A 62,051-nucleotide genomic window follows, 5' to 3' on the forward strand; every position below is an offset into this window, starting at 1 on the left:
TGCCTCAGGCTATGGGGAGAAAGGGAGACAAGGGGGCGGGAACAACAGTGTCTGAGAAGAAAACGTTCTGAAATTGATTGTGATAATTGTTCAAAGCTTCTTAATGACTTAAAATTAAATTATATTTATGAGGTGTATGCCTATAAAGCCTTTTCTTAAAAGAGTACAATAAAGAACACCCTATACAGCAATTCTGCTTTGAAACAAATTACGACATTTAGTCACTATGGGTGAAAATCAACTTAACAGCAATTTTAAGCAATTTAGTCTTTGAGTCAATAAAATATAGACACATCTGAAATTCTTCAATTAGTCTATATTTCAGTATTGTGTATTATAGCCAGAAATTGCTAAAGTATGGACACTGTTTTAGTGGAAGAATCGGGAATATTGTCAGAGACTAATTGAATCTTGACCAGACATGGAATTTCTTCCTTAGTTTAAAATGCTGGCATCCATAGGAGATTTGGGGTTCTTAACTTACGTAATTGTAAAATTTTGAGTTTGTTTTCATAGTTTAGCTCAATTAAAATAGAAGTTGCTATTTATTAAGCTATATTTACAGTTAATATGAAAGTAATGGGAAGTAAGAATAAAGACAAATAATTCAAAATAAAAATAATGAAAGGCATCATCGATGGCATTTTATAAAAAGAAACTTCATATGCATATTAAATATATGTATGAATTATGTCACATCTAAAATTCAAAAGCATTCCAATGGAAACTACAATGATGCATTGCTGATCAAACTAATATTTAAAAATCACAAGGTGTGTTAATATTTAATGGCTCTCAGGAACAGAAACGTGACATTGGAACCTTCTAATACTGTGAATATAAGAGCAAAATGATGCATCTACTCTTAAAATTTATTTAATCCCTAAATATATACTCCAATCTCTAAGATGTAGATTCTACTATAATGAGTTCTTATGGTAGTGTAACAGTATGCATGTCTTCAAGGAGCCCTGGGTGTAGTGAGCTATGCATTGGGCTGTGAGGTTCAAGACCACTAGCTGCTCTGTGGGGGAGAGATGAAGCTTTCTGTTCTTGAAGAGTTACAGCCTCAGAAACTTGCAGGGGGCAGTGCTAACCTGTCTGAGAGAATCACCAGGAGTCAGAATTGACTTGGTTGCAGCGGGTTTGGTTTGATATTGAAGTAGTCCATCAGAGTAGAATATAGTTGTTATGATGTCTGATATTTAAGCCATGAAATATTAGATAGAAGCAAAATTAAACATTATATATATCCAAATGAATGAATGTTTATTATTATTAAAAAGACAGGAGAGAAAAAAGTGGATGTCCAAAAAGAATATAAAACTTCTGCAAGACAGAGTAGCTAAAACAAATGGAAGAAATGAAGAGTGTTCAGCATATCTCAATTTGAAAAAACGGAGTCAATAATTCAAAATTCAAGATAAGGTGCTGAAGGACAAAATAATGAACAATACAGGAAGCATAAAAAGTGGAATATTTTGTTTAATCCATTATTTTGATAAGCATTTGGGCTGCTTCCAGCTTCTTCCTATTGTAAACCATGCTACAGTGAATATGAGAGAGCATACTTGTTTGTGTTCTGTCTCAAATTTCTTTGGGGTTTATGCCCAGCAAAGGTATTGATGGGTCTTATGGTATACTGTGCATCTCTAATAAAACAGTGATGAACCCATGGAATACTTCTTGTCTTGGAGGGGCCTGGAAACCATTATGCTTAGTGAAGTAAGTCAATCACAAAAAGACAATATTATATGAGTCCACTACTATAAGGATAAAGAGCAAGATGAGCGCTGGCTTCTGTTCCCAGGTCATGTAATCTATCTTGGTCTACTGAGCAACTCAGTAGAGAGCCTGCCTCGCATTCATAAACCATATTTCCTATTCTGTATACGTACATTTTAAAAGCCACTTTGTCAGGGGAGATGTCAACTCAGCTGGGGTGACTTTTTCAAGAAGGGGGAGAAGGTAACCATTCAGTTGATGCTGTACAAAATTATGCTAAGGTCACCCCAAATCAACAGACTCTCCTACCAGAGTGATATGTGAAACTTACTGGAAATCCAAGTCAAGATAGGGGTCGGTGAGGATGTACTTCTTAGAGAAGGAAGGAAAATGGGAGGAGTAACTTCCCATTGGGCAAGGAGAGTGGGAAGCATTTAATAATACTTTTGTAGGACCTAAGAGGAGACTATGTTAGGTACCATGTTTCTAAATGGACCATTTTTACCTAGTTTCTCTCCAGATCTTGGTGACCAAGGCTACATGCTATAGACTACTGGGACTTGAGATGCTGTTCATTCAAGGCACGCCTATCCTTCATAGGCCACACCAGAATGACTTGATGTAAAAGCCCCACTAAGCAAATTAGGATTTACCTTGAACTCACCAGTGGCCCTTGGATTTAAGGGTGAAACTAGTGTGAGAGAAACAATGACTGCTATCCCAAGGGCATAGGGTTGAGGATCATTGAATTAGGGTTCATATGTCTTCTCTGGAGGGTGTCCAGTGAGTTCATGGGCCATGATTACCATACACTTACTGTTTTAATGCCCTCCTCATATTCTTATTGCCTATAATAATCTGGTAGGCATGGTTCTGCCATTGTCAATGAATATTATTGAAGGTTTTGCCCTGTCACCAACCACCACTGTTCCAGTCACTTAAGAATTGAATTTGCACAAGTCAACAATTCACATATTGCAGTTCATAGGCATCCTATTGTTAGGTGCCATGGAGTTGGCTCCAACCCCATGCACAACAGAAGGAAACACTTTGTGGTTCTGTGCCATCTCATGCTTTCGCCCACTGATGCAGTTCCTGTGCCAATCCATACCATTGAAGACCTTCCTCTTCTTTGCCCCCTTTCCACTTTACTAAACATGATGTCCTTCTTCTGGGACTTCTCCAGGAACTTCTTCCATCAGCATCAGTGGTTCTTGCTCATATGTTACCTCCTAAAATAGTGGAATGTCCACTCGTTATTTTTGGTTCTGTGACTCTCTGTACTCTTTTCATCTTCATTTGGTACTTTCTCTTCCATTCAATATTTTGCCTCTGCAATCTTTTTATTTGCAAATTGAGACATGGATTTTTTCTTGAGTTATTATTCTGATTCTGATATACTGGGCTTATTCTTCCCTTCTGGCTTTCCAATTCTAAGGCCTTGCATATTTCATTATAATGCTTGTTTTTTTCTTCTTGATCTGCCTTTGAATTTTCTATTCAGTTCCTTACTGCATCCTTTCTTCCATTTTTCAGATGCTATATGATTAAGAGAACGTTTCAGAGCCTCTTTTAACATCCACTCTGATCTTTTCTTTCTTTTTAATGATTTTTTGCTTTATTCATATATGATGGTCATCTTGATGTCTTCTCACATCTCAGTAGGCCTTCTCTCATAGTGGTCATTGTTTTTTCAAATCTGTTTTTGAGATGTTCTCAAAATTCAGGGAGGATGGACTCCATCCCACTCCATATGAAGAAACAACATGGTGCCCTACAATTGGCAAGAATAGCGTCTATGGTCTTAAAGGTTTGTGTTCAAACAAATGGTCATGTAAGTAAATCATCGATTAATTGCATGTGGAAGAAGCACACAAGTCCGTATGAAACAAAGATTATAAATAATATCCAAATCAGAAGGAGGAAGTGGTGTAAGACGTCACATTTTGAATACCTGGTTTGCAGAAGTCTGGACAACACTGAAAGCCAAAATTCCATTTGTAGGGTCCACATTCATTAACTCTGTGATGAATGCCCTCAGACCATACTTGAGGGAATGAATAGTCTTGTTATAGTTAGGTTAAAATATAATATATGATCATTTCATATCCATTTTGATGCATTTAAAAGTTGTTTCATGGTAATTTTTTAAGTGAAGGAGAACTACACTTTCACTAGTCTGCCTATGAATCCCCTCCAACCATAGAGCAGAGATCTTAATAGCTTTACGGAGTATTTTGGGAAATTGGATTACTGCAGATGTAGTTAGGTTAAAACTTAAAGCCTTATCATTTGATCTGTGTTTTATTCCACTCTAAAGTTTTTCTGAGTTTTCAATATTTTCTATTTTCCTTTTGATTGAAGCATTTCTTTGTTTTGCATTGTTATTGTACTCATTTTTCTGTGTATGCTTTCCTGTATAAGAGACCTAGGGTAGACAGATTTATAGATAAAATAACCAGATTAATGGTTTCTTGGAGTTATGGGAGGGAAGGTTTAGGGGAAGTGGGCAGCTAATAACAGAAAAGCAAAACCTCTAAATTGGAATGTGGTAATGATTACATGGATCTTCTTGATATGACTGAACTATTGAATAGCATGATATATAGAGTATGTGCCAACACAGCTGTTAGGGAAAAAAGAAAGTAGAAGAATCAACAATTATAATATCACAAAGGATTGGTCAAAGTTCAACCATTTCCAGAGGTAGGATATTATTGACAATGTTATTAAAGAATGAGCTTCAAAATGCATTGGAGGCATTATTGAAAAGGCTGCAGGAATTTACAGAATGCCCATTGAAATGTTTCAACAAGCTGATGAAAAACTGGAGTCACCCACCTATAAATGCTCGTAATTTGCCTGTGCTTGTTACATAATCTGTTTTAAATTTGAGAGTATTAAGAATGAAGGGCTGGAATTTAGCCTGTCAACCAGGTTGCAGCTTGATGACCTCATCTGGAGATGCTAAAGAGATAAATAGCTCTTTGGAGGCAGGACTCTCACTTCCTGGGAGACATTTCCATTGACAAGGAACTACCCTAGAGCTCTGGAGCTGGATGAGCCACGTGGAGACTCCTGCCAACATTGAGATTCTTACACCACCACTGGATCCGCAAGATCTTCCACTCACTGGCCTGTGATCTTCCTGAATTCGGTGTCATTACATGTGTTTTGTTAGTCCGAAGAAGACTTTATAGATTGTTATCAGACATATGGAATAATATTGGGCTTATGGACTTGATCTGAACTAGGCTAGAATGTCTGCTCAATATACAATTGCTTTTTTATATAAAACATATGAGTGTGAATGAATTTGTTTCTCTAGTCAACCCAGACTAACACACTGCCAAAACAACTGCAAGAGATCCATATATTTGTTCATGCATAAAGTAAGTGACCCAACAGAATGCAGAAACTATCAAACAATATGATGAATAATACATAAAGTAAAACTTCCCTGAGGATATATTTTTAAAAGGGTTGCATCAGTCCATTGGGATTGGAGGAAGACTTACTAATAGATTCAACATGCAGATGATAGAACCTTGTTTTCTGAAAAACAGGAAGGCTTGAAGCTCTTGTTGATGAAGATCAAGGATTCTAGCCATCAGTATGGGCTACAATTCAGTGTAAAATTAACCAAAATCCTCATAAGTGGACCATAATAATATATGAAAAAGATAGAAGTTGTGAGGGATTTTGTTTTGCTTGGATCCACAACCAATGGTCATGGGAGCAGTAGTCAAGAGAGCAAACAGCCCATTGTATTTGGTAAAGCTGTGGCACAAGAAAGATGATGTCACCATGAGGAGTAAGGTGCATCCAACTCAAGTCATGGTATTTTCAATTGCCTCATATGCTTGTAAAATTTGGATATTAAATAAGGAAGATCATAGGAGAATCCATGCATTTCAAATATGGTGGTGTGGAAGAAAATTGAAAGTACTTTGGACTATTTTGGAGGAAGTACAAACAGAATCATCTTTAGAGAAATGAATGGGAAGATGGTGTCTCACATACTTTGGATATGTTATAAGTAGAGGCCATAACTGGAGAATAATATCATGATTGGCAAAGTAGAGGAGCATCACAAAGAGGCAGGTCCTTGACAAGATGGATTCACACACGGCTGCAGCAGTGGCCTTTACCACACTAACAACTGTGAGGATGGCACAGAGCTGGGTGGTGTGTCATTCCGTTGTACATAGGGCTGCTATAAATTGGTACCAACTCAATTGGACCTAACAGCAGGAACAGTGCATTGATAGGGAGCACCCGTAAACTCAAGCTGTAATCAGAATATGTAGCATCACCAGGATTATTGCTAGTGTCAGATGGAACTTGACTGAAAACAGAGAATACTAAAAAGATGCTTACATGTGTTTAATACCTGTAAAAAGGCATTCAATTATATGGATCATAAAAAAAATTGAAAACGTTGAGTAGTTCCCTATGGATTGCAATTTAAGGCAAAAAGACACAAATTGTCACAACTCTACCAATCATGATAATCATGAAATTGTCAAGGACTCAATATTGCTTAGATCCCCAATAATCATACAAGAAAGCAGAAGTCAAGAAATCAACAGAAATATTGCATTGGATAAATCTCAAAGATCATTTTATTGGAGGCTCTTACAACTGTTATAACAATGCATACAGCATTGAGCAAATCTTTTTCATAAGACTTTTAAAGTGTTGATGAGCATGAATTTCCCACTGAGGACGCAGATGTACCCAGACAAGCCATGGCATTTTTAACCATCTCATAGGCATGTGAAAATCTGTTTAACAAATAAGAAAGCCTGAAAAACAATGATGGGTTTGAATTATGGTGTTTGTGAAGAATACTGGACATACTATGTACTGCCAGGAGAACATTCAAATCTTCCTTGAAGGAAACACGATCAAAATGCCCGTTCAAAAGAAGACGCTATATGAAGATATAGTGTCTGGTATCTTAAAGGCTTGAAGACAAATAGGCAGCCATCTAGCTGAGAAACAATAAAGCCCACATGGAAGAAGCACACTTGCCTGTGAGATCACGAGGTGTCGAAGAGATCAGGTGTCAGGCAACAAAGACCAAAAAAATCATAACATTGTGAATGAGGGGAAGTGCAGAGTGGGGACTCAGGCTGACATCCCTTTGCAGAAGGGGCATAGGGAGGAGATGAACCTCTAGGGTGCAGTGTAGTAATGATGAAACCTACAATTTTACTCTAGTTTTTGAATGCTTCCTCTCCACAACTCTCATAATCCCACTTCTACTTTACAAATCAGGTTGGACAGGAGGATGTACACTGTTAGAGATAGGAACTGGAAACACGGGGAATCCAGGAAAGATGAACCTTCCAGACCAGTGGTCAGAGTGGCAATACCTGGAGGGTGGAGGGAAGGTGAGGGGGAAATGGGGAAGAGATTACAGTGATCTACATATAACCTCCTCCCTGGAGGATGGACAGCAACGAAGTGGGTGAAGGGAAACATCGGATAGAGTAAGGTATGACAAAATAATAATAATTTATAAATTATCAAAGTTTCATGGGGGAGGGGGAGTGGGGCTGGAAGGGGAAAATGAAGAGCTGATACAAAGGGTTTAAGTAGAAAGCAAATGTTTTGAGAATGATGATGGCAACAAATGTAGAAATGTGCTTGACACATGGATGGATGGATTTTGATAAGAGTTGTATGAGCCCCCAATAAAATGATTTAAAATATACCTATGCGTATATAAAAAAGGAGAATGATACTTGGCTCCTCACACTTTTCCATTTATCAGGAAAGAGTAGTCCATAGAAAAGATCTATATGTAGATTATTAGTGAAAGAGTGGAATGGCCTCAAGACATGGAATGTCACAGGGGCTGCAACAACAGGCTCAAATGTCATTATAGTTGTGAGGCTGATGCAGCAATGGAGTCTCCATAACAATAATGACATAATAACTCAGTCCAAACAGTCACAGTGACTTCTAACTTTCTATTCCATTAGTGTACTGGTTTTAATATTTTTTTAGTTTTTAATAAGAATGGCAGTTCACATTTTTGTCCCATTCTTTTAAGGACCAATCCCTGGAAAAGGATATCAGCTTGGTAAAGTAAAGGGGAAACAACAAGAGAATGGGTCAAGGTTAGTAATTATGGTGAAGATGATACAGGACCATGGATAATTTCATTCTATTTCCATGCGTTGGAATATCCATATTTACTGAGTGTATTCTGCTTGCTATATCTACCTATGGTGTCAATTTTCTCATTGAATTTACGTAATTAACTAAAATTAAAAACAAACACATCTCTTTGATCTAAAACTACCAATCTTCTGTTATATGGTTCTACTCTAGTGGCTAGCATGTTTCTGGGTTACTGGAAGTTACTCTGTTGGCACTTCAAATACTAATAGGATAACCCTGGCTTAATAGATTTTTCTAGATCTGTCAGACTAAAAACAGTCCAAAATTTATTTTTATAGTCAAAAAGAACATTAAGAGATTTTTCTTGAGGTGTAATACTATGTGCAATAGGATAATATCTATATATCTACTGAGAAGACCAATTCATGCTATTACTGATAACTATACATTGACCATAAAGCTAGTAATGAAGTAATTCAACAAGGCTACCAATTCTCCAGTCTGAATGAAACAATCAATATGCCTTAATAGTTACTGTTGATTGGAATGCATACATCGGGAAACAGAGAGGAAGGATCAGTAGTTTGAAAATGTTGTCATGGTGATAGAAATGGTGGAATATATATGATAGAAGTTTGCAAGACCAGTGACTCCTTCATTGCACATACCTGATTTTAAAAATGGAATCTGCATATGTAAACACAGTCTTTGCCAGCTAGAACAGACAGGCCTCAACTGAGTGACCTCTGTTATGCCCACTCTCCATGCTGTTGTTGGTAAGTGTCATTCATAAGCATAAGCATACACTATGCTTCTTGACTTCTCATCTCTCCTTGATTCACAATTGGGAATCTCTAGAAATATTTTTCTGGTTACATTTTCTATTGTTTCTCTTTATCAACTATTTGCATGATTTATCACATTGGAATAAAGCATGTACTTTGTTATAAGCCTTATTTTACGTACACTTGTGAATGTGAATGCACATCTCTAACAAATAAAAAGGAAAGACCTATTCAAGGGAACCTACCCCTTGAAGCTACCACCCAGGCATGAATTGCAGTATTCCCAAGGAATAGCCATGGCTATTGCTTCTACAGTAGAAGGTAAACAGACTTTGGTGGTTATGAATAGAAAGACCTGGTTCTTCATTCCTGAGAACAATAGACCTTTGAATGACAGATTTAATTTTTGTTCTCTGTTAAGAATTCAAGAAACTCCCGTAGGAGTTCATTTTCTTCCCCAGAGTCTATAGACTCTGGAACAATCAAAATTTGAAAATAAATTAGAAATGGGTGGAATAGTAAGAGACAGTTCGGCTTAAAGGGAGCCATAAGAAAGGCAGGCAGGCCATTCAGACTATTTAGGATAAGATCATGCAGGAATATGAAAGTGTCACCTTATTTCATGAAATTAAATTGGAGAAACATAAACATTCCAGATTACCTAGAAGGAGAAAGGCATTATATACAATTTTGAAATATATGAAAATAATCATTAACGGAAAACATTAAAACATTATTTCAAGTTGTTATGTTTTCCTAAAAACTCTGTACTTTGACCTTAGGAAAAAATGCTTCACTGTTTCTCAGCCTGTGACTATTTCTGCCTAAGCTGTGATGTTTAATTTTTTGCGGCTGCTTATTTTCTCCATCAATTCTAAATAGACTATATAAGATACCATCTCTGAAACTTTTCTTGCTATTACCACCTAAATTCCTCTTGTTCAAGTGCCAAGATTGGGTCTATACCTGCCTATGGCAGCATATCTGACAAACAGGTATGTCAGAGATACCATAGATATATGTGCTATACAGTAATCTTCAGATGATGGATTTTAGTTATCCTTCAGGTTTGAGACTGAATTCACCTCAAATAATAGACAGATCTATGAAGGGAACTATAACAATAGCCGTGTATGCACACTTTAGAATAGTCAGCCACCCTTGGTCAAAGGGAGCATTTATCTGAATACCAAATCCAGAAGGTATTAGGGAGGATGGAGGAATGGAAGCAGGTGACACAAGGAGAGAGTAGGTTAAGTGCTGTTCTGTGGAGGGTCACCTTGGATGAGATGAAACAAGATGTATATGGTTTTCTGAATATAACTTATTTCCTATGTAAACCTTCACCCAGTTCGTACTATTTTTTAAAGGACAACGGCCTGTGCATTTTTCCCTCTAAAGTTAGAGTATTAAATGTTTTCTAATGTTCATTTGTATTTAGATCTTGCAAATTAAATACATGGAGTGGAAAGTTAATAGAATCACAATTTTGTGGATATATTGGCTTCAATATAATAATTATTTTCAAAGGCAAACTGTAATTATCATTATACATGTTTGGAAATCTTAACCATAATAAATATAGTAAAATCTAAGCTCAGGCCACTGCCATGGAATCCATGTTGATTCACCATGACCCTACAGGACAGGGTAGAACTCTTCCAAGAGTGTAAGTTTTCATGGGGGAGGAAAGGCTCATCATTATCCTTAGGAGTGACTGGTGGTTTCGAACTGCTGACCTTGTAGTTTTAAGAGGCTCATGCCTACCCACTACACCACTAGGAATTCTCCTAAATGTAATTAATTACATTACAATATCTAGCTATAAAATCCCCAAAATTGTGTTAGAGCATATGCAAATCATGATACACACAAACATACTCACACTAGCAATATATATTTTTCTATTTACACATCTGCCTCTCTATAAATCTACCTCACGTAAAAAATTGTAAACACACACACACACATATCCCTGGTGTGTAAGGTTTATTGAATGCTTAGAAGTCTTTATTCCTAGCATTTCTTTTCATGATTTGTATCCTTTTTGTCTTGTCCCATACTTTAACTATAATCCTTCCTTCAAATTCTCCAGCTCTATTTCCATATATGTGCTTTGTAATAATTCTTGATGTCTTAGTGATATAGGTTTTATTAAAATGTTTTAATTCAACCATGAAAGCAACATTTTATCTATATAACAATAGCATAGTTTTCATAAGCAACATAGCAGATATAGATACAATTAGATGTCTTTGTTTTCACATATGGAAGAGTGAGATTACCTACCATTGTATTATACCTACTATTCTCAAACCCAGATCCATAGCTAGTTGTGCTTTTCCCTGAATGATCCCACTAACATTCTAATGAAGACATACAAATATGGCTAAGCCTTCGCAACTCAACTCCCTCTCCCACCATCCTAAAGCCAGCATATGTACGCGTGCATACATACAAATATACTTGTAAATAACTATCACTGCGTTTCTGAAAATGAAAGGGCTTCATTTATTTGCATTGTGGCTTACTTTAACAGCAACACATTTGAATATAATACCACTGACTTCTTTTTCTGGAGGAAGCCTCACTGCCTCGTAACCTAATCAAATCAAACGGGATCATAGTCCAAGAGGACAACTCTCATTTGTTCTTTTTTAGTAAAAAAGAGATGGAATCGCTCCTGACAACTAGAGGGTATAAGACTCACATGTGATTTCACTCTTGCTACTTGTCTCCCCTCTCTTTAATCTTCCCCACACTCTGTGTTGAAGAGAGCTAATACAAAACTGCTCAGTTTCTCTCTCACTCCCCTCCCCATCTAATAGCTTCCAGGTTGATCCCAGGTTTATGGGGTAATTTTTGTGACCATGTTTTCATATTTAATTCTATATTAATTACCACTCCAATGTTAATATTTCACATGCACTATATGTCATATTATATATATTATATCTCACATGTATGATATATTTTCCACGTAAATCTTATCTGAGAAACTAGGTGCTATGCTTTCTTTGCTCATGGCCTGGGTGGGTTTATTTCCTCTATGCTTGTTATCAGGGATGTCCCACCTGCTCATGTCTTATTCAGAGTAAGGAGAAGTCATTAACTCCCCTCCCCATTTGGTCCACAAGACTTTTCACCCACTGGCCTGTAATCTTCCTGCATTTTGCATCATTTCTTGTGGCTGCATGAGTCTATAAAGAGATTCATGGACTAGTATCAGATGTTTGGACTAGTACTGGACTATGGGCTAGTGTTGGACTTATGGACTTGATCAGGACTGAATTGGGATGTTTTCCTGATATATAACTACTTCTTGACATAAAGTTCTCTCTTACACATATATGATCTCTCACCTGCCTGCAGATGACGCTGACGCCCCTAATTAGCCAACTCACAGATGCCCATCCACATATATACCCACTTTGATTATGCTATGAAATCCTGCTGGCTGTACAGAGAGGGCTTTTTGACTCTGGTCAGAGGTCCCCTCAGGCTTCCTCCAAGAAACCTGTCTCTAGCAGCTGAGTCTCTCTCTGTTTGTCTTTCCTACTGCATATACTCTAACACTACTTCAGACAATTTTCACTATGACCTAGTTTATCTACAATTTTGAGTATGTTATCACTGATTTCTTTTTCCTGAGGCAGGCTTACTACCTAGCAATATAATCATGACTCAAGCCATTAGATCTATTTTTTCTTTAAAAAAAAGATAAATAAGCCCCCATTTTATAACGCTTTAGAGCTTTTAATACTCTTAAGTGATTCCCCTTTTGTTGGGTGTCTTTGACAGTTTTTGTGTGTGTGCAAATATGGCACCTGTAAGAAGATATGGGTGGAGTTTAGCCGATCCGGTGGCAGCATGATGACCTCATTTGGAGGTGCTACTGAGATAGATAAATAGCTCTCTGGAGGTGGGATACTCTCTCTCTCTGCCTTCACCCTCATGCTGGTGAGCTATGCCATCTGCATTAGTCACATGAACAAAGATCCATCTCATATCCAAGACTGCATGAGTAACAGACATTCATTGCAATCAGAATCAGAATCTCAGAAATATTAAAACTGAAGGAAAATTTATCTGGGATATCCATAATTGACATCTGATATTAATCAATATTAATATCCCATCTATCATTTTAAGTGTGTGCCATCTATCATTTTACATGTGTGTGACTCTGTATGAGTGTGTGATTTGTACAAATTATACATGGGATTTTTTTGTTCTTATAGAAAATACCTATATTTTTGTATAAATGGCTCTTAGTTCATAATTTTTCATCTTTTATATGATTTCTAGAAAATTAAAAACAGCAAAATCAAAGTATAAACAATTTTGTGCATCCCGATTCTTGTATTATATGTAAATATTGCAATAATATTAACTGTTCTACAAAACCATGAGATTATATAGAAATCTCTCATCTAATATGCACAAAAATCCAGTCTACTATTCATTAATATCTGTACATAATCATAGTTTGCAAAATAAATTCTCAGAGTATCTTCTTGGGCTCCTGTAGGGAATTGGTTCTCTAAAGTGCTATTGTGGGAATGAAAATGTTATCTGGTTTAAATTAATGCATATTGACAGTCTGGTTTTGAACCCACATGTTACAACTGTATGTCTATGTATAGAAATGCATTACATGGTTTCCAATAAATGTTACCATATCCATTACAACTGGCTACATGAACTCCAGCCTTGCTAAAGTTTATTCGAGGGAGAAAGAGTGACACAACAAAATTATAGAATTGGAATGTTTTGCAATCAACTGATACATAGATTACTTATATAAATTGATTAAATATGAAAATATTGCAAGTGGGTTTTAAATTTCTTAAATAATGGTCACTGTATGGAAAAAAACAAGATATATTTAGAAGTCAAAATCTGAATAAAATTAAAGCAATTCACATGCAGTCAACTCAGTCTTTTAAAAAGCATACTGTTGCATAGTAATTTTCTCAGTGCCATCATGACATCCTTGTTTCTTAGACTATATATCATGGGATTAAGCATTGGTGTTAGAATGCTGTAGAAAAGAGAAAAAACCTTGCCTGTCCCCCCTGAGTGACTAGTCGTAGGTCTTCCATAGGTAATAATTCCTGATCCAAAGAACAATACCACCACTATAAGATGAGATGAGCAAGTGGAGAAGGCTTTGGCTTGGCTTGTGGCTGATGGCAACTTCAGGATGGTGGAGATGATTTTGCTGTAGGAGCCAACTATTAGCAGAAATGGAAGTATGCCAAAGAACACATCTTGGATGTAGGTCAATATCTCATTTATAAAGGTGTCCACACAAGACAAATTGAGTATTGGGGGAATGTCACAAAAGAAGTGGTTGATCTGGTTAGATCCACAAAAAGACAGAGAGAAAATTTTATATGTCTGGCCAATATCAATAGGAATTCCTGTGATCCAGGAGCCAGTCACTAGCTGGACACAGAGCCTGTGGTTCATGATGAGAGGGTAGTGCAGAGGGTGACAAATGGCCACATAGCGGTCATAGGCCATCACTGCCAAAAGCAAACATTCTGCACCTCCAGTCAAAAAGGCAAAGTACATCTTTATGGCACAGGCAATTAAAGAAATTCTCCTTCTCTGGGTCCCCAGATCCATCAGCATTCTGGGCAGAGTTACAGATACATAGCACATTTCCAAGGAAGCCAAATTTCCCAGGAAAAAATACATTGGACTCTGGAGAGCAGGATCCAGTTTGGTTAATAGAAAGATAGTGCCGTTGCTCATCAGGATAATAATGTAGATGCTTAAAAACAACCCAAAAAGAAACCACCGTAGATGGGGCATATCAGCAAACCCCACGAGAACAAATTCCATCAATCTGGTTACATTTTCTTCTGCTGGTTTTTCTTCATGATTCATCTGTGGAAAATAAATTTAAATATCCATTTCCTGTATCTCTGCTTTTCCTGTAAATTGAATTGAGGTTTCAGGATGGGATTTTATTATCCCTTCCATTACTTGCAATTTACAAATAATACAATTTATGTTTGTTCCATATTCTCTTCTGAAATTTCAGGAGCCACATAAAATTTATTTCAAGGTTATTTGTGTTTGGAGCATCACAAAAATTTCAATGCCATGTAGTCTATTGCAGCTCACAGTGGCCCTTTGAACAGGGTAGAACTCTATCTGGTTTTCTGAAATGCTAAATCTTTACAGGAGTACAAACCTCACTGTTTCAAAATGTGGACATTGAGGTGAAGAAGCCTAGTGAGTAATTCACTAAACCACCAGTGCATAGCCTTGAATAAATCAAGCGATGCCTCTGTATAGTACACACCCTCTAACAATTGTCAAGTGCACTTGATGGTTCTTCATTTGTGCCACATGACCTTACATTCCATGAACCACACATCTTGATGATGCTCTTGTGCTTCTATGAATATTTCACCAGTAAAGCTTTTCAAACAAATGGCATGAAATATAGTTCAGCATTTATTTGCACCTGCTTTGTTCAATGCTTTGTTCTCACATAAATTGATAAGTATAGAGCTTTACAAGGCATAGGTCATACTAGATATATGAAAAATATGAGAAAAAATCTTGGGAGACTATTTTGTTTTATATCAGAAAAATTAAAACTGTATTTAGAAAGGAAATTAAACGGGCAAGAGAAGACGTTTCTCTTGGGAAAGATAACCTGGAACATTGATTCAGAATCAAACAATTAAGTTCACTGATAGGAAATAGGGGTAGTAGGAGAGTATTTGCTGCCTGTCTGGAGTATTTGCTGCCTGTCTGGACAAGTCATTCTGTGACAGGAAGAACAATGTCAACTCCTAACTTGTTTGAATTCTGCCAGGTCCCCAAACCACCATTTCTACTGTGATTTAAAAAGAAAACACTCTATTTCATCAGGGCCGGGATCAGGAATCTCCTGAGCAACCAAACCTAAGGACGCTTTGAAGTCTTTCTTTGCATGCATTTATTGATCTTTCTTATCACAGGTTTCTTGTGGAAATGAAATGAGCTTTCAAAAGATGTTACCAAGATGTTACAAAAACAACAACACTAAAAATAACAACGCACAACGTGCAGTTTCTTTATGAATCCTCTGATGAGATTTGGGTTTATTTCAATCTCTCTACTCTGTTGGCTATAACAGTGACAGTGCCTGATACACCTCAGCACTTTGAATTTCAATTAAGGTGACAGCCTATTTATACCCCTTCTTTTACACATATTAAATGATCTTAGAGTTAAAAGTTGTGACTCTTGTCCTATTTGAAATCAGTATAGAGCCTACATGATGAATGTACCAAAGGAAACCCACTGTCACTGAGCAGATGCAGACTCATAACGACCCTAAAAGGTTCTACTGAGTTCTTGAGACTGCAAATCTTTAAAGCAGTAGACAGACTCATTTTTTTCTCCTGCGGAGAATCTGGTGGTGTTGAACTGCTCTACTTACAGTTAACTGTCCCACGAGGAACCATTATTCCACTGGAGTCCCCAATGGACATCTATATTAAAATAAGGATTTTACTCTAAGCTAAAATTTAAGCAGAACATAATAAAAATGAAGGCATCACTCTTAAAAGTGAGCGCATTAAGATTCACAAGAAGACTAAAGAGACACTTTCATGCATTTCTATATAAATAACAACATTCAATAAAAAAGCATGTTATCCAACTCAGTGAATCATGGACTGCTGGAAGAAACACGGTCTGATCCTGCACCTCTCTAACCACTGCTGCTGGGTGTCTGCCCTTGGTTGGCGTCCTTGTGCCGCTTCATCACATTGGAATTCCTTCTTTCTTTACTGCTGCTCTGTTTTACCAAGCATGATGCTCTTCCTCCTGGATTGGTTTTCCTGATATCATATCCAAAGTACATGAGATGGGAAATGAAACATAGCCATTCTACCTTCTAAGGGGCAGTACTGCTTCCATGATCAATTTGTTTTTCCTTCTATTAGTTAATGATATATTTCAAAAGTTTATCTGACAACATGATCTAAAGGTATCAATTATTCTTCTGTTTCCCTTATTATTTGTCCAGTAGGTTTTTTTAATGAACAGTTTTATTGACACAAAGTTACATATCATACAATTCAATAGTTCAGCTATTCAATCATATCAGGCAGAATTGCACAATCATTATGAGATCAATTTTTGAACACCCCCCCCCCTCAATAGTTAAATGAGTTGTGCCATCACAATCATTTCTTGGGCTCCCTCCTCCCTCCCGCATTCACTTCCCTCTCCTGGCATCACCCTCCCTCTCTATCACCTATTTTCCACTCCTGCACCCCTTATCAACTCCTTTATCAATCACTATCACTAGACATCCCCTCTTCCTGTGTGTCAAAAACTGGGAATCTCAAGAGAAACAATAAAAACCATAATTGAAATAAGGTGGTAAGGATAAATAATAACAATCTAAAGACCAAAATACAAAAAAATAGGTAAGGAAGACAAGATACTCATCAACATTCCAAAAGCCAGGGAAGAAATTTCTGTCTTGGAACAAGTAAGAGAGACTTGCACACAGAACCAACTCAGGCTGGGCCTATAGAGAGGTCATCTGGCCATGTCCAGAGTTTCCAAGCAGATGTGGGATTGAAAATGTAAGGCACGGATCAGGTACATTTCATTCTTCTTCAAAATGACGTCTTGGCTATTTCACACTTTGGGTTGCTTTTTTTTGCTGTAGATTTGCCCAGTGAAAAATACTGCTTGATATTTGGACTGCTACTTTCATAGTCTCTGATTTTGAATCCAAATAAAACAAAATCCGTGATAATGTTAATATTTTGTTTATCATGATTTTGCATGTGGGTCTTGTGAGGATTTTTATGAGTGAATGATTTTTCAATATCCTTAGATTATGAAAACCTTACCTATTATGTTATATATATGTTAATATAGAAAACTACATATTTAATAATGTCAACTTAGAAATTATTTATACTTTTATAAAAATTTCAACTTACAAAATATTCCCGTCTATAAAATAAAAATCTCCTGTGTTGCACAAGGGTCATGGTAAATAATTATTTAAGGATTATTTTATATTAAATAACTTATTAATATATAGCCAGAGCTGAAATACATAAACGTAATGGTTATTAGTGATAATGTCTTTGCTAGAAATAAATTTTCTTTATAATATTATTTAGTACCACAATCATAGTATTTTTAAGAATTTTTCATTGTTTCTAAATAACTTACTATCATTACCTAAACCATTTTAAGGGAAATTAATTTAAGAGAGTCTGAAATATATAGGAGTTGCTTTAAAACATAGTACATATTTTACCCAACATTAATGTTAATTTTAATAACATCATGAACTAAATGTTGAATAATAATATATAACATTTCATATTTACCTTAACTATTTGGGAAAATAGTTGTTCTGGTATTACTTACTGTGTTTAAAGCATTCAACTGCTAAACAAGAGCTCTGTGGTCCCAAAGCACAAGTTGCTCCCCAGGAAAATTTTCCAATGTGCTTTTGTAATGATTGTCAGCTGTGGCAAACCTGTGGGGCGGTTTCACTCTGTTCTAAATGGTCACTTTGAGTTTGAATCAACTTGACCAATGCTAATGTAGTCAGGTTTGGGTTTATTTGGAATAAAGCTGTGCCTCCTCTACAATTTGAATTTTTAAGTTGCTTTGGGTTAAACAAAATGTTCCACCAAAGATATTCAGTCCAGCTCTATAAGAGTGTGTTCATGTTGAAACTCTTTCAATATGAAAAGAAGAGTTCTCTCTACTGAGATCTCTTTCACTATCTCGGTAGAAATTCTAATTAGACCACTCTCCCTGGCACTCTTTGATTTGTTTTATTTATGTATATTCCCAGGATAGGCTTCCTCTAGTGCATTCAATAAACTACAAGGCACAGAATATTGTACTCCTCTGATTGGTCCTGGTGATGGAGTTGTTAAGTGTTGGGCAGGTAAAACAAGGCCATCAGTTGAAAACCACCTGCTGCTCTAGGCAGAAGGATGAGACTTTCCACTCATGTAACAAGTTATAGTCTCAGAAACCTACACAGGCAGTTCTACCGTGCCCTCTAGGGTGGCTATGAGTCTGAACACAGAGTTCTGGTTTGTGCTTAAATTAGACATGGTACCATCTCAAGACATGCAAAATCCCAATGATCTATTATGACTGTTTCATATGGATCCTACTTTCAATATGCTGGGCTCCCATTATATTTTGCTAAAATTCCTTTGCAATGTTTCCTTCTCTTTTACATATAACCATGGAGCCTGAATTACTCTAGGGAAGCTATGGCAATTACATAACTCACTTTAAGATAACTTCTAATTTTGCCTGCTGTGTTAAACAGGGATCTCAAGAGAGATAAAACTAGGTTGCTGATAATTTTATATAAAGAGATAGATAAAGAGATAGATAGATAGATAGATAGATAGATAGATAGATAGCTGGATATATATAAAACAAGAAATGAACAGTTAAATTATAAACAGATTGATATATAATACAAGAAATGAAGAGTTAAATTAGAAAGCAGTACAAATGGCTCAGGGCAACTCTCTCCTGTGAGAGAGTTGTGAGACACTAGCAGTCCTTCAAGTCTTGAGGGCCGTCCGGTAGTCCTCTGTAGAGAGAGAGAACCAGGCTATCCCAGCACAGGCCGCAAACAGCAAGGTAGGTCACCAACCATCAGCCAGGTCACCAAATGTCAGTCCTCTGCTCCGGGGATGTAAATTTCATTTGAGTGGTCTTAAACGGATCTCATCTTACAGCGACACCATCCATAGGCTAGGCGTCCCACAGGCAGTGTGCCCTTAAAATTGAGGAAAAGACCAAGCAAGGCAGCTGCACACAGGTCCGATGATTAAAGAACGAGAGACAAGAAAGGCGAGTCTCTCTGAGCCACTTATCTCTCCGCCCTTCAATTAATCCCACTTGTGTTTATTGGCCAGGCTGGCACAATAAAATATCTCACCTGCCTTCTTAAGCTTTTGAACAGAGCTCAATCTGCTTTGTCTTTTCAAGCAATGATGTGACATACATTTGCTAGTATCCATAGTTCTGTGTGTAGATATTGACATGGCTCAGCTTGATAGCCACACTCCATGTTGAAGTTAGTTGTTGTCTAGTCATTTCCATTTGTCATTGTTGTCAAATGTCATTACTGTAGATCATCCAACAATGCTTGCAGAATTATATTAGAAGGGGGCTGCCAGAAATTCCGGGTGGATTCAGAAATTGATATGGCATATCATCGTTGATGTCAGAAGCGTATTAACTGAAAGCAGAAAAAGGTTTACTTGTGTTTTGCTGATTATACAAAGGCATTCAATTTTATAGAGCATAACAAACTATGGATATCCTAGAAAACAATGGGATAGCCATAACACTTAATTTTTCTCATAAATAACCTGTACATAGATCAAGCGGAAATGGTGAGATGAGAACAAATAAATACTGCACAGTTTAAAACCACGAAAGGTGTGAATATCTCCCGGTGAGCTTGGAAACATGTAGAGCAATCATGGAAAGCAATATAGTACTGCCTGAAACAAGAGGGAATAGTGATTCCATATAACACAGCAGTACCTCAAATAAGAGACACATACAAATAGACAGGTTTTCCCATGTTAATTTCAGTGCAGTTGGCCATAGCAAGGCACTAGAAACAGCCCAAATGGCCATCAGCAGAAGAATGGATAAAGAAACTTGGCATATCCACATGATAGATTACTTGTTGCTGTTGTTAGGTGCCACAGAGTCAGTTCTGACCCATAGCGACCCTGTGTACAAGAAAAGGAAACACTGCCCAGTCCAGTGACATTCTCAAAAGGTGTTCCCATGCTTGAGTCATTGTTGCAGCCTCTTATTGAGAGTCTTATTCTTAGTCTTTTTAGCTGCCCCTCACTTTACCAAGCATGATGTCCTGGTCTCTCCTAACAATATTGTGTTAGTTTGGGTACTTTAGAGAAACAAATCCACAGCAAATCATGCATAAGAGAGACTTTTATATAGACGTTATGTGTGTATCAAGAAAACTTCCCAACCCAGTGCTGTCCAAGCCTACAAGTCCAACATTAGCTAATTAACCCATATATCTAACACCGTTCAACAAGGTCTTCCTACACCTCACAAAACAGACATAAAGATGCTGACTGCAGGAGGAAAGCTGAGTCATTGAATGTGTAAACATCTCAGCGCTGGCAGCGGTCTCCACACAGTTGCTCCAGCACCCAGGGCTGCATCTTGGTAGGTCCATGTGGCTCTTTCTTGGGGTTATCTTGCAGGAATTCAGCCTTGCAAGCTGAATCAGGGAACTGTTAAGGCAGTTAGACTCTGATGTGACCATCACAAAACAAGACAACTGAGAACTAGAAAGGCGAAGCTCACCTAGGCATTCCTCCCTCTGCCTTCAATTAACTCCACAGTGTTTATTGGCCAGGTAGGTACAATAAAATTACTATTTGTTCCAGCCACTTGTTGAGGGTCTTATTCTTTTTTTTTGCTGCCCCTTTCCTTACCAACCATGAGGTCCTAGTCTCTTCAAACTATATGTCCTAAGTATGTGAGACAAGTCTCACTCTCCTGGCCTCGAAGATGCACCCTGACCATAGAATGCTTCCCTGACAAACCGAGATGAAACATGAAACACCTCATGGCATGGGTGGACCTGGAAACTATTGTGCTGAATTAAGTTAGCAAATCTCAAAGAGCAAGCACTGTCTAAGAGCAGCACAGTAAGGATAAGCACAAAGACAAAGAAACCCTTCTGTTCTCTGATCAAGTAATCTTCTAATCTGGGTCCCGTTATATGTATATTTGCCCCATTATATTTGTCGCTCTAAGCCCAAGGCACAAGTTGGTTTGCCAGTCTAGTGCTTAGGATTCATATAGCACTCCCTTATTTGAGCATATTGAAAAAATCACTGCCATTTTGGAAGCTTCAGCCAAGCTGGGTTCAGTTTCTCATGTTAGAGGAGAAGTAGAAGACCATCAGTTAATGCCGTATAATATTGTTCTAAGGTCACCCTAAATCATCAGACTCTCTTACAAAGTTGTTCAGTGAACCGTAATGGAAATTCAAGTCCAGAGGCAGCAGGAGGTAGGAGTATCGACATTCTGTCTGTGATAGGAAGATTGATTGTGTCAAGCTGTCCAACAGGAATTTGTGGGATATCTCAGGACACAGTTTGATTGGAGGACTAAGAGATAAATGCTTCAGCAAGACCTGCCTCTCTCTCTTATTCTCTGGTGATCTGACCAGCATGCGGTTGCTTTAGCTAGTTATCTGCGTCCATTTGTGAGTCTGCCTCTATTAGTGAGGGGGTTGTTAATCCATGGTATGACTTCACAAAGTTAATGTCCACAATATCACCACCAATAGATGAATTACTTGTGAGAGGAGAGGCTCTTTTTGATGATATGTTTGATTTTTTTCCAACAGTTGTGTCAAGATGAGAAGTCTAGGGAAGCTGGTAGGCTGGTCCTCCTTACAATAGAAAATGTGATCAAGGAAAGGGATAAACTCAGAGCCTCAGAAGTATGTCTCAAGTGCTGAATAACTAACTTAAAAGTCTATGCATGTGCTACAAAAGTGAGTCTTCTCTCCTCTAATAAAAGAGCTGACATTGCCTAAAACAAATCCTGATCGCATCATATGAGTACCTGAATTACAGTGTCAGCTGAATCGCAGGTCCAGAACAGTGACTTATATTAAAGTAAGGACATTAATCAGAAAGAATTGGGACCCTGACGCATGGGATGAGAAAAGGTGGGCCAATTATCCAAAAGAGGATATTGAGCCCCTAGAGTTGATTGAGTCACCCAAGTCCATGGATCCACCCCTCCAACCTGAAGGATTTAATTCACTAACAGTAAAACAACTAACACTTGAGCAGATTAACCAACTGTTCAAGCTGATATGCAAGGTGAGGCTTCATCTGCAGCATTTCCTGGGGGAGATACCTTAGAAGATATTAATGAGAGCCCCCTCCATTAATTCCTCTAGACCTATAACTGGAATAAATTCTTAGAAGTTTCCTAAAGGTGAGGGTCAGATGATGACTCAGGAAGCAGCAGACTATACTCAAAAAGATCTTCTAGAATTGTCTAATACATATAAACAGAAGCCTGGTGATATTTATTAAGGATGGATTGGTTATTAAGGGTGTGGGTTACTGGTGCAATGAATGTAACATTTAGAACAGTCTGAATTTCTTGATATAGGGCCCCTAAACACCGATTGTTCTCTCAATATATCAGCAAGAGTGGGTAAGAGAGGTTCTAATTGTTTATTTGGTTAATTCACTAAAGCATAGGCTGTCAGATGGCCTAGATTAGACCAACTTGAGGTACCTGACCTTCCTTGGTACACTGTAGAAGAAGGCATCCAAAATCTAGAGAATATGGATGTTGGAATTGATCCATCAGAATAATTCCATAAACATCAAATAGAGTGCCCTGAGGACATATCTTTCACCATCACCATCCGGGACAAGTTTGTGAAGTGGGCCCAGGATCTCTGAAGACTCCTGTGATTGCTACTTTTAGTACACCAGGATTAACCGTGGAAACTGCCCTAAAGAAACTCCAACATTTGCCTACAATGGGGCTGATTGGGCCCCGTGGTTGTGGGGGACTGGTGTCAGCATTGAATCAACAGACAGGTCAGATGTGGTTATCATAATGGACAGCTAGTTTTCTGTAGTAATCAAAACAGTCTGTCTTGGGTGGATTTATGGAATTGGCTGCTTAGCCATGGTGTCCTTAGAAGTGAAATACATGGGAAGGCTACCAAATATTTAAGTTGATGTATACAGACCGGAGAATGCTAAATCAGGGGACCAGCAGAACAGAGAATCACTACCACTGTATCAATTTACAGACCCATAACCCCTTGAATGAGAGAAAATCCAGGTGCTTTTGAAAAAGGATCTTCCTACATCACGGATAGTTTATACTTTTTGTCTTTTTTCTAGCCTTCCCCAAAGGGACTTGTGGCCTTTCATAAGAGTAACTGTTCATTGGGGAAAAATAAATAATCTCACTTTTCTGGGATTACTGGACACTGGCTCTGAAGTAGCACTAATTCCAAGAGACTCAAAATGTTTCTAATGTGAATGTAGGGGCATATGGAGGTCAAGTTATCAATGGCGTTTTAGCTCAGGTATGCCTCACCGTGGATCTGCTGGGCCCCTGAATTCCTCCTGTCATTATTTCCTCACTTCCAGAATGCATCATTAGAATAGACATACTTAGTGACTGGTAGAACCCACATATTGGATACCTGGACTGTGGAATATGGGCTCTTATGGTACGAAAGGCCAAGTGGACATGATTAGGACTGCCATTGCCTAGGAAAACAGTAAACCAAAAGGAGTATGGCATTCCTGGAGGGATTGCAGAGATCAGTACCACCATCAAAGATTTAAAAGATGCAGGAGTGATGAGTCCTACCACATCCCCGTTTAACTCACCTATCTGGCTTATAAAAAAGAAAGAAAAAAAAGAGGTATCATGGATAATCACAGTGGATTATCATAAACTTAACCTGGTGGTGACTCCAACTGCAGTTGCCATTCCAGATATGATCATTGATTGGGCAAATTAATACTTCTCCTGGTACTTGGTATGCAGCTATTGATGTGGCCCATGCCTTCTTCTCAATACCAGCCTTAAAGGACCACCAGAAGTAGTTTTCCTTCAGCTGACAGGGGTAACAATATACTTTATCAACTCTCCCCCAGGAGTACATTAACTAATTTAGCCCAAAGGAAATTTGATCGCCTGTCTCTTTCATAAAATGTCAAACTGGTCCATCATATTGTTGCTATTATGTTGAATGGGGCCCCTAAGGAGGAAGTACCAAAGACTTTAGATTCATTGGTACAAAATCTTGTACAAGAGGTTGGTAAATCAACCCAACGAAGATTCAAGTACCCTCCACATCAGTAATATTTATAGGTGTCCTGTGGTGTGGGGCATGTCAAGACATTCCTACTAAAGTGAAGAGTAAGCTATTGTATATACCCCACCACCACCGCTCCCACCAACTAACCAGGAGGCATAATGCCTAGTGGACCTCTTTGGAATTGGGAGGCAACATATCTCTCATCTGGGTATTCTACTGTGACCTATTGATAAAATGACATGAAAGGTCTCCAATTTTTAGTGAGGCCCATAACAAGAAAAGGCTCTTCAACAGGTTCAGGCTGCCATGCAAGCTGCTTTGCCACTGGGACCATATGATCTAGCTGAAACAATGGTGTGAGACATGCCAGTCATAGATAGAGATGCCATGTGAAATCTTTGGCAGACTCCTATTGGTGAATCACAGGGTAGATCAGTGGCTCTCAATCTTCATAATGTCGTGACCCTTTAATACAGTTCCTCATGTTGTGGTGGCACCCAACTATAAAAGCATTTTCACTGCTATTTCAAAACTGTAATTTTGCTGTTATTAATTTGGCAATCCCTGTGAAATGATCGTTCGACCCCCAAAGAATTCACAGCCCACTGGTTGAGAACCGCTGGCATAGATCATTGACATTTGTAAGTAAAGCCCTGCCATCCTCCTCAGACAATTACTCTCCTTTTGACAAACAATTATTGACATTTTACTAGGCTTTAGTGGAGACTAAATGCCTCGCCATGGGCCACCAAGTCACCATGAGGCCTGAGTCACAGAGTCTCAAAGTCGGACGTGCACAGCAGCACTCTATTATTAAGTGGAAGTGGAATATACGAGATCGTGGCAGAACAGGACCTGTAGAGACAAGTAAGCTGCATAAAGAAGTGGCCCAAATGCCCACAGTCTCCACTCCTATCAAAATACTTTTCTTATTTCAGTCTGCACCTATGGCCTTCTGGGGAGTTCCTCATGATAAGTTAACTGAAGAACAGAAAAGGTCTGCTTGGTTTACGGATGGCTCTGCATGATATGCCGGTGCCACTCATAAATGGACAGCAGCAGCACTATGACCCCTTTCTGGGAGCTCCCTAAAGAACAGAGTTGAAGGGAAGTCTTCCCAATGTTCAGAACCTCAAGGAGTTCACTTGGCCGTTGTGAGATTGCATACTGATTGACTGGATGATCAAAGATTGGAAGGACCATGATTGGAAAATTGGTGAAAAGGAGGTGTGGGGAAGAGGTATGTGGATAGACCTCTCTGAATGGGCCAAGAAAGTAAAGATAATCCTGTCTCATGTGAATGCTCATCAAAGGGTTACCTCTGAAGAGGAGGACTTTAACAATCAAATGGGCACAAAGACACACTGTAGAGACTAGCCCTCCTCTTTCCTCTGTCACCCCTGTCATTTCCCAATGGGCACAGAAACAAAGTGGACATGGTGGCAAGGATGGAGGTTAACCATGTGTGCAGCAATATCGACTTCCACTCACCTAGGCTGACTTGGCCACTGCCCCTGCAGAGTGCTCCATCTTTCAGCAGCAGAAACCAACATTAAGTTCAAGATATGGGGCCATTCCCTGGGGAGGTCAACCAGCAACCTGGTGTCAGGTTGATTATGTAGGACCATTTCTGTCATGGAGGGGGCAGTGTTTTGTTCTTACTGGAATAGACACTTACTCTGGGTATGGATTTGCCTTCCCTGCCCACAATTTTTACAAAAGCTAAACTTACTGGCTACTGTCAATTGTTTTAGTTTAGATATTCAAGTGTTATTTATGGTAAGCATTTAAATGTACTTTTTACTTATCAGAGCACAAAGTTGGATAACCACATTTTGAAAATATCGGATACATATTATAGCAGTAGGCTCTTATATAGATCCTTTGGCGGCACAAATTACACTCAACTGCTAGACTAAACATTGGAGTTTTGAAGCCACCATGCAACACAGAGGAAGATAACTCTGCCCTATTGAGTCATTTTCTGTGACATGTAGGGCCCGCTATGAGTTGAAATGGACTCAAGCTAAATAGGTTTATTTTCCTTTGTTTTTGTTTGTTTATTTTGGTTTTGTTTAGGTTTAGAATCATACATACAAAAATGGAAACCTACGTGCTTACTGCAAATCAACAATTTGAAACCATCAGGTGTTCTGTGGGAGAAAGAGGGGATTTTCTTATCTAGTAAACAACTATAATCTCAGAAACTGACAGGTCCAATCCTACCCTGGACTATAGGATCACTACGTTAGACAGGGTTCTAAGCAGGAGATTAATATTTTATATCTATATATAGATATATAGAGATAACATAAGAAATAAATAGTTAATTAACCTATAAAGCAGTACAAATGACTCAGTGAAACTCACTTCCATTACAGAGCTAATAAAGTGACAGTCCTTCTAGTTTTGAGGGCAGTCGGGTTGTTCTCTGTAGAGCACAGGAAGCAAGCAGCAAAGCGGATCACCAAGTCTGCCAGATGACAGGGTCTGACAGTCCTCAGTTCAAGAGATGTATGTTCGAGTAGTGTGCCGAAGCAGGTCTTAAGGAAACTCAGATTACAGTGACACTATCCATGGGTTAGGTGTCCCATAGGTAGTGTAACTTGCAAATTGAGTCATAGAACAAGTAAGGCTGCTGCACACTGTTCCAGTGTTCAAAGAGCAAGAGACAAGAAAGGTGAGGCTTGCCAAGCCATGTATCTTTCTGCCCTTCAATTAATCCCATTGCGTTTATTGGCCATGGTGGCACAATAAAACTTAACTATCTCATTCACTATGAGTCAATATTGACCAAATGGCAGTGAGTTTGGTTTGTGTTTCAATGCACTTATGAAGGCAGTGGTATCATATTTGGACAATGATATTTGCCAAAGTTGAGTGTGAGAAATATGTGGTAGAAAAGAGAGAGAATCAAACACCACAGTAATGATGGTCAACAGGATTGAGAAGTTAAGTCAACTTATGTTTTCTCCATTTCTGTAGAACCCCAAGAAGTGGAAGATACATTCAGACCATCTGACCAAGTTACTACTTAGAAGCACAACATTTTTAAAAGAATTCCCAGAAAATATGCAGGCAGGAGACAGCGGCAATTTATCCAAATGTTTCATGTATTCCGTGCTTCCACATATTGTCATTTCAATTAATCCCTATTTGGCTTAAAAACCAGTGTGTTTTGTTCAGAACAGCTAGAAGTAGTTATAGAGGCCATTGGACAAATTAGATCGGTCTTCTGATGTTGCTGTATGTAACTTTCATGTCAAATGATGATTAGTAAAATAGATAATATGGATATACATTGTGAGCTAGAGAAAATTCAATGAAGTCAGTACCAAAAAAATTTGGCATAGATATTTGGAAAACATACTCTCATGACATTGTGTAGATCAAATTCATTGATAATAAAAGAGTTTCGACTAATTAAGGTGATATTGTGGAATAAAAGAAACTAAAACTTTTCCCCAAATAATCTTTCCCTGTAAGATAATAGAATCTGACTCTTCTTTTACAAATCAAATGGGTTAAAGAGGGAAATGATTTGCAAAGAGAAAAGATAAGATAGACAAATACTTGAGGCTCAGGGGACCCTGCAGCATAGAAACTTCAAGGCCCTCACCTGTTTTCAAGGCAGATCTAAATATCCTTTTTGCACCTTGCCTGCAATACATGGCAAGTTTACACATAGGTCCAATTTCCAATTTTCTGAGGGTGTGCAAAGGCGCATTAGCACATCAGCCAAGCTGTTCAGAGACAGAAGAGGAAAACAATGTCGCGAACAAGAACTTGCTGTTAAGTTTGCAGACTGCTGCTTCTGCAGCCTTGCCAGTGAGCAGGAGGGAAAGTGTCCATTTGATCTCAGGTTGAGACACAAGCCAGCTGCTACCACATCAGGTCCCGTGGTTGGGCCAGCATCATTTCCCATGGACCTTTAAGGGTGGAAGGTGGTGGTCCTGTCCCATTTGCCTAAAAATCAAAGAGCTCTTCCCCAAACCTCCCCACATATCTTTAAAAAAATTTGTTACCTACCTATCACCAGTAGTTACAATTTATCACAAAGAAATGTCACATGGGAAACTATAAGAGTTATTGGGATTTATTAGAAGTCAGAAATGTTTTAATAAAAGTAAATTTGTAATTGCAGTTGTATTGCCTATGTCATTGGGTGGCTCTATCTTCTAAATTTGTAATGGATAATTAAGCATCTTTATGTATAGGTAAATATCCCTGGTCTCTGAATACGTTTCTTGTTTTGTTTGGACTTCGAAAAGGAAAATAGAACAGGCAAATATCAGTAAATAAAAACAGGCAAATATCAGTAACATCCAAACAAATGTTCTTTGGTTCACAAATAATTTATTTGAATGTCTTTATTTAAATGTCTTTATTGGTGCATTACATTTAATGACCACAATCATAAAAACAATAGAAACTTTAAAACAAGACATAAAGTATGTTGAATATTTACATACTTACTTTCCTGTCATGACAACATTGTAGGTGCCTATTATAACAGAGGTGAAGCTCGCATCATCTTCATCACAGAATGCTAATGCTACCAGAGTATAGGCAATGATTTTTGAACAGAGTGATTGGTAATACGATGTCTTGAGGAAAAGGTGGTTTGGAAGCCAAGACCAAGGGAATTGATTCAGGACTCAATTGATTGAGGAAAGGAAATAAAAGGAAATTTTTCTAAATAATGAGAGGGAAGAGTTAAGAATTATAGTACAAGGATAGATTTAATAAATATTCTTTTGTTACTTAATATCTAATAATTTGGGGATTAATATTCATGTATTTATGGATATATAATAACAGAAACAAAAGAAGTATCACAACATTTCTAACAAGAATATATATATATATATGTGGCATATTCTAACCTCTGAGTTTATTTTGTGTTGAACAGCATGTACACATCACTCCAAAAATGTTACCAAGCACAATGATGTGTTTATGTTTGTTTTTCCCCTCTGTGTCATGAACACAGTGCAGATGCTGTGTCAACAGAGACAAAACACCCATAATCTTCACCACAGAATGCCCACAGCTCAGGGAATGAAAAAACAAACAAACTCAGAGTCCTCTTGTCATTGCAGGTTCTTAGCCACCCTATGGGACAGGATAGTTCTGCCCCTGTTTGTTTAAGAGACTAATTCTTTATTGGAGTAAAAGCTTATCTGTCTCCCATCTCAAGGTGTCGCCGATATATTCTTCAAAGAATGATAGCTAAAATTATGTTTTGAGGAAAAGATGGTTTATGAACCAAGAATAGGGGAATATATGCAGGACTGACTTGGGGTGAGACGGGAAAGTAATAGCCGTAGAGGAAGGGTTCACAGCGATAGCACAAGGGTGAACTTTAGAAGGTCTTCCTATTTTTCTCTTTAATATTTATTATTTTCAGCTTCACTTTCTTATAAAAAGGCATAGACACATCAACCTTATGATTCCATTTAGAATATCATCCTTTACCCCAGTTGGTTTCTTTATTCACCATTTATTTCACCAACTACACGTCCCCATAGCAAAGAATTTTTTCTTTCTTGTACAGTAGACTTAGATATTATGCTATAGACCAAGAGCCCCTTTCATTTAACATATTTTATACTTTGTTATGACTTATTTAAATTATTATGTATTTGAAGTTTGTCATTTACAATGAACTATAGGATTTACTAGTCCAGAAACTATTGGATAGACCATAACATTGGAAGCATTAAGAAGTACGAGAGACACAAAATATGTGTTCAATAGCTCCTAGAATAATTCAGTTAATACATGAAAAAAATAATGAACAAATAAAATTTTGGCACATTAACACCAGAAAATTTTCCATCATTAAAATGATTGTGTTTAAGTTGAAGTTACAATTTTATGTTATAGTAAAGCTGGAACTAATTAACATTGTTATACTTGAGGATTTGTATGAATTCTCAGGTAATTAAAGTGTTTAGGATCCATTGTATGGTGTCATGTCACTTTAAAGGAATTTTGATGACACAATTGAATAAAGTCTGGAGTGTTCAATACAAAGTTGGTGGTTCAAACTTAACAGCCACTCTGTTTAAAAGTGCATGTTTTGGGCACCTATAAAGATTTACAGCCTCTGAAACTCTATGCAGGGTCTCTGTGATTCTAAATCAACTTCAAACCATTGGACTTAGTTTTGGTTTCATATAAAATGAAGGAAATGACAAGTGATATATAACCACTTAAATGAGCACTCTATTTTTCAGTTTTTCCAGGGCTGCTTTCACATCTTTATTGCGCAGACTATAAATCAGAGGGTTTAACATGGGAATGACAAGTGTATAAAACAATGAGGTCACTTTGTCCTGATCTAGAGAGTAGGATGAACTTGGCCTGAAATACATAAAGAGCATGGTTCCTTGGAAAATTGCAACGACAGTTAAGTGGGAGGTGCAGGTGGAGAAGGCTTTGACCCTTCCCTCAGTAGAGCGAATCTTTAAGACTGATAGGATGATATAGCAATAAGACACAAGAACCCCTGAAATGGTACTCAGCTCAATGAAGCCAAACACAGTAAATAATGCCAGCTCATTGACTTGGATATCTGAGCAGGAGAGGAGGTAAAGTGGAGGCAAATCACAGAAGAAGTGATTAATCTCATTTGATCCACAGTAACATAAGCGGAAAGCTAAAGATGTATGTACCAAAGCATCAGTTATCCCAACCAGGTAAACCCCTGCCATGAGCATGGAGCAGACTGTGTTGGACATGTTGACTGTGTAGAGCAAGGGGTCGCTGATGGCCTTGTACCGATCAAAGGCCATCACTGCCAGCAGGAGACACTCAGAGTCTGCAAACATGCAGAAGGTGTAGAATTGCAGAGCACAGCCCATGAAGGGAATTGTTTGGTTTTTGGCAAAGAGGTCCACCAGCATCTTGGGTCCAATTGCTGAGGAGTAGCAGAGGTCACAGAAAGAGAGGTGGCTGAGGAAAAAGTACATGGGTGTCTGAAGCTGGGCATCCATTCTAATCAAAGTGATCATTCCAAGATTCGCCACAAGGATAATCAGATACACACCCAGAAACACAGTGAATATGGCCACCTTGACCTTGGGGTTATTAGTAATTCCCAAGAGCTGGAATTCCGTTAAGGAAGAGCAATTCTCTCCATCCATTGTTTTTTGATGTTTTCTAAACAGCAAGGGGGAGGGGCGGGGCGAGACTCAATTACAAAATCAGCCAAGGACTTAACAGATAAAGATTTTATTCTACTGTAAGTCTACAAAATGTGCTGTGGATGTCCTAGCACTATCTGTCTGTCAATTGTGTTCTTTGTGCTCAGAAACAAGCCCAGATAAATGTCACTGTTAATGCAACAGGTTATATTTTGGGGAAAAAATAAAACAAGTTTAACTGGAAGAGGAGAAACGTTGATTCTAAATTTATATGCTATTCTTGATATGTTTCAATTTTATTGACCTGTATAGTCTTATCTCAGACAGCACAAGTTGATCAACTTTAAGTTAATTCTAGATTGAAAATGAAACAAACAAAAAATGTACAAAGGTTAGAGACAGAGACCAAGAAGATATTACCCAAAAATGGGGTTTAAAAGTAACCTTTGGAAAAAAAGCAGTACTAGTAGCTAAGTGGTTATGTGTTGGTCAGCTCTTCATACCCATCAGCTTCTCTGAAAGGGAAAGAAAGAAACTATTGTCTGCTCTCATAATATCTAGTCTTGGAAACTCTAGGAAGGAGGTCTGCTTTGTTCTATGAGGTTATTCTGAGTCAGAATCAACTTGATGGCAGTGGGGAATTGGACCCAAAAATTGCATTTATTGTATTTTTCCAGTAAAAAGATGATTTTAAAGATTCAACAAGGAATGTTACGGATTTTAACAGAAAAAGAAAAATATTATGTTATGTTTTTGTTTAAGTTATGATGAGAGGTTTAACTGATACAAAACATGCATGCATGTTTTATTCAATCTCTATCACATTTCATTTCTTTATTGTTAAATATTTTAAGCCAATTATTTAAATTATAAGTCTATGAGAAACTAAAGCAAAGTGACTGCCAGTGGGAAAAATCAAATTTAGCACATCTATTGGATCTCTCCACCACTTGCCTGTCAGTTTAACAAAGAATATTGAACGTGCCATGAACCATTGAAAGAATTAAGTCTGTCTTGGATAAGGTACAGCCATAGTGTTCCTTAGAGGCCAGGATGGTGAAATGTTCCTTAAACACTTTGGACATGTGATCAGGAGAACCCAGTCCCTGTATCAAAGGACATCATGGTTGGTAACATTGAGGGTCAGGAGAAAAGAGGAAGGCCCTCAACAAAATGGATTGACACATTGGCTGTAACAATGTGGTCCAGCAGAGGAACAATTGTGAGGATGCAGCAGTCTGGACAATGTTTCTTGCTGTGGTCCATAAGATCACTATGGGTTGGAACTGACCTGAAGGCATTTACCAGTAGCATTTTCACTTCTGTGAATTTCTAAAAAAGATTGTCCATAAAAATGAAAATAGAGTATAATAAATATTTCAGAATTATAGTTTTCTTGTGTGTATGTTCCTCTGTTTGTTTCAAACTCTGTTTGGAAATAAAAAATTGAATTTTGAGTTGTTATCTGATTTTCCCCCTGTACTTAGATAGCGCAGAATGTGACCTTTACGAACTTCAATTTTTTTCATATTGACACTTTCAATGTGATTTTTGAATTATAGCTGAACTAATACTGGTACAAATTTTCAATTCACCTATGTAGTTCTAACACTTGAACAATAATAAAAAGTAATGATTGTTTATCAAATTTAGTTAAAAGATAAGTGAATAACATATCTACTTATACAAAAAAGGTCAGTTAATACCAACCATAAAATATTATGGCTTGGCTATTAGATTTCAGTTCATGTAATTGAACAAGTGGTTTAAAATGATTCATTAATAATTCCCTCAATATGTTATTCTATATACTTATTTCCTATTTCTGTTCATTTGGGCATTTGAGAATCTTACCTGGGATCAGCATGTCTTCCTGTTTTGATTATGGTAAGAGAACACAAGGTCAATTTCATTTTATTCTTACTTGCATACATTTGGGATTAAATCTCTAAAGTCTCTGCCCTCAATCAGACTTGTGTTTAATTAGATGTCTGATTCTGTGTCTTCCCCCTGTGAATGCTGCAATCCCTTTAGCAAAGCCCAACGTGTTCATTCATTCAAAGCGATTTTAATGCAATGTTTAATGCTATGTTTAATGCTATGAGTTTAATGCTATGTTTTCTGGCTACCTTAAATCTTTAACCTCCTCCAGAAATTCAGATCAGCTCTCTACTGGAAAACCATCTCCCCTCCATTGTTCATTCTAGTTATTCCATTTCGTAAGCACACTTCTTAAATTCCCTATTCAGAAATAGGACTCCTGATCCAATGATTTTATGATGGTAAAATATCAACTATATGGAATTCCATCTTTCTTGATTCATTACTTTCAAGTTTGTTTATCTTTATATTTTGCATAGTCTTCAGAGCAAGAATTTTCAAAATTAATGCATTATTAGACATGTTTAATTTTAGAAGGATAATGAACAAGGAATAGAAATAGATTTCAAAAACTATTTCTATTAATATCATTGGTAGATGCAATTGACTGCTTCTAAGAAAGTATTCGTTAGGATGATGATTTTGTTTTTATAAATGCATCTCCATTTCAACACTTGAACACAAATAAAAACTAATGATTTGCTAATCAATGTCAGTTAAAATGTGTTAATAAAATATATAATTACACAAAGATCAGTTGAAATCAACCATAATTCACATAGAACTGAGTTGTTCATATGTGTATATATGTATGAGTATATATATATGTATATATGTGACCGAGTTATAATATATATAATTTATTTCAGAAGTATTAAAACCAGACTAGTTCCAAGGATTTGGAGATTAAAGATGCCCCAAGTGTCCAATGCTTCCAAGATGCTATTTTGCTACATTTTCCCCAACTTCTCCCTTGAGTATAGTCCCTCATTGCCTTAGGTTCTGGGGTTCTTGGCAACATCCCAATGAATCCTTAAGGAAATGTCTCATATGGTTGTGGGTGCTGTTCAGTCCCCCATACAAATGTCAGGTAGAGGTGAGCCATGTGCAAGTTCTAGAGCCAGAAATGGAAAATATGTAAAAGTAAAAGTGGGTCTGCTTGCTTCTATCAAGCCTCAGTCAAGAAATAGAAGTATGGATTTTGACTTTTTGCAGACTACACTCCAAAGGAAAACAAAGGCTGGAGTCACATCCTGTGGTAAAGTAGCCTGAAAGATGCCCCAAAGGAAACAAAAATGTGTGCTTGGTTCACATCCTTTGCTAAAGTCAGGTGTTAATGCCACCAAATCCTATCCATTTTTATAGTAGAAGATGCTTCGAAAAATGGGATCATAGCCAGAATTATAACACATCACATAGGAATAAAGGCTCAGTCTCAAAATCCAAATGCCATTGCCTTGGTTCCAATGCTTAGGGAGCTGTTTATTAGGGTAGAACCTCCCCAGTGGGTTCCTGAGTCTGGAACTCTTTATAGGAGCAGCGATGCTCATCTTCACACCCAAGAAGGCCTCGTTGTTGTGCATGTCCAATGCGTAACCACTGCTCCACCTGGGCTTCTGAAATAGTTAGAAGAGCAATATGAATTGACCATATCTCATACAATGTTTTGTTAATAATTTATATATACAATTCCATAAAATTGATTGCATTCTTCAAAATGTGCAGAAATTATATCTAACCTTTCCCAAATCATTTTCCCACTTTTAACCTAAACGTAATGTCCTCTCACCAAATAGTCTTTCTTTTCCCTGTCCTCACACTAATGATAACTATTAATGACCTTTGGTTTCTATATATTTTCCTATTTCGTGTAAATACAACCATACAGTATTTGCTCTTTGAGTCTGATTTATTTTCTCAGTATATTTTTTCATCTTTCATCTGTGTTTTGGCCTGCATCAGAACTTCCTTTCTCCAACAGCTTCTATGGTTTTAAAGGTTTGTCTTTAACACTTGACCATCTAATTGAGGTCACAAAGAAAAAGCCCACAGGGAAAAAGCATACCAGCTGAGGTGATCCAAGGATATTAAAGGGTAAAAGTCAAGATCAGAAGGAGAAAGGTATTAGAGCTTAAATTGAATGCCTACATAAATAAATTACATTAATGTTGAATGTCCCAAATCCATTTGCAAAATATCTATGTGAATTAGATATCCACTGAAGTCCATCATACTATGTCATCAGTCTTGTCCACAGAAAGGGTGAATTGAAAAGTGGACTACTACAGGTACTATCTGGTTTAAACTGAACATTTTACCACTTTGTACTTTAGATAAACTTAATGAGACAGGTACTAGATAAGCAATACCTTGAGGTTATGACAGTGGAGGTACGAGTTACAGGAGCTGATAATAAAATGGATGAAAGAATGAAGAAAATGTTCCAAAACTGATTGAGGCATGATTGCACAGCTCTTGTGATGTATTTGCTCCATTTATTTATATTATTTGTGAATTTCATGTCAATTATTTTTGTCTATTTGGTATTCCATTGCTTATATATAACATATCTTCTTCATACAGTCATTAAGACATGACTGCTGAATATTTCCTTCTTTCCTTTTAACTACCGTGGGAAATGCTGCAGGAAACATTGCAGTGAATACTATTTATTTTTTCAAAATAACCTTTGGACATCAGTTAGTAGTGATGTGCGTACAACAGAAGTAAGGCAGTTGGTGTAATTGAAATGTGTATGAAAAAGATTTAATTGGAAAATGTTTTCATATATGTGTATATATATAGTTCAAATTATTGTGAACTTTTTAATCTCTTAACACAATTCATATATCCATTGTGTCAAGCAAATATGGACATATGTTGCCATCATCTTTTTCAAAATATTTTCTTTCTATTTGAGCCCGTGATATCAACCATCATTTTTCCCTTACTCTCCCACCATCCCTTCCTCATGAACCCTAGATAATTTATAAATTATTATTATTTTCCTATGTTAAAGTGACTGCTGTCTCCCTTCAACCACGTTTCTGTTGCTCATCCCTTTGGAGTTGTGAGGGAGTGGTTATAACTTCACCATTGCCATCAGTACCCCCTTTCTCCTCCCACCTTCCACATACTCTCCTGTTATGCCTACTCCCATTATTGTTCCTGATGGGTTTTTCTGTCCTGGATTCCCTGTGCCCAGAGCACTTATCTGAACCAGTGTACATGCTCTTGTCTAGCCAGATTTGTATGGTAGAACTGTGGTCATGATAGTGGTGGAAGGAGGACGCATTATAAATCTAGAGGAAAATTAAGTGTTTTGTAGGTGCTATACTGCACCTTGGCTAGCCCATTTCTTCCTTGTGACCCTCCTGTAAGGGATGTCCAATTTTCTTTGGATCTCCTCTCTGCCAGCCCGGGCCCCTTCATTCCCATCTTATTTATATTTTTTGCAAAGAGAATTGTTAAATAACCCATCAAAATAACTCCCGTATGCTATTATTCATGGATGTTGTTGTTAGGTGCCATCCAGCGTGTTCTAACTCACAGTGACCCTATGTATAAAGAAATATTGCTCAGTGTCACACCAGCAACACCATTGTTGCTATGTGTTATGTGTTATGGCCTGTGGTTGCATCCACTGTGGCAATCTGAAAATTGTGACATATTGCACACTTGATGTTTGTAGTCTTTTAATTCTCCAAGCCACATAATCATGTCACCCTCCCTAAACTCTTCTCTGTCCACTTGGCTTGCTGGATAAGACTTCTTTATTAAGACCTGTAGCCAAATCATGTCATCACTTTCTTCTGAATCGTAAAAATCTCTCTCACCTCTTTTTTTTATACATGTGTGTTTTGAATGCTTTTTCATTAATTAATGGACTCTGAGGGGCACAAGGATAGATTATGAGAGTCTATTATTGCATTCTCACTCAGAGGACAGGTGTTTTCATGTATCAATTCATCACCATATATTATGTAATTAGCATATTATGTTTTTCATTCTGAACTGTCACTATAATATCCACATATATACATGTCAAGTGAGAACCAGAGTTGATAAACAACCATTTGGAGTGTCATGGACATGAAGTTTATTTAACTAGAAAGCACTTTCTTCAATTGGTTCCTGACTGCAATGCAGTGACAATCCTGCCTTTAAAAATATTTTCACTACTACTCTTTTGGAACATCAGAAGTATTTTGTTTTATTTTTCTCAAAGACAAATTTATAAAAATAGTTATCTACAGATTCATAGAGATCAGAGAGAACTTAGAGATCATCTAACCCTCACGTTGAAACCAAGGCAGGATTCCAATCATGCTTTTAAAGGGGAGTGAATAAAGAAAGGGAAAACATTGCTGCAGGATTTTACAATCACCTGCGTTAGCTACTGAGGTGAACACTCGAACATTATTAACTTCAGTCCGCTGTGGGCTGCTGTGGTTCACTATTTCAGGGAGATCATAGAAAATAAGGAAAACTCCCCAATAAAATCCTGGTCAATAAAGTGTGCAGTCCTCAGGGCTTCCATTTTGCACACCTTTAGGGACAACATCGAAAATGAGGTAAAGTGGTATCAGCTGAGGTATGTGAGAGGGCAACCCTGTAGAAAGCTCAGGACAGTGGCATATTCTGAATCATATTTTATAATTTTTAATTGTTACATGATACTGCTAGGTACATGGTTCCATATTTATTAAATATTTACCATCAATTAATATTTTATGCCAATGTTTTATAATTATGCACCTCCAAAGTATATTAATTCTAAAAGCTGGTCAGGAAATCATTGCAAAGTTTTCAGGCACAGAGATTAAGATTTAAGAGGCTTCAACGAGTGTATCTATTCAAATAGTGAATAATTTTCTGTTTCTTCTGAACTTTCACTGGCAGTAGCCAGAAGCAGCCTTTCCCAACTGTATCTATAAACCATGTTCTCAAATTAGGTTACACTCATTAAAATAAATCATTCTTGATGTTTGCCAAAGTGTTGCTTAGTTGATATCCTTTAATGATTGTGAATGACTCATTTTCACTTTTATGTGATGATTCCAATACTGAAATAGCAAATATGTTCCCAAGAGGGATATTGTTGAGGCAAAGCATTCACAAACTACCTGCTCATAATTGCCCACCTGAGAATCTCCAGAGGTTGATGTCTTTGTGTTCCTCGGGTGCTTCACTGCCACTATCTACTTCCCAGGAGCTCATTTGGAGAGAGTATAATCGTTCTTGGTCATCTTCTTCTGATTTCTTTCCTAACTAATTTTCCTCTCAAGTGATTTCCTCTCTGATGGGATATCGATTCATCTGGCAAGATCCAGAGTTTTCCAACCACAATATGACTGTCCTGCCAGAACATGGAGTCCAATATCCTCTCCACCTTGTCCATGAAAATGGGAGCTTCCAGGAATATGTTTTATTAGACATCGGATAGGCTAATTAAATTTCAAATAGATTACATTCAATTAAATATGGAATACTTAAATCATTGGGAAAAATGACTTAAGGTGGAAAATAAGATCCCATGGGAGGATTATATGTGTGAAAATGTATCTATTCTTTTCTTAAAAGAAAAGAGGAGAAAATAAAAGAAAATGATTAGGGCAAAGAATGTATGGATGTGCTTTATACAATTGATGTATGTATATGTATGGATTGTGATAAGAGTTGTATGAGCCCCTAATAAAATGTTAAAAAAAAAACTTAGAATGAAAAAAAAAGAAAATGTATCTAAAGAGCTGTCCTAATGTTACTGATAGAGCCGACATACTGCTCTATAGGATGCCATCTACTTATAAACCATCTTCTTTCAAAAAATAACTCTCCTGACTTCAGATATAGCTTATTATGGACTAAATTCAGGAATCATTATACCTTAAGTCTTCTAATAAGATATCAATTTATCAATAAAAGAATTATTATTTACTGGAATGATAAGTGTTGAAGCTTTGATTTTGCAAGAGTATGTCTATAAAGCATGATGGAAAACAAAAATTTATTCAAATAACCTTATGATCTTTCTTACATGCAGATTGGAATAGACTGGTTACATAAAAGCCTTTTGGTGCACAATGTACTTGAAGAGAATGTCCAGTAATACATGTATAGCTCCAAGGATTTTCACAAAATAAAAGCACCTTTTAAAGCTGTACCCATTCAAAGAAACAGAATACTAACAGAATCCCCAGACCCTCCTTTTTTGGTTTTTTCCTGGTTTTAACTTTAATTTTAAACTTAATTTACTGCCGAACCATAGTTTTTGCTTCTTCGGCGTCTTTCTGGATGTTTGTTCCTTCAGTGCAACCTCCTCTTCAGGTTTAGGAACAATTTGCTCCTCTTCATGAAGATCATTGCAATGTTGCAGTGTGGCAGGGGCAGCTCACGTGTGGGCAGACCATGGTTCTGTAACTGCCTTGCTCACCTGGATGTGCTCAATGACCAGAGACCCCACATCCAAACCCTTTAGTTCACTATGACTCTGCATTTTGAGCTTGTGCTGCAAAATATCCGATCCAGGGTCCAACCGCACTGTTCGGCCTGGGCCCACTTATGCCCGACACAATTGTAATGTCGGAAGGGCACACACTGCCTCTGCAAAGTGACATCTTTCAAGTACTTGGTGGCTTTCCTCGATATGTGACACTGGACGATCTGGGCAGTGTCAGGGGTGTTGTTTAGATGGATCGAAGGATTCAAAGCTCTTTATTTGAATGGCTTTGTGGGTTTTCTGGGTCCAGTGAGTAGTGAACCATCAAGTACTGCTACCTGAATAACCGACCCATTACCGTTAGGGGTAAGTATTTTCCTAACTTTCTTTATGATAGTTTCTTTGTTTTTAAAAAAATCCATACTGAGTAGATTTTTAAATTATATCCTGGTTTTCCTCAAGAGACATTTTTTTGTGTTCCATGCACTTGCTGAATACTTATTTTTATCAAATATATGATGAATTGTTTAGTGATTTTACTGTTGATAGCATTTGCATTCTTTTACCAATTACCCGTGGCTGTGAACAATCTTGAACATGTCTTTTGGTGGATATATGCACTTCTTTCTGGTAAAAAAAAAAACATTTAAAACATTTCTTGGAATAGGACGTGCCCCTCAGATTTAGGAAGTGCTGTCAAACTGTTGCCTAAGTAGTAAATATCTCACTAATGTATGAGACAGCTGACTGGTCCCCTCTCATCAAGGCTTAATATTTTCTCCCACTTTATTTTCTGTCATAAGATTGTTGTTCTTAGGTAACATCAAGTTGGTTTCAACTCATATTGATCTATGCACAACTGAATGAAACACTGTCTAGTTCGGCGTCATCCTCACAATTGTTACTTCATTTCAACCCATTGTTGCAGCCACTGTGCCAGCACATCTCATCAAGGGCCTTCCTCGATATTGCTGCTCCCCACTTTACCAAGCATGATCCCTTTCTCCAGTGAGTGATCTTTCCGGATAACATGCCAAAGTATGTGAGACGTAGTTTTTCCATCCTTGTCTCTCAGGATCCCTCTGACAATCCTTCTTCCAAGACAGTTTTGTTGGCCCATTTGGCAGGCCATGGTACTTTCAATATCATTCACCAGCACCACCACTCAAGCTCATCTACCCTGTCCTATAGAGTCACTATGAGTTGGAATCAATGTGACAGCAAAGACTTGGAGCAAGAGAAATAGTTCTGGAAGCAGATAGCCGCATCTTTCTTCCATGGAGTGGCTGCTTGGTTTAAAGCCCAACTTGCAGTGAGTTGTCCAAGACATACTCAACAGTGCCGCTTTACATCAATGTGGCACAGGGATCTTACACATTTGACAGATCAGCTTATACCATTTTAGCATTTCTTTATTGAACTCAAATGCTTTATTGAATGGACTTCAAATATCCAAATTAGAATTAGATTTCAGCATTATAATTGTGTATCTTTATAGTGACCAATAGGATGATTGAATTTGACTTTTGGCATATTACACATGTATATATTGTCATTCTGGAAATCAACGGAATCTCATGATCCCCACCCCTGGCCTTTCCTAGTAATTTGAAATGCTTAAATCGAGGGCATGTTGCAGTGAAAACAAGAAAATCTTAGAGATAAAGTTACTGATACTGATACTGTTACTGATACTTAGATAAAGTTACTGATACTGAGTCAGTTCAGACTCATCACAACCTTTAAAGGACACAGTATAACAACCTCCAAAACATTGTGGGAGTGTGGAAACTCTCATGTTTCTCCTGCAGAGCTGGTGGTGATTTCCAGTGGTTGACTTTGCAGTTAGAGGTCTAATGGGGTCACCCACTCCACCCTCAGATCTTCTCATGGAAGGAATTTATGTTAGTATATTTGTTGCAAACTTAAAGTTGTCCTTGATTCTGATAAGATCTTCTTAGCACATATTCATGTCCCTTCTTATGAAACAACCCATATTCAAGGATTTTCCTACATAAAAATTGAGAAGAACCATGCGAGTTATCATATAGCTTGCAAGTGTTCTTTCATTAAATTATTTTCAAAATAATTATTTGTATGCCTTTGTACTGAGAGTCAGGATTAATCATGTTGTCGGCTTTAAGCACTGGACAGCTAAGCTAAAATTTGCCTGCTTCAAACCCACCAGTTACAGAGTGGGAGAAGGTGAAACTGCCTGCATCCATAAAGATGTTCAACCTTTGAAACATTCTCATTCACTTGATGACTTAGAAATGGTACTAGTTTTCAATGGCAACTTTTTACTTCTTATTTTTATATTGAGCTGTATGATTCATGCACTGTAAAATTTATCTCTTTAAAGTGCATAACTCAGAGCTTTAATGTAGATCATATGGGTGAGTATTAACTCACTTCATCATTCAACAATCAATGGTGTTCTATTCTCTCCATTTCACATATTAAGAAGATTGAGCTTGCTTAAAGAGCTGTGACCTAGTCAGGGGCAGAGCTGGCATATAAACCAAAGCAATCTGGCTCCTCTATCATTCAGTAATCTATCTGTGTATAATAAATATTGTGCAACCTCACATATACACAATGATCAGAGGTATTTACCATAAAGGCTGCATTTTTGCAAAAACACCAAACTAGAGACATTTAAACACCATTCTATTATTGAGTGGTATTTCTGATCCTTTGGGATATGGGCTTGCACATTGCGGCAATTTGATTGTGTATAAGAGAAAGTTAACTGACTGTTCAGTAGAGCCCTGTTGAGGAACCTCATCTGAGTGCTGGAAAGCGATTTGCAGACACCCCATTGCAGTTGGAAACTGGGGAGTGTGGTGAGTCCCTGGAGCTAAATATTTTACGAGGCTGCTGTCCTTGATTTTAGAGCTTTCTTCGCTGCACCTTTCATATCTTTGCTTCTCAAACTACAAATCAGAGGGTTCAGCACTGGGGTGATAATGGTGTAGAACACTGAGATGATTTTGTCAGTGTTGGGAGAATACAGGGAGCTGGGACGCGAGTAAATAAACAGCAGCGTCCCCTGATAGATGGCCACTGAAGTCAGGTGAGAGGCACAGGTGGAGAAGGTTTTTTTCCGGCCACTGGAAGAGAGAATCCTTTAGATGGAGAGAAGAATGAAATAGTAGGAGATGATGATGATGATGATGATGATGATGATGATGATGATGATGAAACAGATGATTTCCACGGAGCTGCCGTATGTGGAGAGAAGCCACTCATTGACTGAGGTGTCTGTGCATGAGAGCTTAAGAAGTGGAGGGAGGTCACAGAAAAAGTGATTAGTCACATTTTTGTCACAATATTTCAGAATGAAAGCAAAGGATGTGTGTACCCGGGAGCTCATGTTGCCACCAATGTAGGATAAGACAATCAATCATACACAGATGGCCCGGGACATCACCACTGTATAGAGCAAAGGGTTACAGATGGCCACATAGCGGTCATATGCCATGGCAGCCAAGATAAAGGAATCAGTGTCTGCAAAAATACCGGAAAAATAGAACTGCAGGGCATAGCCATAATAAGAAATTGATTTGTTCTCTGAGAGGAAATTGGTCAGCATTTTGGGAACAAATGACTGAGGAATAGCAATGGTCTACAAAGGGAAGGTTGCTAAGAAAAAAATACATCGGGGTTTGGAGATGGGGATCTACCTGATTAACATCATGAAGTCAGTGTTCCCCATGAGAATCATACCATATAATAGCAGAAACACAAGGAACAGGCCAATCTGTAATTCAGGGCAAGCTGGAAAACCTAGTAGTATAAACTCAGTCACCAAGTTGTAGCTTCCTTCTATCAGTCCCATATTATATGTTTTACCTTCCTTTTATGAGAATCCTAATTTCCTAAACTACTATAATAATGAAAATGTGATACAATTAGATATGATTACAAGGTTATTTTTATTGTTTCAGCAAACAAACCAACAAGTTATCCAATAAGAAAATCAAAATCCAAACTCCCCTTAAAATATAAAATTTCAGAGATACATTTCAGAATTCAGTCATTATTAAATTTTATGTTTGCTAGTTTTATTTCATTTGTTTGAATCATGAATTTTTCTTTCATTGCATACTTGACTGAATACATATTGATGTCTGAGTTTACTTACATTTTTGCATCCTGAATGTAGCTCTATAGCTGGCATAGAGGATTAAATGGATAATTGGATGGATTGAAGATGCTATAAAGAAAGTGGAAACATTGATAAATATATATATTTATGAAACATATACTGATCTGTATAATGCAACTTGCAATGAGGAAAATTATGACATCATTTTTTTTTTCTTTCAAGAAGTTCAAACCCACACATCAAACTTCCTACTATTAAATCCATTCTGACTCATAGACCCCATAGGAGAGAGTAGACCTGCTCCTGGGGGGTTCCCCAAACTAATTTTTTTCCATTAAAACAAACAAAATAAACTCATTGCCAATGAGTCGATGATGAGTCACAGGAACTCTGATGGCATAGTGATTTTGAGTCAGGCTGCTATCCATAAGATAAGCAGTTTGACACCACCAGATGGTTCTCAGGAGAAAACTGAGAAATATATATATATATATATATAAATTTACTAGCAATCTGGTTTTGTCTTTCTAGAGAACCCTGTCTAACACATTTTGATACCAGTAGTGCTTCTACAGAAATACAATAATAAATATGAGTTTCTTAAATTGGCTCTCCAACTTGATTAGTTTTAACAGCACTAATAATGCTACTTCAACACCTCAAAGCATGGACACATCTGCTACTCGTACTAATTCATGGTGTCAAATAGCAAAGGTAATACCTGAAGTAGCACCACTGATACATGAGGTGCTGGTTAAAGGCTCTGAGGCTCTGAGTGATTGTGTGTTTGATATTTTTTCTGGAGTTTTTTAAGGACGACAAGTACAGGGAAGCTGGTTGGCTGGTCCTTCTTACAATGGAAAGTGTGATGAAGGAGAGGGGTGATCTCAGAGCCTCAAAAGCATGCATCAGGTGCAGACTAATGGATTTGAAAACTTCCATCTGTGCCACAAAGGAGAGCCTTCTCTCCTCTAGTAAAAGAATTGACATCTCTGCCAACCAAGTCGAGTCTCATTATATGAGTGTCTGAATTACAATGGCAGCTGAATTGCAGATCTAGAGCAGTATCTGAAACCAAAGTTAGGGCATTAACTGGGAAAAGTTGGGACCCTGAAACATGGGATGGTAACATATGGGCTGATGATCCAGAAGAGGAGGATATTGAGCCCTTAGAAACACCTGAGCAGATTAGCCAAACTATACAAGTTGATATGCCAGGTGGGCATGCATCAGCAGTATTGCCTGAGGGAGATGCCTTACAAGATATTGCTGAGAGCACCAAGGAAGCACCCTCATCATCCATTATTTCCACTAGACCTGTCACTAAAATTAAGTCTCAGAAAGTTCCTAAAGGTGAGGTTGAGATAATTACCCAGGAAGAAGCGTGCTATACTCATAAAGATCCGCTGGAGTTTTCAAATATGTACAAGCAGAAGCCTGGGGAATATCCCTGCGAATGGTTACTAAGAGTGCGGGATACTGGTGCACGAAATGTAATATTAGACCAGTCTGAGTTTCTGGATATGGGATGCCTAAGCACAGACTCTTCTTTCATGTCTCTGTGAGAGAGGCTAAGAGGATCAAATTCTTTATTTGGCTGGTTCGATGAAGCATGGACTGCCAGATGCCCTAGATTAGACCAACTTGAAGTACTGACTTACTTTGGTACATTGTAGAGGAAGGCATCCAAATCTTAGAGAAATTGGTATGTTGGAATAGATCTATCAGGATATTCCCATAGACCCAAAAAGGGGGTGTTCTGAGGACATACCCTTTACCACAACCATAAGGAACTAGTTTGTGAAGTGGGCCCCAGCATCTCTTAAACTTCTGTAATTGCTATTTTATGTGCACCAGGATTAACGGCGGGCACTACCCTAAGGAAATTCCAACATTTGCCCACAATGGGGCTGATTGGTCCCCGTGATGGTAGAGGCCAGGTGTCAGCACTGAGTCAACAGAGGCAGGGTGGGCATGGTTATAATAGACAACAAGGTTTCAATAGTAATCAAAGAAAGCTGTCTCCTGTGGAATTATGGCATTTGCTACTTAGCCAAGGTGTCCCTAGGAATGAAATAGATGGGGAATGTACTAAATATTTACGTGATCTACACAGGCGGAAGAATGGTAGAGCAGGTGAACAGCAGATAGACAATCACGATCGCTCAATAAATTCCCAGACCTGAGCCAGTTTACAGATCCACAATCCCTTGAATGAGGGGGAGACCGGGTCCCTTTGAAGGAGGTTCCTGCTACATCATTGAAGGTCTATACTATTAGTCTTTCTTCTAGTCTTCCCAAAAGGGACCTGCGGCCTTTCACAAGAGTGAAATAATCAATCTTTTTGGGAATTACTGGACACTGGCTCAGAACCACTAATTCCAGGAGACCCAAAGTGTTTCGAAGGTCAACCAGTCAGAGTGGGGGCTTATGGAGGTCAAGTTATTAATGGAGTTTAAGCTCAGTTACACTTCGCTGTGGGTCCAGTGGGTACCTGAACCCATCCTGTGGTTGTTTCCCCAGTTCCGGAATGCATCATTGGAATAGACATACTTAGTAACTGGTAGAACCCCCAAATTGGATCCTTGAAATATGGAATAAGGGCTATCACGGTAGGAATGGCCAAGTGGACACCATTAGAATTGCCATTGCCTAGGAAAAGAGTAACCAAGAGCAGTACCGCATTCCTGGAGGGATTGCAGAGATCAGTGCCACCACCAAAGATGTGAAAGATACAGGGTTGGTGATTCCTACTTCATCCCCATTTAAGTCACCTATTTTGCCTGTAAGGAAGACAAATGGATCCAGGAGAATGACAGTGGAATATCATAAACTTAACCCGGTGGTAACTCCAATTGCAGGTGCTGGTCCAGATGTGATTTCATTGTTTGAGCAAATTAATACTTCTTCTGGTACTTAGTATGCAGCTATTGACCTGACTAATGCCTTCTTCTCAATACCAGTCTCAAAGTACCACCAGAAGCAGTTTGCCTCCACCTGGCAAGGGCAACAATATACTTTCACAACTCTCAACCAGGGGTACATAAACTCTTCTGCCCTGTGTCATAATTTAGTCTGAAGGGATCTTTACCACCTGCCTATTCCACAGAATATCACACTGGTCCATTATATTGATCACATTATGCTGATTGGACCCACTAAGGAGGATGTATCAAAGACTCTAGATTCATTGGTATGATAACTGCATACAAGAGGTTGGGAAATTGACCCAACAAAGACTCAGGTACCCTCCACCTCAGTAAAATTTCTAGGGGTCCAGTGGTGTTGGGTATATCGAGATATTCCTGTTAATGTGAAGGATAAGCTATTACATTTAGTACCCCCAAGGACTAACAAAGAGTAACAACATCTAGTAGGCCTCTTCAGATTTTGGAGGCAACATATCCCTCACTTGGGTGTTCTACTTTGACCTATTTATCAAGTGTCATGATAAGCCTCTACTTTTGAGTGGAGTCCAGAGAAAGAAAAGCCTTTTCAACAAGTTCAGGCTGCCGTGCAAGCTGCTTTGCCACTGGGACTGATCCAGCTGACCCAGTGGTGCTAGAGCTGTCAATTGTAGATAAAGATGCAGTGTGGAGTCTTTGGCAGACCCCTATTGGTGAATCACAGCATAGAATATTGGGATTTTGGAGTAAAGTCCTGCCATCCTCTGCAGACATCTTCTCCCCCTTTGAAAAACAGCTGTTGGTCTGATACTGGGCCTTGGTAGAGATGGAACACCTCACCATGGGTCACCAAGGCACCATGAGGCCTGAACTACCTATCATGAAGTAGGTATTGTTTGGCCCACAGAATCATAAAGTTGGACATGCGCAACAACGCTCCATTGTTAAATGGAAGTGGTATATTCGAGATCATGCCAAAGCAGGACCTGAAGGGACAAGTAAGTTGCATGAAGAATTGACCCAAATGCCCACAGTCTCCACTCCTGTCACATTGCCTCCTTTCTCCCAGTCTGCACCCATGGCCTCCTGGGGAGTTCCTTACCATACTTTAACTAAGTACCAAAAAGGTCATGCTTGCTTTACGGATGGCTCTGAACGATATGCAAGTGCATCTCATAAGTGGTCAGCAGCATCACTACAGTCCCTTTCTGGGATCTCCCTAAAGGACAGTGGTGAAGGGCAATCTTCCCAATGGGCAGAAGGTCGAGCAGTGTACCTGGCCGTTCAGTTTGCATATAAGGAAAAATGGCCAGATGTGAGACTGTATATTGACTCATGGGCTGTGGCTAATGGCTTGGCTTGATGGTCAGACAACTGTAAGGACCATGATTGGAAAATTGGTGTCAAGGAGGTGTGGGGATATTAAGATGAATTATGGCTCCATATACTCAATTGATCTGTCTTGGAGGATGTACAGACTGAATTAGACCTTATAAGACAGGATGAGGAGGCTTTGTTTCACACACTGGATATGATCTTAGGAGAGACCACCCTTGGAGAAGGACATAATGTCTGGCAAAGGAGAGGGTCAGCAAAAAAACAGGAAGCCCTTTACCCAATGTGCTGATACAGAGTCTGTTACAACGGGCAAGACCAGAGCCACAGTGAGGATGGTTGTGCAGACCCGGGCAGGGTTTTCTCATGTTGTGCACAGGATCCCTAGGAGTGAGAACCAACTTGAGGGCATGGAACATGACAACATCCATGGAGGCCCAAAGAAACCAACAACACACACAGGAAACTATCCACAAAGACTGTATTGAGCAAACTGCAGGCACTTTGTCAAAGACCTTTAGCTATTAAGAAGTTTTAAATACATCTATATATTTTTAATGTGACAGTGTATATGTTTATCCAGAACATAATTTTGTGCTCACTGTTTTTTTGACGGCACCTTTCACATCCTTATTTCTCAGGCTGTAGATGAGTGGGTTTAACATAGGGATCACAACTGTGTAGAACACAGACGCCATTTTGTCCGTGTCCATTGAATAGCTCGAGCTTGGTCTTAAATACATGAATAAGAGAGTACCATGGAATATAGCCACTGCGGTTAAGTGTGAGGCACATGTCGAAAAGGCTTTGCGTCTCCCCTCAGCGGAGTTCATTCTAAGAATGGTTGTTATAATATAGCTATAGGAGAGGAGGACCGTTAAAATGCTGCATCCCAAAATACAGCTACTAAAAGTGAACAACACAATCTCATTAATAGATGTATCTGAGCAAGAGAGGGCTAGTAAGGGTGGGAGGTCACAGAAAAAATGATTGATAACATTGGACTTGCAGAATGAAAGGCGAAATGTGCAGCATGTGTGGATTGCCGAATCCACCAACCCTACAATGTAAGCACCAGCCACTAGCCGGGTACAGACCCCCCCAGACATGGCAATTGTATAAAGGAGTGGATTGCAAATAGCTACATAACGGTCATAGGCCATAGCAGCCAACAAGAGGCAATCCACATCAGCTAATGCCCCGAAAAAGTACATCTGGATGGCACACATGTTATAAGGAATCCTCTTTCGTTCAGATAAGAAATCAGCCAGCATCTTGGGAGAGACAGTGGAGGAGTAGCAAACATCACAGAAGGACAGGTTGCTCAGGAAGTAGTACATGGGCGTATGAAGTCTAGGGTCCACCTTGATCAGTAGCATCATCCCTAGATTTGCGATCACAGTGATGCCATACACCAGGAGAAACAGCACAAAGAGCCCCTGCTGCACATCTTTTCTGGCAGAAACCCCTGAGAATATGAAGTCGGTAAACAATGTGTGGTTCTCAGCAGCCATTGCTTAGATCCAGGAAATTCCTAGATCTGGAAGGAGGGAAAGGGAAGAGAAAAATTAGCATCTGCTTACTGTCCTCATGGTTTATCTGCAGGTCCTTTTTAACTTTTGTTTTTAATAATTAAAAATAAGTAAAGAAAGAATGCTAGGGTTGCTTGAATGGAATTGATTCAACTGGGAAGATTTTGACAGTAGAGAAAACCTATAAAATTATTACGTCAATTACATTTTAGATTTTTATAGCTCCATTTTCTTTTCTCTTTCTTTGTTTTAACTTATGTTATTGGGAACTAATACATATACCATATCATTTCATAGTTCAATTACATCTAGCAGTATTTTACAATTGCTATCACAAGCAGTTTGTAAATATTCTTTGCCTTGTTACACTATTTGACATAGTTTCCCTTTTACCCCACCCTCCACCGCCACTGTATTCAACGACACCACCACCACAACCACAACCACCAACAAAACCCCTATTCTGCTAACTGTCCCCATAGGTTGACCAATCCTGGATTCCATTTACCAAAAAAACAAATAGGTCTATAACACAATTTCTAGAGTGTTACCCGTAATGTCATAACACCTCTGAAGTAATCCCTAATATGAACAACCAAAAACAAAACACAACAAAAATACAGAAAATGTTGAAGACCACATCAGGCCTGGCAGCATCAGACGGGGGATCAAGTGGCAAATTTTAACAGTTCAAGTCATGTTTATCTCCTTGGTCTTCTGTACTCATCTCTGTAAGGCACACTGTTTACTAACCACTTTTCTCCCATCCCTCAATTATGGATAGAGGAGATCAATGGAAGCTTATTTCCAATATAATTCCCAAAAATCTATCTTCAGCTCCCACTATCATCTATAGCATTCTGTAAACCATATTCTCAAAATTTGGCCTCTGATACTATTCCATATTCGTCTTTGAGTTACTAGATTTATAATCCTTTGATGTCTAAGGCTGGTGTCCTTCTTCCACCTGGACTAGTTGACATCTCACTTAGATGGCTGTTTGTTTGGAGGCTACCCTCTAAGACCCCAACTGCAACAGCATCTGATAGCTGGGTACCATCTAATTTGTCAGCACATTTTTCTAGAACACCCGAATTTTCTGTGTTCCCTTCCTGAGGGAAAGTATCATCTGGCTCCAAATTTCATAGCTACATATTTATTACAGAATTTGCAAGGTCCTTGGGCAGCACAATGGTTTGAACACTAATAACCTAAGAGCTTAGCACTATGGTAGACAAGCCTAGCAACCTATTTTCACAAAGTTACATCCAAGTTAAAGCTGTGCAACATAATTCAACTTATAGTATGTTCGGGCCCATAAGCCAGATGGACTCACAGTATCAGGTTTGTTTTGTTTTAGAGAATTATCTGTGCATTTACTTCAGAATTGTCATGTTATTTTCACATGCATCTATGCAGTATTGTGATAAATCTTATCATAATACTTATTTTTGTCTTGTAGATTAATCTTTGATAATATTAAAGGTCAAGTTCATGACTCTTACAATTAGTAGTTCCAGGCAATCCACTTTGTATGCTATAAACTTCTTTCCTCCCCAGTTTTGCAGCTGGACCCTGTAATACAGAAGCAAAATCATGGTTAAATGAGAAGTGCAGGTAGTGAATATAATATTTTATGCTTTCCAGGTCATTACAGATTTTAGAGAATACTATTTTCTTGGCTAAAACATTTCCAATATGACCCCATTAACACAATAAGCAAGATTGCATCCCATTGCCACACGGATGGGGATAGACTGTGATTCAGGACCTGCCAGAGGTAAACGGGTGGTAGTTCCCCAAATCAAGATGGAAGTGTCTCCATGAGCCATAGGCTTTGACATAATAGTCACATAGAAACACATCAAGGAATAATCATGCTCCCCTCTGTTCAAGTTTGTTATTCAGTGAGGTTGTGAAGAAGATTTTGTGTACATTTTTAGGTATCCTGGAGGTACAGGAGATAGAGAAGAAAGACAAAGGTGATGGTTTACTACATGGACCCGCTGCACTAGACGACAAAAATGGGCTTTATTCAACAGCAGAATACTTGTTATAACTATACTCACATGTCTGAACAACTCCATAATCTTACACTCATGTCTGCTTTATGCTCCCCATCCTAATTTCCAGAAATTATAGTGCTCCATTTCTGTTTCCCGAGAACATTTTTGAAATCTACTCAGTCTGTATAAAAAGGAGGGTGTGAAACTTGGAAGACCATTTGAACTGAGGTCCAAATATTAGGTTTCACAGAAACCCGCTGCAGCATATATCCTTCGATGCATGCACCTTCTACTCGGTGACGGTGTAATGAAGATGAAATGAAGGTAGATTTAAAAAGAGAGAGAAAGAGAGGTCAGGGAGAGGAACAGAGTCATGTCGGTAATAGTGATCTTTGTATAAAGTACAATACTAAAAAACCTTGGCTTGAACTCATTTAGATTTCTCTCCCTGGAGACACATTTTTAATATTTTTTCTTTCTGGTATGAGTACATTTAAAAATGATATTAAAGTTAATTCAGAGACTAAATGTAGTAATAATCATAAAATATTTCTGACAATCTCAACTACTATTTGCATTTTATTGTATGCTTTGTTAACTATGGGTGTTAATATATTTAGCTAAAATTAACGCTTATATGAAGAGACCTACTCTTCTTTGGTTTCACAAAATAATTTAAGTGGAAACAGGAAAAGGAAATAATATAAAAACCCGATAAAAACTACCAAGCAAACACCACCACCAAAATACTAGCACCTGATCCCAAATTCGTGACTTATTTCTTGGTGCAGTTCTGTCTGTAGACGTTCACTGTTTTCTCCTGATGACACAGGTTTTATAGCTATCCCCGTGGGTGATCCCCAGGGGTTCTACAGATTGTCTTGTGGGAGTAAATGACTTGCATATTTACATGGCTAATCATCTGCTGTTGCACACAGGTAGGGTGACTGCCTAAATGAACCCTAACTTTTTCCCATGATTACTTTAATCTTCTGTACTGTAATGTCCAATATAATATTACACTTACATTAAAAATATATTTAAATAACTTCCAATCAACTGGGAAAGTGATTATTGTTTTATGTATACTGCATCTTATGTAAGCATTATGTTTTAATTTTATAATATACATGAGAAATATGCACACACCAACTCACTCCAAAAACACCCCCCACACATACACCAGCACACTTCCTTTAAGCACATGTACACAATAAAAATTTGTTGAAAGATAGAAAAACATTAGGTAAAATTTCACCACCTAATCATTGTCATGATCTTTTGTATAGTCTACCAGAGACCTTTTTCATTTTTCTTCTAATAAAAATGAAAAACTGGTGGAAGGGCAGATACTGACAAGCTTAATTGTTAGCTGAATAGCCAGTAGTTCTGATTTAACACAGAGGAAAGATGTGGAGTCTGCTTCAGAATAAACATAATTTATATGTAATTACTGTATATACTCGTGTATAATCCGAGTTTTTCAGCACAAAAAAATGTGCTGGATAACTGGGGTTCGGCTTATACACGGGTCAGTGGTACCCCAGCGAGGTGTAACATCTTGTGAGTGATGTCTGTTCCTCTACTGTTCATTCAAAGCCCAGCGGACACTGCAGGGCTTTGAATGTTTGTTTACTAATGTCTAACCAATCAGAGCCATCCTATGATGTGGATGACTCCAATTCCCAGAAGCACCCGTAGTGATTGGCTCAACTGGTAAGGATGTGTCTGTGGCTGGGCTCTGTCTCTCCCCTCTGGTCTCTGTGTTAATTCACATCCTGCATTTCCCACCCTAGGCTTAGAATGAAGTCAATCAGTTCTTCTGGTTTCCCAGGTAATAATTAGGTACTTCGATTTATACTCAGGTCGGTTTATATTCGAGTATACATGGTAAGTATTATTAAAATATATTATTGTATTAGTTTTTATTGATGTGTGTTGATACTTAGTCTATTCTTCTGTAATGACCGTCCAGTTTTATGCAACTGTTCAAAGGAACACATATTTGAGAGGTGTCAAAACGTGCGACAACGTGGTGGACTTCCCAGCCCCGAAGCTGAATGTTTTGGGCTTGGAGGTTAGCTTCTGGTGTGAAGTGCCTCTGGTCAAGTGATTAGGGGTGCTAGGCTTGCTGACCCGGGGAGCTTGAACTGAATACCTTTAAAATGAGGCTTACTGTGTAGAGCCAGGACCTTTGAACATTTATTAGAATCCTGGAAGGAACTTAGTAACATGTCTTGACTGAACATCTGTATCCTGTGTATTTCTCACTGCATTGTAACCTATTAACTTTTAAAATAAATTCTATGATTTGAGGCTTATCTGTGAATTCTATTTGGCCATTGCAATGAAATATAGAACTCAGTAACTGAAAAAGTAGACAGTATGGTGGATGATATAACACATACCATATAGTTTTTGTTTAAATTTTTGAAGAAATAAGCAAAGTATAGCCCATATAGTTTAAACAGAACACAAGCACCTTCATTATTTATACTTGATTGCCTCAAGTTTTTTTTAAGTAACCATCAGTAGCTATAAGGAGACTTGATAAACTCCAACAGCTAAGTCATTCACTGTAAGAGATTACTAAACTGCTCTCAATTTAATGTTTTAATATAAGTTGCAGTGGTGTTTAGATTTATACTAACTCAAATACTTGACTGTTAATATTTTTTAAATAATTTTATTGGGAGCTTTTAAAATACCATATAATTCTATAGTAAAATCACATGATTGATTTTTCAAAAAATAATTTTATTGGGGGCTCTTACAGCTCTTATCACAATCCATACATCCATCCATGTGTCAAGCACATTTGTACATGTGTTGGCATCATCATTTTCAAAACATTTCTTTCTACTTGAACTCTTGTTATCAGCTCATTTCCCCCTCCCTTCCCCACCCTCTCTCCATCATGAAAACTTGATATTTTATAAATTATTGTTATTTTCATATCTTACAATGACTGCCATCTCCATTCACCCACTTTTCTGTTGTCAATCCCCCTGAGAAGTGGTTATATGCAGATCATTGTGATCGGTTGCCCCTTTCTTACCCCACCTTATCCTTACCCTCCTGGTATCTCTATTCTCATTATTGGTCATGAGGGGTTTATCTGTCCTGGATTCCTTGTGTTTACATCTCTTATCCATGCTAGTATACATGTTCTGGTTTAACTGGATTTATAAGGTAAATTGAGGTCATGATAGTGCGGGGAGGAAGCATTAAAGAACTAGAGGAGAGGTTAATATTTCATTTGTGCTATACAGCACTCTACCTGGCTAGTCTCTTCATTGTGACTCTTAAGGGGCTGCCCAATTGTCTACAGAAGGGCTTTGGGTCTCTACTCCGCACTCCCCCACATTCACATTGATATGATTTTTGGTTCTGGGTGGGTCTTTGATGCTGATATCTGATCCCATAGATATCTCATGATCACACAGGTTTGTGTGCTTCTTCTGTGTGGACTTTATTGCTTCTCAGCTATATGGATGCTTGTTTATCTTCAAGCCTTTAAGACCGCAGGTACTATGTCTTTTGATAGCTAGGTACCATCAACTTTTATCACCACATCTGCTTACGTACCCATTTTGTCATCTGAGATCCTGTAAGGAAGGTGAGCATTACAGAATGTTGGGTTATTAGAGCAAAGTGTTCTTTTGATGAGGGAGCACTTGAATAGAGGACCAATGTCCTTCTGCTACCTTAATACTTAAAATATAAATATATGTACATAGAACTATATCCCTATCATTATATATAAATATATTTACATATATACATGCTTGTATTTATAACTCTATAAATATTCTTTGCTTCTTATTTCTTTCCTCTATTTTCCTTTTTCTTTGAACTTGTCCCACTATCATGTTCGGCCTTCATTCGGCTACACTGCACTTGATCAAGCCCCACTACTTATCCTATGCTCTCTACTCATCAATTTTAGATCACTTTATCTTCCCCTGTCCTGGGTTTTTTGACATCCTACTTCTTTTCCCCTCCCTGCCCCTCTCCCATCTCCCTTCAGAACGATAAGTCCTTTTGTTTTCTATTCCAGATTACTTGTCCTGTCTCTCTTATCTAAATAGGCATGCACGGACAATAATAAGCATAAAAACAAGACAAAATAAAACAACAACAAAACAATGATAAAAACTAAAACTTTATAAAGGGTTCTAGGTCTGTTTGTTGACCTTTAGGAGTGTTTTCGGGTTGAGTCTGATGAGGTGCAACTCCCTGACCTCAAAGTCCATTTTTTGGTATTTTTCCAGGACTTCATTGATTTGCTCCCTTTGCTGCTCTGTTGCATGCCCTTACTGTGTGGTGTGGTCAGTTTGGACACGATTCCTGCACTGTGTTTCCAGTGATGTCCCTAGTAGCACTATTGGTCATTGAGGGATGTTGTGTTTCCTGCTGGGCCAGCTCTATGGCCCTCAATGTGCATTGGCTGCTCTGACCAGGAACATCTACCTCAGGGTTTGGTGGGCCAGGATGTGTTCCATTCTTGCTCCTTCCCTCTTCATTTGCTCCTGGGTTCTCTGATCACACGCTTCCCTCTCCTTGAGCTGTAACTTTAGTGCTGTCTTCTGAAGTGCATTTTTTGAGGAGAGCAGGTTGTCTACATTCTTGGGATTGTGGCTGGCCCCGCAGACCTCTCTATTGCTTCGCTGCTTCATGCTGGCATTGGCAAACCGGATTCAAGTCTGGTCCCTCTTTCACTCTACTGTGGAGATATAAACAATACCCTCCCCTTGGGTAGGGTATGGCCCTGTTCCCCTGCTACCCATATCTTTGTTTTTCCTTTGTTTCTTTCTCTTCCCCTTTTTTAGTTGGCTGCTATATGTATCTCTGGATTGGATCTGGTCCCTGCGATAATGCCTGGACCTCACCCTAGGAATGTATATATGTAGTAGCTTTTCCCTTATGCCCCTTTGCATTGTTAAGCATACTTCAAGGGACTCATGTTGTGCTTGTCCGTTTATGTTTAGGTTGCTGTGCTTGACATAATTTCCTCCAATTCTTCCCATGTGGCAATGTACTTCTTGCATCACCACTGCTTTTTAGGGATGCATAGTACTGCACTGAACATATGTACCACAGTTTTTTACCCCATTCACCCATTGATTGAAATTTGGGCTGTTTCCAACTCCTTGGGATTGTGAACTGTGCCGCAATAAACATTGGAGCACAGATGTCTGGCCGTGGTTTGTTTCTTGCCTCCTCTGGGTATATGTCCAGTGGGGGGATTGTTGGATCATAAGGGAGCTCATTATAAATCGATTTTAAATATTGCCAAATCTATTTCTATAATGGCTGTCCATACTTACAGGTCCGCCAGCAGTGGATGGGAGTTCCTATGTCAACACAGTCCCTTCAACACTTGTTTCTTTCTGATATTTTGAATTGGTGACTTGTATGGTGTTAGGTGGTATCACTTAATTATATTAATTTGTATTTCTCTTATGGCTAAGGATCAGGAACATTTTCTCCTATGTTAATTGACCATTGGGATCTCTGGCCTTAAGAAATTTTGTTCATGTACTTTGCCAATACCCTCAGTGGGCAATGACAGTAGTTTAGTTTTTGTTTATTGATAATTTTTCTGCAATTTATTTCCATTTTTATATTAGCCATAATCTGATTATTACCAGATTGCACTTGTGGTAAATGCAAAACTCTAAGAGTTTGACCTCAATTCCTTCTATTCAGTCAAACTAGTAAGCTCAAATGATTCTTAACACAATTTAAACTGGCTTTGCTTCTATAATTTTTGTGAAAGACTATTGCTTTAAGATCTCCCATTATCAATATGCTCTGAATTTTAAAAAAAGTTTTTATTTTATTGGGACATCTTTCCATTATCACAATCCACACATAGATCCATTACGTCAAGCACATTTGTACATTTGTTGGCATCATCGTTTTTATAACATTTTCTTTCTCATTGAGTCCTTGATATCAGCTCCTAATTTCCCCTCCCTCCCCCACTCTCCCTCCTCTACGTCCCTTTCATAATTTATAAATTACCAATTTTTTAAATTCACATGTCTTATACTGACCACTGTCTCCTTTCACCCACATTTCTGTTGTCCATCCCTCTGGGAGGGAGAACATAAGTTGTTTATTGTGATTGGTTCCCCTGCCCTTACCCTCCTAGTATCATTGCTCCCCTTATTTGTTGTGAGGGGTTTATCTGCTCTGGATTCCCTGTGTTGTGAGCTCCTTTCTGCACCAGTATCCAAGTGCTGGTCTAGTCAGATTTGTAAGATAGAATTGGTGGGGGGAATTTGATAGTGCGGGGGAGGGAGGAAACATTAAAGAACTACTAAAGGAAAGTTGTGTGTTTCATTGGTGCTATACTGCACCCTGAGTGGCTCATCACCCCCTTGTGGCCCTTCTGACAATGACGGCCCAATGACTACTGATGGGTTTCTGGTCTCCACTCTGTCACTCACCTCTTCCCTTTGATATGATTTTTGTTTGCTTGTTTTGTTTTGATTCTTTGATGCCTGATACCTGATCCCAGCAAGACTTCATAATCACACAGGCTGGTGTGCTTCTTCCATGTGGGCTTTTTTGCTTCTCAGCTAGCTGACTGCTTGTTTATTTTCCCATCTTTAAGACCCCAGATGCTACATTTTTTGATAGCCAGGCACAAATAGCTTTCTTCACATTTGCTTATGCATCCATTTTGTCTTCAGCGATTGTATCAGGGAAGGTGAACATCATAATGTCCAGTTAGTAAAACAAATTGTTCTTGCATTGAGGGAGTACTTGAGTGGAGACCCAATGTCCATCTGCTGCTGTAATACTTTATAAATAAATAGATGTACATAGATATATTCCTCTGTCATTATATATAAATGTATTTACTTATATGCATGTCTGTATTTGGACCTATATAAATGTCCTTTGCCTCCCAATTCTTTCATGTATTTCCTTTTACTTTCTTTCTGCCCCACTAACACATTTGGCCTTCATTCAGGTTTTGGTAATTCCTTTAAGCCTCATTGCTCTTTATCAAAGTACCTCAAACATCCTTGCCCTCCTTGGCATCATTTGTGATCACTTATTCTTCTTTTGTCCCTGGGTTTCATGGCACTCCCTCCTCTTCCTCAACCTTCCCTCTCCTGTGTTCACTGAGAACCATCGGTCCCAATGTTCTTTTCTTATTGCAGGATAACAAAGTTATGTAGATTTTAGTAATAAGGCCTCTGTCTGATGTCCCATTTCTAAACATGATTTCCCAGTCATGGGCTATCTTATTTCTCACTTGGTGAATTCTTTCAATGTACACAGGTGTTTTATGTTCAGTATATACCACTTGTGGATTTAGATTTTTGCATCAATGTTCATTAGGGATATTGGAGGTGCTGTTCTTGATTCTTGTGTTTTGCTCTATTTCAGATAGCCTATGCATTCCCTTCACCAACATTCTCAGGTTTGTCCCAATTTGCTCATTGATATCTAATAGTTTAGGGTTTTACCTCAAGGTCCGTGATCAACCTTGAGCTTATTCTTGTGTATGGAGTGAGATAAGGGTTTCGCTTCATTTTTCTGCAGGTTAGTACCCATTTTTTCCATCACCACTTGTTGAAAAGGGCATCAGTTTCCCGTTGAAAATTTTGGAGGCCCTAATCAAAGATCAGTTTTCTGTATGCTGATAATTTTATTTCTGACCATTGGTCTGAGTATCTGTCATTATACCAATACCAAACTTCTTTGACCACTCTGACTGTGTATTTTGTAAAGTCTGGTAAATCAAGCCCCGCAACTATGTCCTTCCTCTTAAGGAATTCTCTGTTACTTTTGGACTTCTTCCCTCTCCATATGAACTTGATAAGTTTTTTCCCCAATTCTTTGAAGAAAGACAGTGGTATTTGTATCAGGAGTGTATTAAAATTTTATAGTGCCTTGGGTAGAGCTGTTATCTTTACTACACTGAGTCTTCCAATCCACAAGCTTGGGATATTCTCCACTTGTTGAGGTCACTCTTGGTTTCTTTTAATAGTGTTCTGCATTTTTGCTTCTACAAACCTTTTGCTCTTTAAATCAGGTATATCCCTAGATATTTCAATTTGTGCTTGACTATTGTGAAGTGAACTACCTTTTTGATCCCCTCTTCCGTGGTCTTGTGCAATGTGTATAGCAGTCCAATATACTTCTGTTTGTTGATCTTCGAACCTGCTATTCAGCCATATTCCTCTATTACTACCAGAACTCCCTTTGTGGAACTTTTAGGATATTCCATATACACAGTCATATCATCTGCGAATAATGATAGTTTTACCTTTCCTTCTCCAGACGACTATCTTTTGTGTCTTTTCTTTGCCTTATATTCTCAGGTAGGCCCTCCAGTACATTGTTAAATAAGAGTGGGGGCAAGAGGAATCTTTGTCTGGTCCCCTTTTGCAGTGGGATTGTGTTTGTCTTTATTCCATTTACTACCACATTGACTGCTGGGTTTTTATATATAGCTTGTATTTTCTTGAGGAATTTCCCTTCCATTCCTATTGTCTTGAGTGTATTAAAGTGGAATTGCTATTGGATGTTGTGGAATGTTTTTTCCACATCTATCGATATTATCATATGGTTCTTTTAATTTTTCATGTCAATGTGGCAAATAATACTAATGGTCTTTCGTATGTTGAACCATCCCTGCATCCCTGGTATAAATCCCACTTGGTTATAGTGAATGATTTGTTTTATTTACTTTTGTATTCTATTGAGGGTTTTTACATCGATGTACATTAGGGATATTGGTCTGTACTTCTCAATTCTGTGGGATCCTTACTTGGTTTAGATATCAGAGATATACTTGCTTCATAGAAAAAGTTCCGGAGTTTTCTTTTTCTATGTTCTGGAAGAGTTTGTGTAGGATTATTGTCATTTCTACCCAGAGTGCCTGGTGGAATTCTCCTGTGAAGCCGTCTGTCCTGAGGCATTTTTTTGGTTTGTGATCCTTTGATTGCTGTGTCTATTTCTTCCGTTGACATGGGTCTGTTGAGATTCTTTTTGTCCATTAGGGATAAACTAGGGTAGGATTGTTTTTCCAATAATTTGTCTCTGTCTTCTAAGTTGTTGAATTCAGTGGAGAACTGTTCTTCATATTACTGAGTAATTATTCTTTTTATTTAATTAGGATCTATTGTAATGTCCCTTCTTTCACCTCTCATTCTTGCTATTGAAATTAGTTCCCTCCTTTATTTGGCTAGGTTTACCAGCAGACTGTCAATTCTGGTTATTCTTTCAGAGAACCAACTTTTAGCAGCATTATTTTTTCCATAGTTTTCTTATTTTTCTTCTCCTGAATCTTAGCCCAACTTTTTTATTATTTCTTTTCTTTTGCTATTATTAGGATTGTCCTATTCACTCTGCTCTAGTTGTAAATTTTGTTCCAGCATATCAATCATGAGTTTCTCCTTCTTTTTATGGTGTGCATGTATTGCAACAGAACTTCCTCTGATAATCGTTTTTACTGTGTCCCATAAGTTTTGGTATATCATGTTTTCAACTAGTTGGTTTCTAGAAATTTCCTAATTTCATTTTTGATCTCTGCACTCCTAATGTGATAGAGAGTTATTCATCCTCCCATTGTTTGCTCTTGCTTTCTTTGTCTTCTTTTTGTTGATTTCCAGCCTTATGGCATGGTGGCCAAAGAGAAGTCTATATGATATCACTGTGATTAAATTTATGTATATTCGCATTGTGCCCCAGCTTGTGGTCTATCTTTGAATATGAGCTGTGTGGGCTTGAAAAGAATATGATATATTTTGTATTTGGATGAAAAGCTGTAAATATTTATCAGGTCAAATAATCCAATTGCATTGTTTAGATTTCTAGTCTCCCTGTTTAGTTTCTTTCCCTGTTATCTATCTTTCTCAGAGAGCCATGTATTGAAGTCACCAACAATAATTGTTCAAGCAGTGATTTCTTTTTTCACCTTTTGAGCATTTGGTTGATATATTCAGTGGGTCTCTCATTCTAGGAATATATGTTTACAATGTTTATTGGTTCTTTGTTACCATTCCCTTAAGCATTATATAGTTATTGTTTGCTTTTTATTGTTTGCTCTGTGAGGTAATTTTTATCCAAGATTAGGATTGCAACTCCTGCATTTTTGAATTGTTGTTTTCTTGGT

The 62,051-nt window shown here is 38.1% G+C and overlaps 3 protein-coding genes and 1 pseudogene across 3 annotated transcripts; all 4 read right to left on the reverse strand.

Annotated features, from left to right (window-relative positions):
- Window positions 1–13,577: 13,577 nt before the first annotated feature.
- On the reverse strand, window positions 13,578–14,624 carry LOC142445720 (olfactory receptor 10AG1-like). Its single transcript, XM_075547650.1, has one exon. The coding sequence runs from the start codon at window positions 14,541–14,543 to the stop codon at window positions 13,578–13,580; it is 966 nt and encodes a 321-aa protein (XP_075403765.1). The 5' UTR covers window positions 14,544–14,624.
- Window positions 14,625–30,764: 16,140 nt separating this feature from the next.
- LOC142446473 (olfactory receptor 5W2-like) lies at window positions 30,765–31,718 on the reverse strand. Its single transcript, XM_075548223.1, has one exon. It carries the CDS (start codon window positions 31,695–31,697, stop codon window positions 30,765–30,767), a length of 933 nt encoding a protein of 310 aa, XP_075404338.1. The 5' UTR covers window positions 31,698–31,718.
- An 11,168-nt stretch (window positions 31,719–42,886) lies between these two features.
- On the reverse strand, window positions 42,887–43,858 carry LOC142446474 (olfactory receptor-like protein OLF1; annotated as a pseudogene).
- Window positions 43,859–48,944: 5,086 nt separating this feature from the next.
- Window positions 48,945–49,883, reverse strand: LOC142446475 (olfactory receptor 5AR1-like). Its single transcript, XM_075548225.1, has one exon. The coding sequence runs from the start codon at window positions 49,881–49,883 to the stop codon at window positions 48,945–48,947; it is 939 nt and encodes a 312-aa protein (XP_075404340.1).
- Between the last annotated feature and the right edge of the window lie 12,168 nt (window positions 49,884–62,051).

This window comes from Tenrec ecaudatus, chromosome 4 (genome assembly GCF_050624435.1).
Source record: "Tenrec ecaudatus isolate mTenEca1 chromosome 4, mTenEca1.hap1, whole genome shotgun sequence".
Classification (NCBI taxonomy): domain Eukaryota; kingdom Metazoa; phylum Chordata; class Mammalia; order Afrosoricida; family Tenrecidae; genus Tenrec; species Tenrec ecaudatus.

Bases quoted from the DNA above. Each gene is read 5' to 3' on its own strand.
- LOC142445720 (XM_075547650.1), bottom strand. From the start codon at position 14,543: ATGAATCATGAAGAAAAACCAGCAGAAGAAAATGTAACCAGATTGATG.
- LOC142446475 (XM_075548225.1), bottom strand. From the start codon at position 49,883: ATGGCTGCTGAGAACCACACATTGTTTACCGACTTCATATTCTCAGGG.
- LOC142446473 (XM_075548223.1), bottom strand. From the start codon at position 31,697: ATGGATGGAGAGAATTGCTCTTCCTTAACGGAATTCCAGCTCTTGGGA.